This window comes from Schistocerca nitens, chromosome 5 (assembly GCF_023898315.1).
Source record: "Schistocerca nitens isolate TAMUIC-IGC-003100 chromosome 5, iqSchNite1.1, whole genome shotgun sequence".
NCBI lineage: Eukaryota > Metazoa > Arthropoda > Insecta > Orthoptera > Acrididae > Schistocerca > Schistocerca nitens.
This window is the reverse complement of record NC_064618.1, coordinates 117,909,519-117,981,607: the sequence shown is the minus strand read 5'-3', so window position 1 is coordinate 117,981,607 and position 72,089 is coordinate 117,909,519.

Below are 72,089 nucleotides of genomic sequence, written 5' to 3'. Positions count from 1 at the left end.
CACTATCACACGGTAGGTGGACACACCTACACACGAAAGCAAAAATGGCTGCCGCTCATTACCTTGAATTCTGTAGGCGGCTAGATGGAATCCAAATTGTCGGGACCATTCAGTCCACGACTCTTGGGTTGAATCAAAATGACGGAAGGACGGTGCAACTGCTTGGTGTGGCTGCGGTAGCGATGAAGCGGCGGCGGCCGCATCGGGGTGCAGCGCACGTTGACCCTGGACAAGCTGTCCAAGGGCATCCAATAACGCCTGCGTCTGCTGATTCTGCAAGCGATAAAATTCGGACAGTACATCTGGAGATTGTGGCGAAGCCATGAAACAAGCAAATTAGAGCAAAGCAAGTAAAAGAACACGATCCTTTAATCCTCATCGTCAATCTGTTGTGGCGTAACAAGCTAGCTACGCCACACTGAGAAGGGAGCCGAAAGGCATGCGTACACACACGCCGACGGGCGTCAAGTCTGGAACAGGATACGTTATGACTGCTATAAAGAAAATACGTATCTTTGGAATATACTTAACTTTTAATCACTCCTTGTGATACATCTCTCTTGACTATACAAATGAGACTCGTAAGATACATGCACTGTTACAATTGGCGCCTTGCTAAGTCGTAGCCATTAACTTAGCTGAAGGCTATTCTAACTCTCGGCAAATGAGAGCAAAGGCTTCGTCAGTATAGTCGCTAGCAACGTCGTCCTACAACTGGGGCGAGTCCTAGTCCATCTCTCGAGACCTGCCGTGTGGTGGCGCTCGGTCTGCGATCACACAGTGGCGACACGCGGGTCCGACATGTACTAATGGACCGCGGCCGATTTAAGCTACCACCTAGCAAGTGTGGTGTCTGGCGGTGGCACCACAGTTTCTTTCGCTGATCTTTCCTCTTATTTCTTCCTTCTTCGTACCCCAGTTATATCTCAGGGTTTTCAATGCAGAAATGTAGTGAGAAGGGGCCACATGTGTGTGGTGGTTCACGATATCGTAGTGCTGTGAGGAAGCATCACTCGTGCCTCTGGTTCGAGAACACTGACGACTGAAGTACGAACATTTCGGCCGGCCTTGGTGGCCGAGCGGTTCTAGGCGCTACAGTATGGAACCGCGAGACCGCTACGGTCGCAGGTTCGAATCCTGCCTCGGGCATGGATGTCCTTAGGTTAGTTAGGTCTAATTAGTTCTAAGTTCTAGGCGACTGATGACCTCAGAAGTTAAGTCCCATGGTGCTCGGAGCCATTTGAACCATTTTGAACGAACATTTCTGAAAAGAAAAACAGGTATGAGCTCCGTTTTCTTTTAAAATTATAAAAAGTAGCGTAGCTAGTACTGTCTATTGTTCTACTAAACTGAATGAGCGCGACACCACTGATGAAGTTTCAACGTCAAAAGAAGTTTAATTTCAATTAGCTGAAATAAAATAAAAAAAACTCATCCAATCCAGAAGTCACTCACAGTTAGAGTAATTATTTTCTAATGTGTGTGTAGTGGTCATTAATAATTAAAAGATCGTTTCAATAATTCTATCACTGTCCGTTTATGAGTTGCTAAGCAACGGATCAACAACCTGTCTATGCAATGATTAATATTTGTTGTATCCCGACAGTAAATCGCTTCTCGCTTGCTTTAAGCATTAAGACGATAACTATACCGCTCATACAAGTCTTCGATAGTTATTATCAAGCTAATGCCCGTAAATTGCGGTTAATGTTACTGAATCACACACGCGACGATAACGCCCGACATCCAGCCGCGTATCTTGAACTCCGCGCCGATATTTGACAGTTCGCGTGCGATTTGTTTGCACCAAAGTCGGGCCGTGGTTCCCAAGAATAATTTTTAAATCTACTGCGGGTTGTAAATTATCAATTCTATGCCCATTCATGAAAGTTACAGCAGATCCGCACTCGACGACTACTTGATCGCGCATTCGAGCAACACTGAAGTTTTTTTTTTTTTCTTACAAAGAGAAAACATATCATGCATAATGTAACAAGGTTATTTGCTATGTCAAAATATATTTATATCTATCTCATTAAAACTCATTACCTATTATATGTTGTACATAATTAAATTCCTTTACTCTGTAACTAATAAATAAAATTTAGAAATGAATGACAGGTATAAAAAAATCTCAGGTTGATATGACGTCATGGATCACTACTGGTTTCGACTCCCCTACAAACACGTGACGCAAAGTAGATCCGACTACATAGGACATACTCATGTAATGTTACAAGGTTTCGCTTCAGAACATGTCAGAATCCTCCTACATATATACATGTCACAGTCAAAAATAGGCCTTTTCACAGTAACATCAGACGAGTGCGAAGCTTTGTACGTCGTAAAATGATGTAAACTGCGTTAAATGTTATCTATTAGTAATATCATTCACGTTAACTCGTTACAAATCGATGTTCTAACACACTGTTTATAGCTGCTTCAGTTTATCTATTGCGTGAACGGAATTTTGATACACAGTTCAGAGTTATTGGTATCTAGGTTTTCGTGGCCAATGTTTTAACATGCAGCGGCCGAGCCATTTTCATCACCCACACACGGCTCTGGCATTCGACATGACGCAGTTCTTCTTCGTCATACCTCCGTAATATCTGGCATATTCTCCCTTACACTGATTCTGATATCTATCCTTGGTGAATCGTCTGGTATCATCCCCTCTGTGCTTAAGGGACTTGCAGTGGTAAAATGAAGAAGTCATGCTAACGACCATCTCGCGCTCATGGTATTACGGTCCTTTTTAATCTCCTCTGAGCCAGTGTTGCATGATACTAAGGTAAAGAAATCTCAACCGTATGATATGGTGCCACACTAATTTACGCTTCAGTTCGTCAGCACTGTAACACGATTTACAAATGACTCTCAGAAAACAGAATAAGCAGTAGGTACGTGAAGCAAAAATAGAACAAGAAGAGAAAAGCTCTGCACACATCTCAGGCGCTCTGTGGACGTCAAACCAAATACCTGCCTGTGTAGACCTTTGGAGAACTCCTAAACTTGTAGCTTACCTGACAAAATTAAATTACGCCTACAGTCATCAAACATTTACACAACCATCTCCTACTTAAACTTGCCTATATTCTGTAATATGCACTTGCCTTCATCCCCAACATATTTTTCACAGAAGGAGAAAACACGGACGGAGGCAAAACCAGGAAACATGGGAACAAGGACTCTAAAAGCAGTTACAATAAATAAATGTTGCTACTTACCTGCGTTGCTGGTGACCATAACACCTTCGTCAGTCCCACTCCTGACACCAGAGAGTAGAGGTCTGCAATATATTGACCTTTATGGTGGGTGTGAGAAGTGTTGTTCTACTTCTCAGGATGGCGTTTAGCTCTCCACCCTGCGTGTTGAGGGTCTGATGGGTTGGCGACAGCCGTGGGAGTCCGTCACAATTGAAGGTCGCTGCAGGAAGAGAGACGGCGTGCATGAATACCCTTCATTGCTCCAAAAAGCTACAGCAGTTACAGTCTGGTGTCGACCCCAGCGTCTCTATGTCGTGGTGAGATCAGGTGTCCCTCTCTGGTTCGCGTGAAGTGATACCATGCTTCAGTGCATTGTCTGAATGGTAGTGCAGTGGGCTGGCAGTGCTAATGCACAGAATGCTGAGATGACAGCTTGCAGCCAAGGATCCCACAGTGGTGGTAGGCGCGGACCAGAGTGGCGCACTGTGCTGAATAGTGTAGATGTGGGGCGGCTTGGTGCCCAAACTCAAAATGTCAGTGTACAACTGCTATCAGCAGGTGCTGGAGAAGCCTGGCATCACAGTGGCTGCTCGTTATGGTCACCGACTTGAACCTGTGCATAGTGACTCGACTGGTGCGTACAAATAACTATTTGTTTGGCTGTCTGCTGGGAAGTAGTGCATAGTGATTGACGAAATGCTGCGTCAATACGTCGTTACAACCACCTTGCCACATGTTAACGTAACGTCTGTCTCTCTCTCTATAGGTCGACTGTGTCGCCAGCCGCGTCTCTACTGGATCGTATTTTGGACACCCTGTCCCGAATTTCCTTGGCGACTTGACATACTGCGGCACAGTGAAAGAGTGCCTAGTTCCTGAAGCCATGTGACTCTGGCCTGAATAGCGTCTCTAACAGCAAACGGTAAAGAGCGAGTTCTACAAAATTGTCTTTTCATAGCAAGACATGACTGTCACTGAGTAATTTGAAGCGGAGGCAACTGAGTCGACAATACATACCACCACTCATTAATGACACAAGAGCTCCAATGTCCAGCTCGAACTCAACTCACTGGTTGGAAATGACAGCCGCCAGATTCCATGGTATTTGCTAAATAGCTTGCCCATTTCACGTGACGGCATGGAGAGGTTCTCCTTCATTGGGCCGTGTTGTTACGCAATGCCGGCGTGCAGCTTGTGGACACACTGCTGTCTGGTGTCCGCTTTTTCCACGAGCTCAACAGTCAGCAGCGCTGTGCGGGCAACTGTTTCTTGGGCCCTGTTAGCCATAATCTGAACATGACTAGAACATTTACGTCTGTAATGCACACTTCAATGTCGAGGTAGTTGGTCGTTTATGAGCCGTTCCTGAGCCTTTACTTCATTATGAGGGAAGATTATTACAAACTGCAGAGCCATGAGCTCTGCTAAGACGCCGGGTGTAAGAAGAAGATGAGTAGTCAGAATCATCGTCTGGATGATGCTGGTGAGGGCGACGACTTTTGTACCAGTTCCATTATGGAAGGTATCCTGAGGTTCAGAATTAACCTCGAAAGATTTGACAACCTCGAAAAAACTTCTTTTAGGATACGATGTTGCTTCTCACGAATAAGGTGAACAGTCTCATCACGAATAAATGTTTATGCTTAGGAGTCTTTACAATTACGACAAGTGAAACTGAAATGTAGGGCAAAACCTTGCATGTTGGCGGCTCATAATATATAAAATTGGCCATGGTGTTTATAACACAGATTCAGCTTTAGCCCATCTGCACATGGTGCGTCTGATAATCGTAGCATTTTGGTTAACAGAGTTCATTGAAAGATGTATTAGATGGGGTTTACGAGTGGTTATAATTTCTGCAACACTTCATAAAAAATACAGCTGGACGACAGGAGTAAAGCACTTTGCTGCTTATCAGAAATCCTACATGCAAGATAAAGCAGTTCAAAACGTCAGAGGTATTAGTCTAGCTCTTTGAAGACTCGTTGAAACATTGGGGCTATAGCGTAGCCACCGATTGATGTTCCTGCTCACACAACAGCTGCTAAAGAGGAGCATGCTGCTCTTATTGCTGCTGCTGTGTTTCTATCGCAGCTTTAGTTGTTACCAGAGCTGTTGCTGCTAATACAGTAACAGCTGCCCAAGTTCAAAATCTACAGTACTGGCACTGAGACCAGTCGTATCACTAAACGTATGGTAGGGACTTTCTCATCTCCACTTTTCTGTCAGTTCTCTGCACAAAAGCATGCACCATAAACAGGACGAGATGCGTCGTCAGTTGCGCACTGAATGTACGACAGCAGAGAAAAACAGACAGTCCAAAAAGGGAACTGGGTCTTAGATGGTGCAACAAGATGATTGATTGTTGGAAAACACAGAACCAATGTCGAGACTGTCTGCCAACAAGCCATATACCCCAGATAGTGACACCACCCACATGATGTGGCAGTCTCATCTCTTGCGATTGGCTGCAACGACTCTCCTGCTAGTGACTTGCAGCTGCTATCGATAACCACTGTAGACGGGGATACTAAAGTGTTATGTTTCTGGGTTTTTAATTTTGAAGCCCGAATTACACAGCACTTTTTCTATGGAACTAGTGACCTGCCTCAGCTTGCATGGGTAGTACTAACTTATAAATATACCCAAGGGAACAACTCGATCTTGACTGTGCACCACAAAATAAGATACACATTTTTTTTCATGGGCATACGGCCGTTAAGGGGGTGAAGGACACCCTTGAAAAAAATTGAGTTTGATATCTCTGATTTAATACCGTTGAGATAGTTACAGATATAAGAAAATACTTCAAACAGACGTTCTATGGTTTTTAAAGTACTTTACGATGCTGCACCTAGATGTGTTGAAAAAGCCAGTCTGTTCGAATCATTCCTCTGTCCCCCCCCCCCCCCCCACATACACGCTATTTGGTATTTCGTTGCCACATTTGACGAACAGCAGCGTTCATACCAAATTCAGCTCCATATGATGAAATTGTATTCCAAAGAAGCATTTGTCAGTCATGAGCTAGAAAAGTATGTGACTGTAAGCATGCCCAACATATGTACACTTCTACTCCAGTTGTCATTTAGGTTGTTTAATAAGTCTTTCCCAGATAAATATATTCAAAGTGTAGATTCTACATGTATAGCTCTCTCATATGCTGGGGGGGGGGGGGAAGGGGATTGGGGGATGTTTGAAGAATATGACTTTTTCAACACATCTATGTGCACCACTGTAATGTACATTAAAAATCAAAGAACTTCTATTTGTAGATTTGTTTTAGTATATATATTACAGTTTCAATGATACTGATACAGAAATATTAAATTGGATTTTTTTCCAAGGGGGAGTTTCACCTCTTTATCAGTGTCATTGGCACATATAAAGGAATATGTGTCTTTTATTTTGCTCTGCAATACAACATAGTCAAAGCCGATCGAAATCCGAGTGTATCCATTTGTTAGGTTTATTTTTGGCTAGTATAATGGCTGTAGATTATATCCATAAAATGTTACTACTGACCTGCCACAGCGTCACGCATGTAGCGCAACGACCAGACAACTTTGAGGTGCAGCAGTAGTAAATGACATACAGAAACTGTCTTTGGGAATCAGTCTATTAGTGAAAACTGTACCGAAATCCGTGTGGTAGTTCCTGAAAGCAGTATTTTATACAGACAGAAAAACGCTACTGAGGACTTTGTATCAGTAACATGTTCAGATGGAATCCAAGTAGAGTGATAACCCAGCAATAGAGTGGTAACCTAAGGCCAATAATTCAAAATTTTAAATAGTGCCATAGAAGAGCAATTTTAGGGAAAGAGCTAAGCCCTTGAAGTACGTAGGAACAGTCTGAATGTGCTCTGTCGCTCGAGTTGAGTAACAAGTACTCAGATTGTATACAGTCAGCTTATCTTCAGGTGATCATGAGGACTGGCCATATAATTCTCACATTATGGCCCATGCCACTAATTGCTATGGGAAAGGACCAAGCACCACGTGGCACAAGATACCTACCATCCGAATATTTGTGCTACTTTACAGACCTTAGGACATGTTAGTGTCTCTGTACACTGCCAATCACTACTAGCTGAGGGTGAAAATATGTGGGTGGTCCTTGCAGGGCTGCTATGGCTGATCTACCAAGTCAGTCGGTTGGCAGCGCTGTCTCCAGACGCTTTTAGCGGCTGTGCTGAAACAGCACACATTGTGGACATGTGGACCACACAGCTGGCTCACGATTCGCGATGGGTGCTATGACTGACCCACTTTTATACAACCGGTATCCATGGGGGTCATTTGCTTCATTCTCCTCGCTCTATTCCTGTGTTACTAGAGGGAGCTGTAAAGGGTAGAAGATGTAGGGGAATACACCCAACAAATAAATGAGGACATAGTATGGTACATGTTCTGTTCTGAAATGTGGATTTTCGCACAAGAGATGGATTCGTGGTGGTTCTCATCAAACTGGTAAGTAGAAAGATGACTCAAATGAAAGTATAGTTATGACAAAATGTATGTATGAGCTACATTCCCTCAAAGCAGAAAAATTTACTTCTAAGGATTGTGTATAGCCTATGAAATACTATTTAGACAATAACAATGACAAAATTTAGTTTCGTTAAAATGATAACTGCTGCTATTCTCTCCATTTGTGAAATGTGTTTTTCATCTATTCTCGACTTCTTCACAAAGTTCACTTTAATTTTCTTGTACTTGTGTGCCTTAAAATCTAAACACTAATAAGTTCTATTATCGAATGTTATACTTCAGTCAGTGTGAATTAATCACCTTACATTGAATTGTGAATCAGTTACTTCATTCTAAAACTTTGAGGAATCCGACGACTTGCTTTTGCATTTCTATGTAGAGTTACACAATAATTAACTTATTTGCTTCCAAGCAGTTGTTAGTGTTTGTATCTCAGTGTTTTGAGATCATTCAACATCATCACTTCTTGCTCTTAACTTTTCTGCTTGAGGTGTAACATTTTCCAATGTTTCCCACATGCAATACTCTTCTTTACTAGTAAATATGTGTTTTCAATAGCAAAATAACTAATATTATGTGTCAGCTTTGAAGAACCCATTTGGGATAAGTTTGTGCTTGAAGTTGCACTGTAATCTGTACTGTAGCAGTGATACATGGTGCTTCAATTTTTGATAACTAAAATCAAAGCTGTGTTCATTGATCTGTCGTTTTAATATCACATGATGTTTGATAGTTGTTAATGTAATACACTTACAGAGCACACTTCAATTTCGTGTTGGCAGTGTTTGCTTAGGTGATTCTAAATGACAACATCTTATCATTAGAGAACATAATGTACATGTTTTAAACACATTCACAAGATTTCCATCAGTTTTTTAATTTTTTCATGGGTTTTCATGTCCTGCAATTAGGGTGAACCTTATATGTACAGTTAACAGACATGTATTTTATGAGCAGTTCAACACTTTGACTGTGGTTCATAAGAAAATGCCATTACTTCTAGTGTCACATAGAAATACATTATCATTTCATAAATGTAGTTATATGTAGGTTACAATATTACTTGAATCTACTCTAAAACTCACAAACATATATTGCATGCTCTTCATCCCAGTCAACATATATGACTGGTTTGCTATTGTAATATATGTATAATACACTTTATATTTCTTGACAGGTAACGACAGTCACCCTAAGTAGCACATTTATTACTGCAAACAGAATAAAAGGACAGCTCTTATCTCCAGTCAGGTATGTATAATAGACTGTAAATTTCTCAAAAAGTTCATAAATAACTCTAAGCAGAACGCTCTATTATTGTAAAAAGAATAAAAAGACAGCACTTATCTCCAGTCAACTGGAGTGAACTAGAAAGATGGCTATCATAAAGGAAACTGAAACATATAAAAAAAACTCCATTGCCTGCTAGAATGCTGTGCTCTCCATTCTATGTCACTGGAATTGTTGTAGGAAGCTTAGCAATGAGATACAAACTGCTAAAACAAATATTAATTGTCTGTATGAGCTGTGAATACAAACATTATTTGAGTCCCTGAAGAGACATTAGTCTTGATTTATATTTATGTGTGATTAAACTCTACAATTTGTAAGTGGTTAAGTTGAGGTATATAAACATACACACATTGAAAAATGAGTACACACAGTATTGAAATGATTTGAATATTGCAGGTGCCTTAGTTCATAAAAAGCTCTCCCAGTGTCACAAACCTATGAAGCCTTTCAACAGATTTATCACTTTATAGTTTTCAAAGGTAAAATATTATCAAACTATAGTTACAGTTTCATAAATGAAGCTATAAAATAAAGCTGTAATATGTTTTTACTAAGCATTAAATGAAGTTATACTTCTGTTGTTTGTTTGTAGAAACTTGTATTAATCCTGAATCATAAATTCTTTGCTGAAAGTTTTAAATATAAATTTGCGTTTAGTCTTTTAAAATAAATCTGTGAATGAATTATAGTATTGCAGCTTAGTAATCCAAAAAAGTAAAAGCATCTGTCGATTTATAATACTTTTATTTTTAATTCTATTTTGTAAGCATTCCAATATGAATTTTGAATGAGTATTTTTACTTCCAATTACTTTTATACTATTGTATGGTTACCAACAGAGTTCTTTTATTTTATAACAAGAAAGCTATTTTCAATGCATACAAGAACATCATTCATTTTAGGACAACTCTTACATAGTGAAGTAAGATATAAGTTGAAGGAAATGATGATTTTAGAAAGAGTGAAATATTTTAAAGTATTTATAATAATTGCAGATGCCTTGATGAGCTCCAAATTGTTTGTGTCTCTCTCACACATTTGTCAGCTTTTCTCCCAACACTACATTTTTAATTATCACAGCTAAAAAGTACTGATTATATGCATTAAAGAAAAATGAATTTACATTGTTACTCATCATCAGCTATAGGCTTAAGTATTCCATTACCTCTTATTTTTCAATATTAGAATAAACTATTATAGGAAAAGTTTTATGGTGCAGTATATAATTTGAAATTTAAAACTATGTTGAGACAATAAAGTATGTTAACTAACATTAACTGATCGTAAATTATGAACTGACAAGTACAGAATGTGAAAGTAAAATAAGTTAAATTTTAAAATTACATAACACATGTTTGTTGATAGAAGTTTTGCATATTGTACAGATACAAAAAGAATTACATATTTGTATCATGCTGTCGGTTGAAATAGCGACCAATACAATCAGAAGAAATCATGCTTATTTGTCTATAATCGTAATGTTTTTATTTTGCCTACTTGGTACCAGTTTTCGTTCACAGTACCATGCTCAGGCCATCCCCAACACGCAGTTACCACTCTCACTTCCCAGCTAGGTGCATCAAATACACACCTAAAAAGGCGTCTATAGATCAAAGCACATTTTTTCTTAAATGTATTTTTACTTGTATGCAGCTTTTATTGTGAATTTGCACTGGTTGCTAGCTTAGGAACTCTTGTTTGAAAACTGGAATGATTTGTTAATTGTGTAGACATTTCTACTTTTAGTAATTACACTGAAATTGGCTTATAAAATTTATTCCACTCTATGGTAGGTTGACTAGTAGAGCAACAGCTTTTCACTACTGTACAAAGAAACAGTGCCAGCTGTAAAGGAGTTTTTATTACAAATAACACTCTTCGTCTGATTAAGACTTCAACAGATTTTATCTAACAATAAAGGAAAGGACATAATAATGCAAAAGTGTAATCCTGGGGCATGATTCTAAGGTGCACTGAAAATTATTTTAAAAGAAATTCTTCAAAAATGAAGGGACAAGTAAAGACTCATCGAAAGCTATAATAAGCATTTGGTTGGTAAAGGCGGCTGGTCAGAACTGATGGGGAAAAAACATCTAAAAGACATTTCTGTTGGGCTTCATCCACTGAGTAAGGACCATACAAAAGACGGTAATAGGAATAAGCCAGAGATAAATGTACAAAAGTAAAAGAAATGTCATTACAAAACGATTGAGGCAACGGAGATTTACCTTGGGAATCGTGAACACCACTGAGCGAAGCTTAATATTTTAGTTGCTGAAACTCACAAAATTTATTTTGGGCTAGTTGGAACTGAAAATACAATACATTTCCAATAAAAATTATGTAGTAAGTGATAACACACACACACACACACACACACGAACAAGCACTCACACCCTGTGGTTGTTGGATAAAATTCTTTTTTCTCAAAAATCGAACAGCGAAACATCAATGTAGAAGTGTGACACACCAAAAGCACCAGATACTTCCTCTTCTTGGAATAACCTATTCGTAAAGTGGGAGAGCTCTATTCGAAGTCTGAAAGACTAAGTTATCGAATTTCCTTTGGCCTGGCAGAGGTTCGCCACAATCATGTTGATTTTGTGGTTCCAGCTTGCAGTGAGCCACATTGTAATACATATGAAAATACGTGTGATTTCCACTAAGATGCAACACTTTTTTTTGTAATTGACATTTTGAAGCACTCGAAATTTCGTTACCTAAGGCATGACTTAAGCTCAGCTGAGCATCAATTTGATGAAAAGCAGAATACCTTGTACAAGTCCAACTGTAATACCCTTATGAAATTTCTTAATGATACATCCAGCCACGTCATCACGTTTTCGGCAATAATAACAATTGGAGAAATTGTATGTTCGTCACTTTCGTTCATTCTTTGTTCATTATTTGTTCATTCTTACGTCACATTCTGTGATAAGCATGTTACGCATTCTCTTTAGCAAGCCTCACAAGTCTCCCTTGCGTCTGACCCGAAGATGTTATAGGGGTCGGACAAAAATACTGAAATACCAAAACAACATTTGCTATGCCTAATACAGAGTAGAAAAACGTTAGCATTCGAAACAGCTTCCAGTCGTCTCTGAATGGATAAATATCGGTCCTGAATACAAAAGAATATTATAACATACAAAGCAGCAACAAGATGAGCCAACGATACTGTATAGCGATCACACACTATTCTCTCCTAACTAGAGCACAAAGGCTCAATAATATTGAGATATGGTGACTCTGGGGGGCCAGAGGAGAGGCAACAATTCATACTCGTGCTGAGAAAACCGGTCCTGGATGGAAACGGGCTATGTCGTCATGGAACACAAGATCACAAGATCACCATTGGTGAACAAACATTGTACAATGGGACTGATCTGATCAGCCAAAATACTCACGTAATCCTTGATAGTAATACGATCTCGAAGAGTAACCACGGGGTTCATGGAGTGAATCTCACCATGTTTCACTTTTGCGATGAAGTTTGGACACGAGACGGACACTGTAAAACAAGATTCATCAAACCAAATGACATTCTTCCATTGTTCCACAGCCCATCTTCAGTGGCTTCGCTATCACGCTTTCCTGTTACACGCATTTGCATCACAAATGAGTGGTTTGGAACTTTCAGCTCACTATCTGCTATCCTGGTTGTGGAAGGATCCACAAAACTAGCACCTAGGATTTGCCAACTTTCGAATTCAATTAGCTCCGACACAATGCACTCACAGTTACACAGTACACTGTTCTGACCGTGATTAACACTCGCAAGATATTGAGGACATTTCACCAGCACCGTTCATTGGCAAATACAACAATGTAAACTGCTGGCTTGGCTAGCATCTGCATTAATGTTCATGCATGCAATTGTCGCCGTTTTTCCATCTTTTCGCTCAACCCCTGTATGTGTGAAACCTGGTACTGGTACCCATCATTGTCGTCCTTTTAGTTTTCTCAGCTTCATTTAACCTCATCTTACACGTCCTACATAGTATGTTCCACATTCCATTCACTAGTCCTTCATCTTTGTTTCAGCCATAGGGTTACGTCACATGTGAACAGTAGCAGTGGTTTTCATTCTTCTCGTACTGATCAGAAAATTTCTTTTACTACTTTGTAATAGTCATAAGTAAACACGAGATGTTTTACTTTATTTAATATATGTACTTGAGTGTAGCAGCTACAATAAAATATTGAAAATATGTCATGTTAATAATTGTTTGACATAAGTTACTTCTTGTTATTAGTTTATGTTACTGGATTAGATCCAGGCATTGCCCATTATCAGCACTATCTTATAATATTTTTTTGTATATGCCACTGACGATATTCTGTAATATTGAGTTGGCATTGGCATTTACTGCACATGCTAAGATTATTTTTTTGTTATACAAGATAGAATATACATTATGCTACCTCTAATTTTCATTGCTGTTATTAGTAGAACGAAGATATCTCTTGTTATTGAAGGCTACTAGTGAGATTTTCGAGGATTTCTTTGTTTTTTTAGATCAGTCTATTCATTTAAAATAATGTCAAAATGTTTCAACATATGTATGAAAAACTCTATTTCGTCCAATATATTTAGTAAGCTACCTCTTTAGGCAATTGTAGGACTTATAACTGGTGTGTAATGTCACTGACTATGTAGTTTCATTGTGTAATGAATGAAAATAGCTTCATGCAAATCAGATTCAGATGTTATTTAAAATTTTTTCGAAATTACACACCATTGATTTTCTCACAGTTATTGCATGTTAACTTATGAACATATTTACAGAACTGTTATATTATGACACATTTGTGATCACTATATGTTGTGTGTTCTGCCACCTATTTTTTTGGTTGTTTTTCTGAAGTGTATTTCTGATTTTATGTGAAATCATACCCCAATTTGGAATGATAGTGAACTGTGTATTTATGCTACAATTTGTCTTTGGTAAGGTAATGTTGCCTTTTATTTTCTTTCCATTTGTGTGTAGTTCCCTGGCATAAATTTTTGGCGACTATGGTAAAGTTGTAATTATAGTTTTTTTGGTATTCTTCTTAGTGTCTTTTGTTCAGATGTTATGTTTTCTTTACCTAATGAATGTTTTATTAGACTCTCCAAATAGTTCCAAAATATGCTTCTTTGTGTGCTTTAGGATGTCAAGAGTTATAACGTTTTATGCAGCCTGTGTTTCTCTGTCTTCAGTAGATGTAGGAATTGTTCACTGGTCCATTTTTATGGACTTTTATTGATTTAGAGGTCTAAAAAATATTTTATTTCACAATGCAGTTCATGTTAGTTGTAAAGAAGATATTTTTATGTAGGTTATTCCATTATGAGTTTAAGATACCTGTTTCATTTTCTCCTAGTTCAAATAAAATCAGGGAATTATGTACATATTTGCAATAGTACTGAATTTAAACAGTTAATTTTCATCGCTTAAAAAAAGAATTATTCTCAGCATGGTTAAGGAAAATATTAGTTACCATACCAGCAAGGCAAATATCCATTGCTAAACATAAACATCCATTGTCAAACATAAAATAACTATGGGAGAATGACAATTTTAATAAAGTAATAAATTCTTGTTCTTGAACTATGCACATTTTACACTATGGTGAATAATTTTAATAGTTCCTGGTGTATAGGTATACATGTCAGTTGTATATGAGAACATAATTTTTGCATTCTCTGAAGTATGAACATCTCTAATTTGTTGCATCGGCTCATATGAGTTCTTTACTGTGTACTGATCATCGTATATGTATTTCTGAGTCTGAGTACAACTAAAGTAATAATGAACTATTGATCTAACATGGGTGTTTGTTTATGAATTTTTGGGCAGGACTTTAACATGGGTGCATTATGATATAGTAAGCTTTTTTTCTTTCATTAAGTAGAAAAATCAATTTTAGACAGGAATTTGTCATTGAGGACTTTGAATCGATTGATTACATTTTAGTCTGTGCAAGTAATGTTATTTTTACTAAAAAAATTCAAGAATTCAAGGAATTTATTAATGTAATCTGTTTGTAACATAATTACTACAACATTCCCCACGTTGGCTTTGAGAACTATATCAGTTTTTCTATTTTCTCACAAATTTTACGAAAATCACAGATTTCATGTTAGTAGAATTTATTGTTATTTCTTTTATAATTGTGTTTACCTATCTTTTGTATATATTTCCTATAATGTAGTTGTTTTGCAGTATGAAACCTTAGTTGAAGCTGTTACTATTTTATATATGCAGCAGATTTGCTAAATTAAAATTAATTATGTTACTTGATACATTATATACTAGACCTTTCTATGAAAGATATATTTCATTATTATTAAATTCTGTTTCTGTCAAACTGGATGTCTAGAAAAAATGAAATAGAATAGCTATGGCAATAAAGTGCAAATACAATGTAATTTAATTATTTTTAGTTCTCCTGAATAACTAGACTTAGGCCACAACCAAATTTTGTTTACCTATTTTAAACTACTGTTATTCTCATAACGAAACAATGTTCCTCTATTATTTATGTCATGATCACTTTCCCTACAAACAACCTGAAGTGGACCTGTCCTTGGATGTACAAATCAAATTCATTGCTGAGAAGTTGATGGCAGCAAGGGACATGTGGCTTCTTTGTCAGCAGTCCTGGGGAACGAAAGTCTCTGCTTTGGTGATAATGTTACCTCAGCATGTGGGTCACAATTGATTGTAACATTTCGAAAGAAATTTTTTAAAATCACACTTGGACTGGTTGAACGTCCTTGATGTCTCTCTCCCTTTCGTAATGCCCTTGTATTATTAGGGATGCCTGGAGGATTTAGAACAAGAAACTAGGAATAACATGATATAGACAACCTCAGTTCACTGGGCCGCTAATGGCACTAGGGTGTATATAAATTTAATCGAACACTGAAATAAGAAGCATTGGAATGAAGTACACCAAACGGACGCACCAAGGAGAAACAGTATGAAAACATTAGTCTCATGTGTGGAATAGGAATATCTATGGAGTGATCAGAGCATGCTGTGCATGTTGCCTATATGAAACAGAAATAGTAACATACCTTTGGAATTTCACTGTTCTTACTCTTTGCTCTGAGAACCACAGTTTAATATTACAAGCATTTGTTCTGTTTTCACACATTTATTTCTTAGGAGCAGAAATGTTGGTGAACTTTTTTAAATCAAAGGATGAAAAATAAGAACTGTAGTTATAGAAACTACTACATGGAGAATAAGCATAGCAATTAATATCTTAGTTACCCTAAAATAACGTAAATATGAAAGAAATTCAAATGTTCAAATACGTGTGAATTCCTAAGGGACCAAACTGCTTAGGTCTTCAGTCCCTAGACTTACACACTACTTAAACTAACTTATGCTAAGACCAAGACACAAACACACACCCTTGCCCGAGGGAGGACTCGAACCTCCGGCGCGAGGGGCCACAGTCCGTGACACAGCGTCCTAGACCGCACAGCCACTCAGCGCCGTCCGCTGACAGTTGAAAAGGGTCATAATGTGTAATAGGCAGACATTTACCCAGACCATCACATAGGAATTCCAAACTGCATCAGGATCCACTGCAGGTACTATCACAGTTGGGCGGGAGGTGAGAAAAGTATTTCATGGTCGAGTGGCTACTCATTAGCCACACATCACGTCGCTAAATGCCAAACGACGCCTCGCTTGGTGTAAGGAGCGTAAACGTTGGACGATTGAACAGTGGAAAAACGTTGTGTGGAGTGACGAATCACGGTACACAATGTGGCGATGCGATGGCAGGGTGTGGGTATGGCGAATGCCCAGTGAACATCATCTGCCAGCGTGTGTAGTACCAACAGTAAACTTCGGAGGTGGTGGTGTTATGCTGTGGTTGTGTTTTTCATGGAGGGGGCTTGCACCCCTTGTTTTGCTTAGCACTGTCACAGTATAGGTGTAAATGCACGGCCTGAGGCGGAGTGGTTACACGACAATAACATCCCTGTAATGGACTGGTCTGCACGGAATCCTGGCCTGAATCCTATAGTACACCGACCTACATCGATACCTCTCCTCAGTGCTGCACTCCGTGAAGAATGGGCTGCCATTCCCCAAGAAACCTTCCAGCAGCTGCGAGAGTGTAAGCTGTCATCAAGGTAAGGGTGGGCCAAAACCATATTGAATTCCAGCATTACCGATGGAGAGCGCCACGAAGTTGTAAGTCATTTTCAGCCAGGTGTGCGGACACTTTTGATCACGTAGTGTAGTTGGAGTACTGCAACGTAAGGACTGACATAAAGTCCTGGAAACCTGAGTATTTATTACTAATGACCTGAGACAATGACCATATGTCAACCTGGCTATGAACTAGTGTGGCATACTTTTCTGGGCTCATTCGTGGTCTTCACCACCTCTCTATTTCGCAAGAATGGCTTTCAGGGCTTCAGGTTGTTGCTTTTCAGCTATATCAGCAGGCCGACAGGTTTTCTTGTAAAACTTGTACTCTCTCTTATGCAATTGGTACGTGCTGGGTCATGATGTCATCTCCTCGCTCTGATCATGTTGTTGAGTGTATGATTTAAGCTTCTCGCTCGCGCAAGGTGAGGCAATCTCTTATGGATTTGTTCTGCTTCACCCAGTATTGGCTTTCTGCCTGTCTGTGGTTTTGATTGGGACACGTTGCACTGGCTGGCTTCCCCTGTCATGGTGCTGGTTGGAGAGGACTTCGAGAAATTTTTATATTTGTCCACGATATATTTCTGATGTGAAAGATTACTGTCTTCTTTAACAGAAATCGTCCTGAATTTTTCTTAATTTGTTCTGAAACACTCATGAAATGCATGTGGCGTAGGTTACTACACATTGCACAAGTATATGTTATTTAAGCGCTTGATATTTGTATTCATAAGTGTTTTTGATCTGTCCTTAAGGGGGAAGTTCATGAAAAACATACACCACGTAAAAGATGCATACAATCCACAATTTTCAAGATACAGAAATGAAATTTTTACCATGAAATTAAAACATTTACTGTCAAGCTCGTTAGATTATATATATTTAACTTTTTTATGGAATTTAAAATTTGTTTTCAAACAGTAATACACATACTTTGTCTCAAAAGCTATTCAAAAGAAGCCTACATAATTTTCTCTGCTTAACATGCTTGCACATAGTAACCTTCTGTCATGAGCCATCTTGAATATATCGGATTGGAGAATTTTAATGAATTTTAATTGTGGTTGTGTAAGTATAATGTAAAATTCCTGCAAAATTCCAAGCACTTTGCTCCATATCTCATCTTACATTCAGAATTTCAAAGTTTGCTCTTGACCGACATTTATTGGGTTTATAGAAATTAGTGTACAAAATACTAGCCTTCATAGATTCTGAGAAAAGTACATAAACTGTACAAAAACACATTGTTATAGAAATGGAAGTTACGGTTCAACCTAACGTTTTATCTTATGTTATCTCTTCGGAAGGCCCCATATTTGTGCTCAGAATCCTCTTTTCCTTGAAGATTTCTTATCTGGTTTCTTCTTTTTGCTTTCTTTCCTTTATTGGGTTTTCAACTGACTTTTCAGCTGGAGAGAGGCGCTGTGAATCTATTTTTCTCATGATGTTTTGTATTATATTTCCTATCTCAAAGCCTATTCTCTCTAGTACTTTCATCCTCCGTACGTTCCCATCATTAAATGCAAGAAATGCATCATAAGTTGCACGTCTGAGACGTGTAGCAATGAAAACTTGGTTTTGAGACATTGTTTGCTTGTGAATTAATTTAGACACTCATCTGAATTCAGCATTTAATCATGAACACTCTGTTGTAGAAGTTCATTATCAATCCACAACCGGTAAGTGGGCTTTACAGCATCAAAGATACAATTTGGAAACCTCTCCTTGTGAATGTAGGGGTTGTTATCTCTCTCAGCTTGTAGATACACTACTGGCCATTAAAATTTCTACACCAAGAAGAAATGCAGATAATAAACGGGTTTTTCATTGGACAAATAAATTATACTAGAAATGACATGTGATTACATTTTCACGCAATTTGGGTGCATAGATCCTGAGAAGTCAGTACCCAGAACAACCACCTCGGGCCGTAATGACGACCTTGATACGCCTGGGCATTGAGTCAAACAGAGCTTGGATGGCGTGTACAGGGACAGCAGCCCAAGCAGCTTCAACACGATACCACAGTTCATCAAGAGTAGTAACTGGCGTATTGTGACGAGCCAGTTGCTCGGACACCATTGACCAGACGTTTTCAATTGGTGAGAAATCTGGAGAATGTGCTGCCCAGGGCAGCAGTCGAACATTTTCTGTATCCAGAAAGGCCCATACAGGACCTGCAAAATGCCGTCGTGCATTATCCTGCTAAAATGTAGGGTTTCGCAGGGATCGAATGAATGGTGGAACCACGGATTGTAACACATCTGAAATGTAACGTCCACTGCTCAAAGTGCCGTTAATGCGAACAAGAGGTGACCGAGACGTGTAACCAATGGCACCCCATACCATCACACCACGTGATACGCCAGTATGGCGATGACGAATACACGCTTCTAATGTGCGTTCACCGCGATGTCGCCAAACACGGATGCGACCATCATGATGCTGTAAACAGAACCTACATTCATCCGAAAATCTGACGTTTTGCCATTCGTGCACCCAGGTTCGTCGTTGAGTACACCATCGCGGGTGCTCCTGTGTGTGATGCAGCGTCAAGGGTAACTGCAGCCATGGTCTCCGAGCTGATAGTCCATGCTGCTGCAAACGTCGTCGAAGTGTTCGTGCAGATGGTTGTTCTCTTGCAAACGTCCCCATCTGTTGACTCAGGGATCGAGACGTAGCTGCACGATCCGTTACATCCATGCGGATAAGATGCCTGTCCTCTCGACTGCTAGTGATACGAGGCCGTTGGGATCCAGCACGGCGTTCCGTATTACCCTCCTGAACCCACCGATTCCATATTCTGCTAACAGTCATTGGATCTCGACCAACGCGAGCAGCAATGTCGCGATACGGTAAACCGCAATCGCGATAGGTTACAATCCGACCTTTATCAGAGTCGAAAATGTGATGGTATACATTTCTAGTCCTTACACGAGGCATCACAACAACGTTTCACCAGGCAACGTCGGTCAAGTGCTGTTTGTGTATGAGAAATCGATTGGAAACTTTCCTCATGTCAGCACGTTGTAGGTGTCGCCACCGGCGCCAACTTTGTGTGAATGCTCTGAAAAGCTAATCATTTGCATATCACAGCACCTACTTCCTGTCGGTTAAATTTCAAGTCTGTTGCACGTCATCTTGGTGGTGTAGCAATTTTAATGGCCAGTAGTGTATTTACTCCAGCTTATATGGCACAGATGTAGAATGGCATGTTCATCTGTTGATACCATGTGGAATTACATAGCTCATGCTGCACTTTTCATGTTTCTTACACCGCATAGGTTCTGTCTCATGGCCTTGCCAAAGCAAAGTCGAAGGGTGCCTATCATCGCGAATCGACCTATCGCGCCAGGCTTTCGTGCTCGATTGCCTTTGGCTAGAGGGCGCCCACGGGCTGCTACTAACAAGGGAACTTCCCCATCGCACCCCCCTCAGATTTAGTTATAAGTTGGCACAGTGGATAGGCCTTGAAAAACTGAACACAGATCAATCGAGAAAACAGGAAAAAGTTGTTTGGGACTATGAAAAAAAAAAGCAAAATATACAAACTTAGTAGCCCATGCTCAAAATAGGCAACATTAAGGAGAGTACCACCCCAGTTGCGCCGTGGCCATGTGGTTAGCGTGAGAGACGGTGGAACGAGAGGTTCTTGGTTCTAGTCTTCTCTCCAGTGAAAATTTTAATTTTTTATTTTCAGACAATTATCAAAGTTCAGGCACACACACATAATCAACTTCTCTCTCAAAAATTCCAGGACATTTTCAGATTTGCTTGGACATATGCAGGATTTGACGATCTACACACGGAAAAATTTGAAAACGTTAAAAACATATGTTTTGACAGAGCGCAGGGAAAACTGTGCGACTGTGAAACTGTTGCATTCATTTGTTGCAGTTTATGTGACAAACTCTTATGTTTTCATCACTTTTTTGAGTGCGATTATCACATCCACAAGAAAACATAATTCGGGCAAGGTAGAAGAATCTTTTTACCCATTCGCCAAGTGTACAAGTTAGGTTGGTCGACAACATATTCCTGTCATGTGACGCACATGCCGTCACCAGTGTCGTATAGAATACACTCCTGGAAATGGAAAAAAGAACACATTGACACCGGTGTGTCAGACCCACCATACTTGCTCCGGACACTGCGAGAGGGCTGTACAAGCAATGATCACACGCACGGCACAGCGGACACACCAGGAACCGCGGTGTTGGCCGTCGAATGGCGCTAGCTGCGCAGCATTTGTGCACCGCCGCCGTCAGTGTCAGCCAGTTTGCCGTGGCATACGGAGCTCCATCGCAGACTTTAACACTGGTAGCATGCCGCGACAGCGTGGACGTGAACCATATGTGCAGTTGACGGACTTTGAGCGAGGGCGTATAGTGGGCATGCGGGAGGCCGGGTGGACGTACAGCCGAATTGCTCAACACGTGGGGCGTGAGGTCTCCACAGTAGATCGATGTTGTCGCCAGTGGTCGGCGGAAGGTGCACGTGCCCGTCGACCTGGGACCGGACCGCAGCGACGCACGGATGCACGCCAAGACCGTAGGATCCTACGCAGTGCCGTAGGGGACCGCACCGCCACTTCCCAGCAAATTAGGGACACTGTTGCTCCTGGGGTATCGGCGAGGACCATTCGCAACCGTCTCCATGAAGCTGGGCTACGGTCCCGCACACCGTTAGGCCGTCTTCCGCTCACGCCCCAACATCGTGCAGCCCGCCTCCAGTGGTGTCGCGACTGGCGTGAATGGCGGGACGAATGGAGACGTGTCGTCTTCAGCGATGAGAGTCGCTTCTGCCTTGGTGCCAATGATGGTCGTATGCGTGTTTGGCGCCGTGCAGGTGAGCGCCACAATCAGGACTGCATACGACCGAGGCACACAGGGCCAACACCCGGCATCATGGTGTGGGGAGCGATCTCCTACACTGGCCGTACACCACTGGTGATCGTCGAGGGGACACTGAATAGTGCACGGTACATCCAAACCGTCATCGAACCCGTCGTTCTACCATTCCTAGACCGGCAAGGGAACTTGCTGTTCCAACAGGACAGTGCACGTCCGCATGTATCCCGTGCCACCCAACGTGCTCTAGAAGGTGTAAGTCAACTACTCTGGCCAGCAAGATCTCCGGATCTGTCCCCCATTGAGCATGTTTGGGACTGGATGAAGCGTCGTCTCACGCGGTCTGCACGTCCAGCACGAACGCTGGTCCAACTGAGGCGCCAGGTGGAAATGGCATGGCAAGCCGTTCCACAGGACTACATCCAGCATCTCTACGATCGTCTCCATGGGAGAATAGCAGCCTGCATTGCTGCGAAAGGTGAATATACACTGTACTAGTGCCGACATTGTGCATGCTCTGTTGCCTGTGTGTATGTGCCTGTGGTTCTGTCAGTGTGATCATGTGATGTATCTGACCCCAGGAATGTGTCAATAAAGTTTCCCCTTCCTGGGACAATGAATTCACGGTGTTCTTATTTCAATTTCCAGGAGTGTATATCAGACGTGTTTTCCTGTGGAGGAATCGGTTGACCTATGACCTTGCGATCAAATGTTTTCGGTTCCCATTGGAGAGGCACGTCCTTTCGTCTACTAATCGCACGTTTTTGCGGTGCGGTCACAAAACACAGACACTAAACTTTTTACAGTGAACAGAGACGTCAATGAACGAACGAACAGATCATAACTGCGAAAATAAAGAAATTGAACTTTTCAGGCGAGGGAGCATTTGAACCAAGGATCTCTCGTCCCACAGCTGCTCACGCTAACCACGGGACCACGGCGCTCCTGATCTCACACTGTCCTTGATGTTGCCTATCTTGGACATAGACTACTCAGTTTGTATATTTTGATTATTTTTTTCATGGTTCTACACAACTTCTTCGTGTTTTCTTGATTGACCTGTGTTTAGTTTTTTCAAGGCCTATCCACTGTGCCAACTTATGACTAAATCTGAGGGGGGTGCGATGGGGAGGTTCCCTTGTAAGAGGTGTCTGGCGAGATCGCTGTGTCGCTGACAGAATGCAGAGGAGGCAGTTGCTATCACGTGGGGGCTGTGCTCTCGACGACGGCTATGTGGGCCGCGTGGTGTCGCCCAAGGAGGGGTCTTTTCCATCGCGGCCTTGAGGACTGGTGCTGCAGACCGCCGTCTGCGCCAGAGTTCTACTCTACGTTCTGCCACGACACCGCAAGCTGCAGGTTTACGTCTCTCCATTAATACCAGGAAGTGCTTTATTATGCAGTGCAGCCGCTGTGTTGTGCCTCCAGTTACGACAGGTTGTACCAGCCAGTGCCTTGCAAGGTGCGCTGATTTGGGCAGTGCTTCTAAACTGGGCGGACCTCTGAGAAAAGCCGATATCCACTAATTATCATCTTGCTGTTTAAATAATTTGATTTGTGTGACAAGGTTCAGGCTCCCATGGTAAAATATGTTTTTAAGCACGTGCCTGCTGTTTATTGTGTTGGTCCTTTGGTGAGACAAGTGGATAAGGACATACGATGTTGCATTCAGTAAATTTAGTCGTTGTGAACAGTGTAAAGCTTTGCTGTGGTTTTTAGAAGCTCCACCTTTGATCTTGCGGCCATCCTATGGAGTTGGCCCAGCCTGCACTCCGTAAGTGTTTAAAGATTCAAAATGGTTCAAATGGCTCTGAGCACTATGGGACTTAACAGCTGTGGTCATCAGTCCCCTAGAACTTAGAACTACTTAAACCTAACTAACCTAAGGACATCACACACATCCATGCCCGAGGCAGGATTCGAATCTGCGACCGTAGCAGTCGCGCGGTTCCGGACTGCGCGCCTAGAACCGCGAGACCACCGCGGCCGGCAGTGTTTAAAGGGATTGTTTATTTAAGACCGGTAGTGCGGGTCTTGCACCCAAAAATTTTCTACTGCTTATGAATGAAGCAAAGTTGTATTAACAGATTCTAGCTCTGTGTTATATCACGTGGATCCAGAAATTTTTTACTTGTCCTTTCTTATATTGTAAAATAGAGTGGTATTGAAGGAGGGGGTGCAGCTAATCCCTATATCTAAGCCCCAGATTGTGAGATTCAACTATTTGTTGCCATGCTATGTTGTGAATGTTAATTTTATTGTGTTCGTGATAATAGTCTTGTGTAGGTTTTAGAACTAGTTAATTTGGGCTACTTGGGCGCGTTCTTATGGAGTGTCACGGGTTTTACCTACTGGTGCGAACCTCTTGCAATACCAGAAGGTCACTCAGAACACTTCGTAACAACACTCTCACCCTCCAAATTTCCTATTACATTTGTGTACACATCTTTCCTACTGGCCGGAGTGGCCGAGCGGTACTAGGCGCTTCAGTTTGGAATCGCGAGACCGCTACGGTCGCAGGTCCGAATCCTGCCTCGGGCATGGATGTGTGTGATGTCCTTAGGTTAGTTAGGTTTAAGTAGTAATTCGAAGTTCTAGGGGGCTGATGACCTCAAATATTGAGTCCCATAGTGCTCAGAACCATTTGAACCATTTGAACCACATCTTTCCTCGTAACATTCTTCACGTTGATTTAAATGTCACTGAATTTGCCCAGCTAAGGCTCGGTTGGATGTTATTATGAGTTTGTGTACATTATTTTATGTCCTGCTAATCGTTTATAAGAGTGTTTTGATTTTATTTAAGCCGTGTAATTTTACTCTGAAATGCTTATTGATGTAAATTGGTGAATTTCATCATACCTGAATCTTCGCTTCGGAGTGCTCTCAGTTTAGAAATTGGTAACTGTACCCTTTGGTTTTGGGGCCCTCTTTTAAGTTTGCTAATTTATGTGGAACCTTGTAGTCTTAGTAAATTGTAAAAGAAATGCGCATTGACAAATGTTGTTCAAACCCCATTTGCCCAGGCCTTCCTAATCCTTCCTAGTAGGAGCTTATTGAGCCGTCTCGAGTGTCAGTCCAGTTAAAGTATGATTCAAATCTCATTTCTTTGTCAGACATTCTCACTCTTACAGTGGAGTGTAATGTGTGCCATTTCATGTTTGGAATTTTACTTGGTCAGTTTTGGGTACGTAAATTTGCGGAACATTTTAACAGAAGCATTCTGGACGTGTATTCTTTTAAACTAGGATTTTTAATTTGATGCAGTATTCTCTGTTAGTTTTGTGCGTTGCAATTATAAGACCTGTGCTGCGACGTCACACATTGCGGCATTGTTCACTGCACTGCACGCCACGGACCTTTAGGTGATAGCTTCTTTAGTATACAGTTTTAGGTTATCTAATTTCTTCTACATCTGCATCTACATCTACATCCATACTCCGCAAGTCACCTGATGGGTGTGTGGCGGAGGGTACTTTGAGTACCTCTATCGGTTCTCCTATTCCAGTCTCGTATTGTTCGTGGAAAGAAGGATTGTCGGTATGCCTCTGTGTGGGCTCTAAGCTCTCTGATTTTATCCTCATGGTCTCTTCGCGAGATATACGTAGGAGGGAGCAACATACTGCTTGACTCCTCGGTGATGGTATGTTCTCGAAACTTCAACAAAAGCCCGTACCGAGCTACTGAGCGTCTCTCTTGCAGAGTCTTCCACTGGAGTTTATCTGTCATCTCCGTAACGCTTTCGCGATTACTAAATGATCCTGTAACGAAGCTCGCTGCTCTCCGTTGGATCTTCTCCATCTCTTCTATCAACCCTATCTGATAGGGATGCCACACCGGTGAGCAGTATTCAAGCAGTGGGCGAACAAGTGTACTGTAACCTACATCCTTTGTTTTCGGATTGCATTTCCTTAGGATTCTTCCAATGAATCTCAGTCTGGCATCTGCTTCACCGACGATCAACTTTATATGGTCCTTCCATTTTAAATCGCTCCTAATGCCTACTCCCAGATAATGTACGGAATTAACTGCTTCCAGTTGCTGACGTGCTATATTGTAGCCAAATGATAAAGGGTCTTTCTTTCTATGTATTCGCAGCACATTACACTTGTCTACATTGAGATTAAATTGCCACTCCCTGCACCATGCGTCAATTCGTTGCAGGTCCTCCTGCATTTTAGTAAAATTTCCATTGTTACAACCTCTCGATATACTACAGCATCATGCGCAAAAAGCCTCAGTGAAATTCCGATGTTATCCACAAGGTCATTTATGTATATTGTGAATAGCAACGGTCCTACGACACTCCCCTGCGGCACACCTGAAATCACTCTTACTTCGGAAGACTTCTCTCCATTGAGAATGACATGCTGCGTTCTGTTATCTAGGAACTCTTCAATCCAATCACACAATTGGTCTGATAGTCCATATGCTCTTACTTTGTTGATCAAACGACTGTAAAGTAAAAGTTAACAGGAACACAGTTACAAAATTTCATGTGGCTTTAGCGACTTATTTCATCAGACAGCATTTACGTAACTATGATGCTTTCATTGTTCAGGTGAAAGAATGTTAAAATTGCAGTAAGTACACAAACGAAAGTTAAGATAGGACACTTGTAAACAAAAGAAAAAAACAAAAAAAAGCAAAAAAAACAACGGTTACAAGTGTACTGTAGCTTCTGCTTATTATTATCATTTCATGGCAAAAGCTCACAGCAGTGGAAGTAACGTCATCTACAATCTCGATATAAGAGATGATTACCCAGTGGGATTATCATTGAGAATTCCCATCTGAATTATGCCTCGTATAAAGAGAGGCATCGATCAGGGCGTGTCGGAAATCGATACTGGCAGGATGGTGGTTTATCATTCTGCGATACTGATCGGGGTCCCACGACTGTCATCCGAAGATGGAACAGATAGATTCAGAAGGGCTTTAATGCCGTACAGGGTCCCAACAGTCCCAGGCGACTAGTGAGACGGCAGACATACTGTTCAGTCGGCAGTTGGGTGCCGTGTATCAAGATCACGCGCCGTGAACCAGGAAGTGAAGTAATTCGCAGAAAAACACTGATACCCTTGGGAACCTCGACGTCGTCTGCAGCACAAGTGAGAGTCAGAATTGCGACCATTGATGCGGCGTGCCATTACGTCGTGGAATAAGTAGGACCGTCTACACTGGGGCACCTAACTACACTGGACGCTGGAGTGGCACCACGTCGTCTTTTCAGAAGAGTCATGGTCCTCCTCCCACAGGGTACGGACAACCGCAGGCGTGCTGGTCGCTCCACGCAACACGTATCGTACGGAACATCGAGAGTGAAATTTCAGGTCATCCGATTTGCCTAAATAAAACATTTTATGTAGATGAAGGAGAGCTACATTCGTCTCTGTAGTTAGTTTCTCGTTGAAGCTTCTAATTTTTGCGTGAAAATACACTACTGGCCATTAAAATTGCTTCACCAAGAAAAAATGCAGATGATAAACAGGTTTTCATTGAATAAATATATTATACTAGAACTGACATGTGATTACATTTTCACGCAGTTTGGGTGCATAGATCCTGAGAAATCAGTACCCAGAACAACCACCTCTGACCGTAATAACGGCCTTGATACGCCTGGGCATTGAGTCAAACACTTGGATGGCGTGGACAGGTACAGCTGCCCATGCAGCTTCAACACGAAACCACAGTTCATCAAGAGTAGTGACTGGCGTGTGGTGACGAGCCAGTTGCTCGGCCACCATTGACCAGACGTGTTCAATTGGTGAGAGATCTGGAGAATGTGCTGGCCAGGGCAGCAGTCGAACATTTTTTGTATCCAGAAAGGCCCGTACAGGACCTACAACGTGCGGTCATGCATTATCCTGGTGACATGTAGGGTTTCGCAGGGATCGAATGAAGGGTAGAGCCATTGGTCGTAACACATCTGAAATGTAACGTCCACTGTTCGAAGTGCCGTCAATTCGAACAAGAGGTGACCGCGACGTGTAACCAATGACACCCCATACCGTCACGCCGGGTGACACGCCAGTGTGGCGATGACGAATACACCCTTTCAATGTCCGATGTCGCCAAATACGGATACGACCCTCATGATGCTGTAAACAGAACCTGGATTCATCCGAAAAAATGACGTTTTGCCATTCGTGCACCCAGGTTCGTCGTTGAGTACATCATCGCAGGTGCTCCTGTCTGTGATGCAGCGTCAGGGTAACCACAGCCATCGTCTCCAAGCTGATAGTCCATGCAGCTGCAAACGTCGTCGAACTGTTCGTTCAGATGGTTGTTGTCTTGCAAAATTTGTTGTCTTAGGGATCGAGACGTGGCTGCTCGATCCGTTACAGCCATGCGGATAAGATGCCTGTCATCTCGACTGCTAGTGATACGAGGCCGTTGGGATCCAGCACGGCGTTCTGTATTACCCTCCTGAACCCACCGATTCCATATTCTGCTAAAAGTCATTGGATCTCGACCAACGCGAGCAGCAATGTCGCGATACGATAAACCGCAATCGCGATAGGTTACAATCCGAACTTTATCAAAGTCAGAAACGTGATATTATGCATTCCTGCTCCTTACACGAGGCATCCCAACAACGTTTCACCAGGCAACGCAGGTTAACTGCTGTTTCTGTATGAGAAATCGGTTGGAAACCTTCCTCATGTCAGCACGTTGTAGGTGTCGCCACCGGCGCCAACCTTGTGTGAATGCTCTGAAAAGCTAATCATTTGCATATCACAGCATCTTCTTCCTGTCAGTTAAATTTCGCATCTGTAGCATGCCATCTTCGTAGTGTAGCAATTTTAATGGCCAGTAGTGTACATCAAGGGAAGCTGTATCATTGTCGCCCAGCTGACAGCCCGTCATGTTCTGAAGTCACACTCTCAATACGTTTATATTTTATTTTATTTATTTATTTATTTTTGCTGCAGGCAAGCCGAGTTCTTGATTGAAGATGCGTAACATGGCCGTACGATCCAGCACAGCGTAACGAACATTGCGTCTATTCGCATTACAGTCGTTCCCGAGTACTGCGAGCGGCAAAACCCTAATACGAGGCATAACATGATACTGTAAAAACCAACCCTCATGTATGTGCGGTTTCTGGATGAAAAACTTGCGAGTAATATTTCCTTAATGCAGGCTGTACATGGCGTTATTTCTTCCTACCGTGTCCGGTTATGTTGAAAAGCTTATCATTTGCACCTTCAATCATGCACTACGCCTCATAACGCTCTGGCGTTTGTTGCATGCTGCCTTCGTGATGCTGCAGTTATAATGGATAATAGTGTAAACGTACAGCACCGACTTCACTGAAACTTGGAGTCAGATTAAAACTGTGTGCCGGACGGAGTCTCGAACTCGGGACCTTTGCCCTTCGTAGGCAAATGCTCTACCAACCGATCCACCGAAGCACGACTCACGCCCCGTCCTCACAGCCTTACTTCCGTCAGTTCCTCGTCTCCTGCCTTCCAAACTTCACAGAAGCTCTGCTGCAAAACGGCAGAACTAGCAGTTCTGGAAGAAAGGACGATGCGGAGACATGGCTTTGCCACAGCCTGGGGGATGTTTCCAGAATGAGATTTTCAGTCTGCAGCGAAGTGTGCGCTGATATGAAAGTCCCTGGCAGATTTAAACTGTGTGCCGGATCCGGCCTCGAACTTGCCTTTCACGGCAAGGCAAAGGTCGCGAGTTCGAGTCTCGGCCGGGCACACAGTTTAAATCTGCCAGGAAGTTTTATATCAGCGCACACTCCCTCAGAGTGAAAATCTCATTCAGGAAACATCCCCCAGACTGTGTCAAAGCCATGTCTCCGCAATATCCTTTCTTCCAGTCGTGTTAGTTCTACAAGTTTCGCGGGAGAGCTTCTGTGAAGTTTGGAAGGTAGGAGACGAGGTAATGGCGGAAGTAAGACTGTGAGGACGGGGCGTAAGTCGTGCTTGGGTAGCTCAGCTGCTAGAGCACTTGCCCGTAGAAGGCAAAGGTCCCGAGTTCTAGTCTCGGGGCCGGCCGGAGTGGCCAAGCGGTTCTAGGCGCTTCAGTCTGCAACCACGCGACCGCTACGGTCGCAGGTTCGAATAGTGCCTCGGGCATGGATGTGTGTGATGTTCTTAGGTTAGATAGGTTTAAGTAGTTCTAGGGTACTGATGACCTCAGAAGTGAAGTCCCATAGTGCTCTAGTCTCGTCCGGCACACAGTTTTAATCGGCCAAGAAGTTTCGTATCAGCGCACACTCCGCCGCAGGGTGAAAATTTAATACCGGCAGCATAGTTGGTTTAAAAACAACTCTGGCGGTCTGACTCTTTCACAGTAAAACGAACGTCTCGATTACGACAGGTTATCAGATGTATAGAAAATTATATTCATTACCTTCTTAATGTTTCTTGTATTTCTGAAATATCAGTTTAACTGATTGTGAGGGCAATAGTTCATTGATCACACTACCACGAAAAGTGTTTAACACTGTTTAGTATTGTCTACATGATACGTTGAATATTGACATGTTGTAGTATAGTCTGAGAACTATCACATGAGATAATTGAAGACCTGTGATCATTAGCTCCCAGAGAGTAGCAAGAACAGAGAAAGCAGTACGACGCCCCTTAACAAACAACGAAGGACGTTTTTAGGGCATAAATCTCAATATTTAAAACAATCCTATTCAAAGTATCTGTTAAGGTTATAGCAAGAGTTTATCAAATTTAGTAGCAAATGATGTACCTGAAGTCTGCACTAGGTGTGTTGTGCACGTAGGCATATGTTATAACTGGTATTTACTTACCAAATCCCTTACTTCCTTTCTCATTTACAGCTCCTGAAGTTTTCTCATTATTATTTTTCAGATAATTTGTCACGATACTGAATATCAGTACATAAGGCAAATGATCTGTAAGGCTGTGAGTAATTAAATATATACTACGATTTTACAATGTGGCTGTGCCTTCAAAATGATATCAAAAGGATTTCTGCTCGTTACCGAAAGCAAGGTTGTATCCCATTACAAGAGTAAAAATATATGTAATCTCCATGTTTAAACTACACTAATTTGGTTGTAAATAATATTCATTAAAATTAAACATTCCTGTTGCAGTGGTCCAAAGATATAATAATTTATTCACATTTACAGTTCATTGAGTTTATTTATTAATCTTCTAGTACTTTGTTATAATTAAGTTAATTTAACCTCCTCTTTATTTTGGATAGTTTCACACTAATAATTCTCTGTTATTCTAAGTTCATTTAAAACGTCAATCGTCTTAACACAGAGCTTAACTGAAAGAATGGAATTCTTCTCATGTCAGCTTCTACACAAAACTCTCTATGTGCCATTGTTCTATTTAACAATTTTCGGATATAGCTAGAAAATTGTTTCATTTTGTTTTGTGTTGACATGTACGAGATATCTTGCAAGACATATGCTACTAAATCAGCGAGAACGAAAGATATTTTTGCTCGCTGTATAACAGAAACAGCTAATCTAATTTCACCTACCTCTGCTTGAGTGAGCTGTTCAACGAGGTACTCCATATCTCCCCGGAACAGAAAGGATCTTGACGTGGCTGCGGTTCATGTAAAAGTTGTAAAGGTGTCGACTGTGTGTAAACTTCACATGTACATAGGGCTCTGATCTTTGAAGGACTATCTTTAAAAAAAAAAATCTCAGAACGATCCATAACAAAGTAATATGACTTGTATCTGCTCCCTGCCATGTAAATACATCCACCATCTTACGCAGGGAGCCGAGTGTTGGTAGAGATGTCAAATTTCAGTTACTTACGCGGTGTGCAGTAGGCACGCATTTACTGCCGACCAATACAAAATCATTGAAGGGATACGTAAAAGATCTGAAATTACTTACTGTAATTCACACATTCACATTCGTTCTTTGATGGTGACATCAGCTGATTCCACAATCGTTTATGATGAGTGTGTTCTTCTTTTTCGAACCATTTAAGGTCACTTCTTACTGCTGTAATACTGAGTTGACCGTAAGATACAATCTTTAATACACAGAAAAAACACACATCATGCAAATCCGAGTTCGTGAGATGAATCAATGCTAAAATGAACTTTTTATTTCACTTGCTGAGGTACAGTAGCAAGAGTAGTCGGCCGGAGTGGCCGTGCGGTTCTGGGCGCCACAGTCTGGAGCCGAGCGACCGCTACGGTCGCAGGTTCGAATCCTGCCTCGGGCATGGATGTGTGTGATGTCCTTAGGTTGGTTAGGTTTAATTAGTTCTAAGTTCTGGGCGACTGATGACCTCAGAAGTTAAGTCGCATAGTGCTCAGAGCCAGCCATAGCAAGAGTAAATATCGTTCATGATCTCTGTTCGTGTTGCCAACTTCCACTTGCCCTGAAGAAGATAATGCATCTATCACGTTAACAATTATCCTTAAATTTCCACCACTGCTGATTTAAGTGCGAAGCCTTTGTTTCTTTAGTGATGTATTCGATTGACATACGTTCTTTTTCGCTTTTTGATTCCTCTTATTCATACAAGAGTACTACCTCATTGTGGATGTCATTATTAACAGTCCTAAAGTTATGTATTCTCTCTTATTAGCTTATTTTGTGAGGTTTGGCAAGATGAATACTGTATATACCTACACATGTTTCGTATTATACTGGAATCTATGCATGAGCCTGTGTATTGATGGATGTGAACTTCACATGCAACGCAAAGCAATTGCCACTGAAGTTGCAATTTCGTTAATGTTCGTGAACAGAGTAAGTTGCCTTCACCTCGTAAGCAGTTGGCATAAGCCTTCCCTTCCTTAACTTTGCGTTCAGAATCTGTCTCCGGACTTAAATTGTGATTCCCGCCTATATCCTAGAATAGGTTTGTGACTTTTCCTTTGTCGAAATCCTCACGAAGGTCGTTAATGCAACGATAGCAAGGACACATACTAAGCGTTCATTGATATTTATTATTCGGTGCACGTCTGTATATACTAATTCGTGTTAATCCTGGTACTGGTTCTGCAAGTGTATTCCCAAAACAAGCACCAGAGAAACCTTGTCTCAAGCAGTAAAGCGCAATAGGCAGAATTTATTCAAAATCATAATCATTGGGTCCATAGTCCACTGACGCAAATACACTCACTGCCACGTTTTTCTATCATTTCATATTGCACATCGTTAATACAAATGACCACAAAATCTTCGTCTATTAGGAGTGGATACTCTTGGAAGCTTACATCCTGTGGCTTCAAGGAAAATGAATGGGGGGTGACCTATCTCTTGCACCTCATTTGTTCGTTGTAACCTAGAAGCAGTTAACGTAAGTCTTATTCTGTGAAGTATCACACGGAATACAATTCTGTTTGCGGTGTTAATAGCCCGTACGTTTTTTCCTGTCTCAATGACTTACGACATTCTGATGACATATATTAGCAGGCATGTAACTGATTTTGCAGCTGCGATCTTCAGCCTAAACTACTTTGACACTTGCTGGAAACACACTTCCCAATTCGGTGCTTTTTGCGGTTTTGTGAAGTGTATTCCGTAACATTAAGAGACTTAACATTCAAAACGATAAAATGCGAAATATGTGGTTTAATATCATCTCCGTGTTTTACAGGTATCGATAACGTTTGCCTTTTCTTTCTGCTGCGTCTAGTGATCTAATTCGTGGAAAAATGAAAGTTTAATCTGATCTAATTATATCGACTCATCTGTTTCAGTGCAGAGTCAGACTGTAAGATCGGTCGGTGAATATTTTCTTTAGTTTGTCCATAATGGTTTTGAGAATACGCCTGTTATCATGGTAAAATCACCGATGTAAGTTTGATTTCTATTTGCAACTGAGGCTGACGTGTTACATGCTCAATTATCACAGTTGGTGACAGGGCTGTACAACGTTAAAAATTCTTAAAAATTCTTAAACCTATGGAAGCTACACTTTTTTGAGAATCATTTTTCCTGCCGTAACTAAGCAGCGGGGATTTATTGTACAACTTTCACGTTGTTTTCTTGTAACATAACAGAATAGTCTCAATTTTTCTCGTTTACAAAAGTTCTATAAAAGGTCTTTACATTTTAGTTGTTTGAGGAAACGTTTCTCTCTCTACATTACTGCTTAGGGGCCTGCATCATTAATAAGGCTCATGCTGAACATGATCCTGGCTAAAGACAGGGGGTGGATACGCATGTTTACATCCAACGTCACATCAACTATTGATTTTATTGGTTATGCCAAACAACAAGATGATGCAATAACGGGAACATTGTTTATTTCGTCATTGATACTATTTTGTAGATAAATATGAAGGGAAGGATCAGTAAAAGTTGAGTGTCGTAGATGAAGCTGAAAATGAATTCAAAACATCTATAAATGAATATAACAAAAGCAGTGAAAATTTTGTTGCGATTTGTACGTACTAGGAACTGGCAGAAAACGATTTGTCGATTCTGTGACAAAACAGCTCAACAGTTTAACCGTAACTACAGAAGGGGACAGACAAATACCCTTACAGTGGAGAAAATGCTGTGAAAATCTATATAACATCCAATAAGGATATCACCACACGTTCTTACGATGAACTTACACAGTAAAAGAGCACAAAATGAGAAAATAATTTCGCTAATTCTTTGTCGAGAGGAACATGGCAGAAACTAACTCATTACATAAAACACGTGAAAGAAAAAATCGTTTACGTGAAAGTTAGAGACCGTTGAAAATAGAGTTAGTAAACTCTTTATCCCGTCGTCTCACGTTACAGATATTTTTATCAGATGTACTGAGTTCCATTAGGGAATGGCTATCGACCATATGAATTAGAGGAAGTGGGAAGCGTTTATGGACGTCGTACCCCGTGAAAGCTGTCACATGTTTTCTGCACCGTTTGCCATTATTACAGCAGATCTGCCCATATCAGTACCACAGTCATGATCGTCGTGCCATATACAGGAAAGGAATCATAGTTAAAGCCTGCAATACAACAAGGAAATTACCACAGATATCGGATGGTGAGTTTGTTAATACATTAACGTAGGTTTACTTAATGATTATTTAATTTCTGCAGCAATTACCAGTGTTAAGTGCACCTGCAAATCGATAATTGTAAGCTGCTTTTCCTAGTACTGTTGTTTCGATAGAAATATCTACAACCACTGTGTTTAAAACATTGTTCTGAAGACAGAAATATTTTGCGGATCAAGTTTTTATCTTAAATCTTACTAGTCTTAGAAGCATCATTTAGAAGAATGATAGAATACCTTCCACACTACACCGTACATAACCAATTGTTATACTTCAGTCTTTTCACACTTTCTTTAGACTAATGGGATATATTTCCAGCGCAGCACCAATTGTGTAATCACTGCCTTTAACATATCTTGATATCAATATAATTAATTCGTCAACTTACTTTTATATTCCTAAATCCGTCAGGTAGGTATATTCATTTTAGTACACCAATGTGATGTCCTCATCCGTAGGAAACTCACGATCTGTGACGTCTTCTGATACAAAGGAGGTAGAGAAAAATTATGATGGATGTTTAGGAATGTTTCGTGACCTAATAAACGATTTCGGTTGTCAATATTTAGGGGATGTTTGTTAGAAACCATCCCTCTTAAGACAGGTACTGTCCTCTAAGTTTCAGCCCACTATTTGTCGGTAGCAGAGCAGCGCGGCTTGCGACATTACCATCACAGCGAGGAAGAATTAAACTTTCTTCTTGAGAGGCGACATACGTGCACCTTCAGTTTGAATCCGGAGTCTCTCCTGTTAAAATTTCGCTCTTAAATCTGAATAATGTAAATACATACAGCTGGCTGTTGCAGTGCTATTCGGATAGTGGAATGCAGCACTTTCCGATATTGTGATTATAAGCATCCCCAAACACGAATGCCATCAACATCTGTAACGAGGAGTGATTACATACAAATAACAAAAGCTTGTCCTCTTTGTAAACTCCTAGTACTCTCTTGTTTGTCGTTCCTCGAGATTGCTGATTAAACAAAAAACGTATTCTATGTCGGACACAGAGGTGTAACGTTTTAGATACGGGCCCAGCTACAATACCCGCTCCCTCTAAAATAAAATATAGAACCTATCATTAACTAACATAACTTTAATTATGGCAGATACAACTAGAAATTTAGTTCAAAGTGTTGTATAATCCCATCTGATATAAAGAATTGGCTATTCGTTCATTGTTTTCGAAGGATTAAAGAAATTTATTAACAGCGTTAAATGTTATTAAAAATTAAATACATTATATTGATTGACACTCATGAATGAGCATATGCCTATGTTTCTGTCTGTTGTACCCACCTTGATCTCTATTGAAACTGGACCATGTGGCGCGTTTTCTGCGATGTGACGGTATTGATGGTCTTACTGAGGTAGCTGACTTCACTAAGTTTGTGTTTCGTCATAGAATTCCGCAGATTGTTCTTTATAAATCTGAGCTTAGAAAATCAACTTTCAGCTGAAGAAACATGAACACGAATAGTTAAAAACAGGTAAAATCCTATCATAAATCTGGAACGCTGGCACATACCATTGATTATCTATTACCAGTAATTCTTTTTAGTCAGCGATAGAGGTTAATGATACTATTTTTTTATTTTTCAGAAAGTTTTTGAAACCTATTACCTGGTCTGGGAGTTCACTGGCTAAATCCTCCTCATATACATTTAGAAGAATTGCTTCAGTGCGGATCTCTTTATTGGAAGATGAATTAAGGAAATTGGGAAAATAACTATTAGAAAATGGTTAACATTATGCATACTCTCAAATATGCTCTTTTTCTGGGCTGCAGTTATGTCCAAATAGCTTTTACAAACAGTGACTGTGAAATATGTATTTTGATCCACTAGCCACTCGACCTGACAATTCACCAAAAAGGTTTTTTTTTGGTCACGCTGGGGATCATTTGACTGTCAATTTTTTCTGAGAAGCCCTATTTCTTTGCCAAAGACGTAAATGACTACACTACTCCTTCAAAAATGTTTCGATAAATAATCAGCTGCATTCTGAAAAAGAAAAAACGCTTTATCGAGGCCTACATTTTCCGAATGCAAAATCTGAGATGCCAAAATAGTACGTTTTGGAATCTTCGATTGCGGCACTGCCTGGAAAATTAATTCAAATATCTGTAATTGTGTTTTCAAGACAAACAGTTGTTCCCTCTCTTCCGTGTACTATTATCAATATTATTTTTGAGAGAGGGAAGGGCTTTAGCAGACTGGTATATCCAAGATCAACGTACTGAGAAAAGCTTTTTTAAGGTAGAAGAAGACACTAAAAGTTTCCATCCTTTAATACTGTGACTGGAGAAAAGATAAGTTTCTACTGTACCTTTGAAGCGCCTGAAATCTTGGACTTCACATGCAGCTTCGTTATGCGCTAGATTTACAGTTTGCGCTGCACAATGCACGTATTTTACAGTTCATTGTCTCTGTCCAGTTCGAACACTTCTATACATATCTCACATATTGGCACAACCATCTTAGACTTCACCGCGGTATTTAGGTAACAAGTCCTCTTTTCTTCTATTGCCCTTAGTATTTCCTATTCTACTCCTAATGCGAATTGAGTAATTTATTTCACGAAAACCTAAAAGCTTTCATTTATTTTTACGTCACAAGGCTTTCCAGTGACATCAGTGAAACTATAACGTATCTGAAACATTAGTTAACTAATTTCCTTTTGTACTGTGTCGCATCTGTAATAATAGAAAAGAATTGGACAACTTTAATGTCATTAATAATTTCTTTTTCAATTGCACGGGATAGTCGATCTTTTAACTCATCCTGAATTTCAGGGATGAGGTACTTTTTGTAGATTTTGGTTCGTTTATTAGATCACGTAGCACCGGATCGTACTTTGCCTCATAATTACTAAGACGTTTCCATTGTTCGATTTTCCAGTTTCCTCTGTAAATCCCCGAAAAGCTGTGTTACTGGATGCCAGTGTAAGGTCACATTAACAGTACGCTCATCGATCTGTTTCCATATATTCTCACTTTTATTTACTTCCGAATCCATATTAGAGTCTTAGTATGAAAATAACGCATGCTTTGAAATGTGCGTTGCTAGTTTCATGCAGAAATTTTTGGTTCGCCGTCTCCAGTCTCGATGATCTTCCCTCCAAGCTGAATACTGGTTCTGTCCTTCGAAGAACCAACCCGATTTACAGTAAACAGTCATTTTTCGATAAATAACGCATCCATTCTCTCCAAATTCATTGTAATACCTACGTGAAATTTACGTAACGTTTAGTGGAGAAACGGTAATTTCCAAGAATGATTACCGAGCGAGGTGGCGCAGTGGTTAGCACACTGGACTCGCATTCGGGAGGACGACGGTTCAATCCCGTCTCCAGCCATCCTGATTTAGGTTTTCCGTGATTTCCCTAAATCGTTTCAGGCAAATGCCGGGATGATTCCTTTGAAAGGGCACGGCCGATTTCCTTCCCACTCCTTCCCTACCCCGAGCTTGCGCTCCGTCTCTAATGACCTCGTTGTCGACGGGACGTTAAACACTAACCACCACCACCACCACTCCAAGAATGATTACCTATCGAAGTTGGAGAAGTCCAAGCGATACATATCGAAGTTGCGATAGTAAATCGATTATGGAGGTCTCGTGGAGCGCGTTATGATAAATTACTTGTGATCGTCATTTGTATCAGTTTTGTGTTGTTTCTTCAGTTTCAGTAAATTACGTTCCGGCCATAATTGTTTGTGACATTTTCCCTTCAAAAGAAGTGTAATGAGTGGTGCTTCTCAAGTTTCGTCTGCGGATTGCCTCACATGGAGAACTCTCATCCGATGTATAAGCAGTGTAGAGAAATGTTTTGACTTTTTCCCGGAAATATGGACTTCTTCCCGACGAACTCACGAGAGACTGTACTGACTGTGGTGCTGCCAAGTCTGTGAAACTGCGTAAGAGGAGTGCGGACACAGAGATTCCATTGCAATTTCATTGCGGGCTTTGTGGAAAGCGAACCAGCATCAGGAAAAATTCATGGTTCGAGTCCTCTAAATTATCGATTGAGACGAGCATAATTGTTGTGTCGTGCTGGATTCGTGATTACACTCTGCAAGCCACAGCATCAGAAACTGGGCTATCGGCGAATACCGTCTGTGATTACTTCGGATTTTGCCGAGAAGTGTGCTACGTCATAGTGACAAACGACAGTGTGCCGATTGGTGGACCGCATAAAATAGTGGAAGTAGACGAGTCTCACATTGCTAGGCGAAAGAATCAGAGAGGGCGGCCTACTAAAAGTGAAGTAGATCATAATTGGGGATTTTGGTGTCATAGAAAGGGGGTCACGCAAGTATTTCGTTGTCAGGGTATTTTCGCGAGACAAGGTGACTCTAGTGGGTCTTATAAAGCATTTCACACTGCCAGGAACAAAAGTCATCACCGACGGGTTTCAGTCAAACCACAGTCTCAAAGCTGAAGGGTTCGAGCACGAATTTGTGAACCACTCTGTCGAGTTTGTCTATTCAGATGACGCCAGTGTCCATACCCAGAGCATAGAACGCCTGTGGAAGTCTGTCAAGTCAACCATAAAAAGAGAAGGCCGTCCAGGACAAAGGGACGAACTCTATTTATTCCAGTACCTATGCTTTCACAACTTGCGTCTCCACGGAAAAGTCGACCCATGGGACACTCTGCCGATCTTCCTACGCGATATTGGCAGAGTATACCCCGGGTATGGCAAAAAAGGACTTGTCCCTGCAGCTTATACATCGAGCGGACTCTCACAAGATGATCACACTGAAGGCGACTAAGGTAAGTCGTCTCCTTTCAATTTACCAGTGTTTTTCTAACGCTTTTCTTTTGTCGTTCTCTAGTGACAACTTGAAACATACTCGAAACGCGGGCCACGAGACTTCCATAATCGATTTACCATCGCAACTTCGATATGTATCGTTTGGAGCGTTCCTACTTCGATAAGCAATCATTCTTGGAAATTACCAGAAACACCTATTTTTCTGGTTGGCATATTTGGGGAATGGGCCCTCTGGTTGATAAAGATTTTGTCTAACAAATAACTTCTTAGTTCAATCATATATACCTAACTAATAATCTGTACGATCATTACGTACTCTGCGTTATTAACAGGTTATACTTATGGTGATTTTGTTAGAATCTTCTTTGTCGCTTTCACAATTGCCGTTATGACTTTTTTATTTGACAAGAGTATTCAGTTGTGACACTGCGAATTTTGTAAACGCTGAGCTAGCTCTACCACTAGGAGGAGAAATAGAGTTGGCCAGGTGCGAGTGGGACTCGGGCACGGGGGGTTCCGTACAATCTTAATTATGTACACCGAGGTGACAAAAGTCTTGGGATAACGATATGCACATACACAGATTGCGCCAGTATACCGTAGCAAGGTATAAAAGGGTAGCAGAATGGCGGAGCTGTCATTTATACTCAGGTGTGATTCGTGCGAAAAGGTTTCCGACGTGATTATGGCTGCACGGCGGGAATTAATACTTGGAATGCTGAACGGTAGTCGGAGCTAGACGCATGGGACATTATGTTCCTGGCAAGCGTTAAGTAATTCAACATTGCAACATCCACAGTGTCAAGAGCATGCCGTGAATACCAGATTTCAAGCATTACCTATCACCACAGACAGCGAAGTGGCCTAGGGCCTTCACTTAACGACCGAGAGCAGCAGCGTTTGCGTGGATAAATGTGAAACGTGCCTTACAGGAGGCAGGCGACCATTACTATAATAATGAGTAGTTCTTCATTCAGGCTGAGTGGGTCGCAATGGTAAAAGTAAAACATTGGGCAAAGACAAATCTGCGAATGTTTCTTTCACATATAGCTTGAAATACTTTATCTACAAGCGGTAATGGCCCCTGGATATCGGATGATGGTTAAATTTCGAAACGTGTTATATGGTTAATTAAATCACGCCTTTCCTGATGTCTGAATTTTATCATTGCGACCCAGTCAGCCTGAATGCAGAACTACTGCTTGTGTTACTTTCAAGTTTGACGTCGGATAATAAATGACAAAAGGAATATTCTTTCATGTGATATCATTGGAAATTTTCTGATTTTTTTCTTTTAGTTGTACTGTGAAACATTACCTGCAGCCGAATTTAATGATTGTAGGTCAACGGGAAGTTATTCAAATGTGTGTGAATTCCTAAGGGACCAAACTGCTTAGGTCTTCGGTCCCTAGACTTACACACTACTTACACTAACTTATGCTAAGAACGACACACACTCCCATGCCGAGGGAGGACTCGAACCTCCGCCGTGAGGGGTCGCGCTGTCCGTGGCATGACACCTCAAACCGCGTGACCACTCCGCGCGGCCGACGGGAAGTACCCACAGATTTTAAAAAATGTTCAAATGTGTGTGAAATCTTATGGGACTTAACTGCTTAGGTCATCAGTCCCTAATCTAACACACTACTTATCCTAAATTATTCTAAGGACAAACACACACACACCCATGCCCGAGGGAGGACTCGAATCTCCGCCGGGACCACAGATCTTGATGAGTGAGTTTGCAAGTACCAAAGTATGTGACATAAATGACAATACGTTGACTGCATTGACTTAGAAGCTACAGTGTTTTACGCCGCAAAAGAACCGTAGGCCAACGGCCTTACCGCAGTGGTAACATCTGTTCCCGTCAGATCACCGACGTGAAGCGCTGTCGGGTTGGGCTAGCACTTGGATGGGTGACCGTTCATTCTGCCGAGCGCTGTTGCTGAGCTGGCTGCACTCAGCCCTTGCGAGGCAAACTGAGGAGCTACTTGATTGAGAAGTAGCGGCTCGGGTCTCGTAAACTGACATACGGGCGGGAGAGCGGTGTGCTGACCGCATGCCCCTTCACATCCGCATACAGTGTCGCCTGTGTATGAGGATGACACGGCGGCCAGTCGGTACCGTTGGGCCTTCCTGGCTCGTTGGGCGGTGTTAACGAACCGTAGGTTTTACTATGTGACATAGATTTCATCTTAATACGTGTAGCCCTTCCTATTACAGAGGGTTCTTAACAGAAGGACGAACAGGCGGAAAATTGAAATGACGAAAAATTTTTCTCGTGTTCTACACTTAAAAAATATGGTTTTTGGATCTTTCCTTTTCTTCCACAGTCAAGATTCTAGAACAACGGCAAATAACCTGTAGATTTTGATAAGTGAGTTAGCAAGTATCAAAATACGTGACATAAGTGTTCGTATGGTATGACTGCATTGACTTACGTATTAGAAGCATTCGTTTTTTACAGTGCCAGGGTAACATAGACCTCAATAATTGAAGTAAATTTCAACTTGATACGTGTACCCTTTCCTGAGAAATAGGGTACAGTCAGAGAGACGGAAAACAAGGCGATCATATAAGGGTTACTTTTTAACCATCTGAGCCACGGAACCCTAAAAACTACTTATGTTTACTACTTTTTTCTGTGTGTTTTACTAATTTTCTTTCTTCCTTGTGTTCTACTTAGATTTTTGTACGTAGCTGTAAAAGTTTTCATTTTTCTATAAATGTACACTGACAAATATTAAGAAACATTAAACTTTAAACAGTTCAAGTCAACGTTGAAAAATATCACACCGCTTATCGGCACACCACTTATTCATTTCCGGCGAAGAGACTTGGCTGTTGACTGGTCGATTCTACACCACAACGTCTTATTGGATTACTGACACTGCTGTCAAATACAGGTGTGCCAGAGTTAAACGTTAAAATGAGTGCACGGTATCTCGGGCACACTGAACACCAAGGAAGAATAATTTTCTACCTAAATTTGTTATTTTGGACACATTTTCATTGTTGTCACTGTTTTGTAGTAAGTAATATGCGCCGCTCTTTTGTGACAAGCGAGGAATATTCTGGAAACCAAGTGTTACTTACACACTCTTACTGCTGTGTCAGTGTCGACCGATTTTATGAAACTATACATTTTTCTGTATTTATATCTGTATTTATTTTAATTTTTTATATTCATTTCCAATCTTAATAATTTTAAGAATAATATTTTACTTACTCTCGTGCTGGGCTCTCCTGCACTGCAGGCTCTCAAGCTGCGCCCTGTCGGAAAGGAACTTCGACGGATTAGGCAACGGGCATTAGCCGCAGTTGGGTTTGTTTTCCCCGGTAACATGTTGACTAGTCAATTACTTTTCACCTAGAAACACAACATTTCACAGATCTATATAACAACGCCATACAGCCGTCCACCTCAAAGATACGTCTGACGGATACACCGACACCCATATGTCTCAGAAGCGAGCGAGACTGTCACTGTTCCTTGCTGTTTGAACAGTGCTTTCTGCACCCGGTACAGAGCTGCGCATTCTTTCACAACAGACCTCATACCTAAATATACAAAAAGAATGCAGTAGACCACTGCAGCTGCTGTTGATGTGGTCTACATCTAGTGGCATGACGCCCATTGGTCTCCATACACTAGCGTCCGTTCCATGGCACCGTTATCTTCAGTGGCTTATGATGGAGATCAATAAGGACGCATAGCATAATCAACAGACATCTTATTGATCGGAGAGTTTCTGAACAACAGAAACGAGATAACGAGACTTCTACAGTATTCGTTAGCCACGTAAGACATTTCCTCGAAGTACTGATCCAAAATCATCTATTGAGAGATGTTTTTTCAGCTGTGACCTCGGAAGATCATAGAAACAGAATCTGATTACACTACTTGCCATTCAAACTGCTACACCTCGAAGATGTCGTGCTACAGACGCGAAATTTAACCGACAGGAACAAGATGCTGTGATATGCAAATGATTAGCTTTTCACAGCATTCACACAAGGTTGGCGCCGGTGGCGACACCTACAACGTGCTGACATGAGGAAAGTTTCCAACAGATTTCTCATACAAAAACAGCAGTTGACCGGCGTTGCCTGGTGAAACGTTGTTGTGATGCCTCGTGTAACGAGGAGAAATGCGTACCATCACGTTTCCGACTTTGATAAAGGTCGGATTGTAGCCTATCGCGATTGCGGTATATCGTATCGCGACATTGCTGCTCGCGTTGGTCGAAATCCAATGACTGTTAGCAGAATATGGACTCGGTGGGTTCAGGAGGGTAATACGGAACGCCGTGCTGGATCCCAACGGCCCCGTATCACTAGCAGTCGAGATGACAGGCATCTTATACGCATGGCTGTAACGGATCGTGCAGCCACGTCTCGATCCCTGAGTCAACAGATGCGGACGTTTTCAAGACAACAACCATCTGCACGAACATTTCGACGACGTTTGCAGCAGCATGGACTGTAACTCGGAGACCATGGCTGCGGTTACCCTTGACGCTGCATCACAGACAGGAGCGCTTGCGATGGTATACTCAACGACGAACCTGGGTGCACGAATGGCAAAACGTCAGTTTTTCGGATGAATCCATGTCCTGTTTACAGCATCATGATGGCGGATCAGTGTTTGGCGACATCGCGGTGAACGCACATTTGAAGAGTGTATTTGTCATTGCCATAATGGCGTATCATCCGGCATGATGGTATGGGGTGCCATTGGTTACACGTTTCGGTCACCTTTTGTTCGCACTGACGGCACTTTGAACAGTGGACGTTACATTTGAGATGTGTTACGACCCGTGGCTCTACCCTTCATTCGATCCCTGCGAAACCTTACATTTCAGCAGGATAATGCACGACCGCATGTTGCAGGTCCTGTACAGGCCTTTCTGCATACAGAAAATGTTCGACTGCTGCCCTGGCCAGCACATTCTCCATATCTCTCACCGTGAGAACGAACGCTCAACTACTGCTCCCTCTGCAGTCTTCTAGGACGACGAGTTTTCCCCAGTACATGTGCTGTATTACGACCCGTTCATTATGAATACTGTTTTTCTTTCACAACGATTTCGAAGTGTAATTAGAACTGTGACGAATTTTTTTCCATCAGTTGTGATATCCTGTGTTGGCTTCGCTTACTTGGCTGTATGGTGGTTTTTGGGTAGGCGTCTGTAGTGTACTCTGACGCCAAACAACGACAGATATTGTAAGCTCACAGGTAATGCACTTTTTAAACTCCTCTCGGTCCAACACCAGAATCTCGTCAGTTGAACATATTTCCCACCAAAAAGAATAAAGATAGTACCTTACACCATTGCCTTTTTCCTGCCAACCTGTAGGTGTAGGGTAGAGTTTGAGTGTGTGTGTCACTAGTTTAAAATGGTATTGCGAAATTTTTTCCCAGTAGGATAAAACCAGTTTTATGGCATCGTCAGTTTTTGAGTTTTATTGCGATTTTAGCCTCCTTGTATCGTGCTGTGCATATAATTGTGTAAACAGACACTATCTTGATGATTAATTATTTAATTCATGACAGAAATAAATAAATTATACTAACCTAGCCATCCTTTCCTTTAAAGAGATTACACATTAGTTGTTGTATTTTCACTATTTGATTTAATGTACACCTTAGAATTTAATGTTATCAATAATATTGTTATTAAGTTTGATATATATGGTTTTATTCAACGTAGCTATATTTTAACGAAGACTTACAGCTTTAAGTAAAATCAATAAAGCTAATTTTAGGGAGCGTTGTGGAGATAAAGATGGTTCAAATGGCTCTGAGCACTACGGGACTCAACTGCTGAGGTCATTAGTCCCCTAGAACGTAGAACTAGTTAAACCTAACTATCCTAAGGACATCACAAACATCCATGCCCGAGGCAGGATTCGAACCTGCGACCGTAGCGGTCTTGCGGTTCCAGACCGCAGCACTTTTTTTTTTTTTTTAACGGAGAGTACATATATATATATATATATATATATATATATATATATATATATATATATATACACAAAGCAAGAGTTCTTCAAGGTACCAGTTAAACATATACAAATGAGTGTTAGGTAAACAAATTATTAGAATAACATTAAATACAACAAAATATAACATATCCTGTTTTCCTTTTTTCTGTTTTTTTTGTTTTTTTTAATAATTTTTAGTGAACAAACTAAAAGTACATATATATTCACTATGCAAGAGTTCTTCAAGGTACCATTGAAACATATACAAATGACTGTTAGTTAAACAAAAAAAATATTAAAATGAAAAACATTAAATACAACAAAATATAACATATCCTGTCTTCTTCCATTTTTTTTTTTTAATTTTGTTTTTGGTCGATGCATGAGAACGTGGATAAGGGTGTTGCATCATGTGACAGGTAGACATGGTACACCCCAACTTTGAGGGGGGTCAAGGAAGACGCTGCGGAGAAAACCGGCAAAAGTTTGTCGGTAAGATGGTTTTCGGGTGAGTGCGCTATGCGCGGTCACAACTTTGTACCAGAAGTCAAGGACTGTATGCGGACCACTCTGAAAGAGGTATTCTAAAGCCTGTCCTCGAAACCAGATTAGGGCATGGTGCTTAGCAAGAGGGTAGTGAAATGTCTGGGGCAACAACAGGAAATCCGGGGTTACCGTCGTTGGCGGGGCACGGAGGTAAAAGCCCACGATTCGTTGGATGAGGAGCCATACGTTTTGTTTCAGGGGGCACGTAAGACGGTGCTCGTCGGTGTCTTCGAGCTGACAGTCAGGGCAGAGTGGGGAGGTGGCCAGCCCTATGCGATAAAGTCGACTATTAGTCGGGAATTTTCCATAGACTAAACCATACCAGAGTGCAGACACAGACGACGGTAAAAAGGGTGCATGCACACACCCCCAAACCGTGCGCCAGTTAATGTCAGGATGCTGTAGCACCATGGGGTCGCAAGGGTTGGACAGCATAAACAAACGATAATAATCTTTTGTACAGGGAGGACGGGTGACTGGAAGATCGGCCCGAACGTAGCTGAGTTCTATGAAACAATTGGCGACGTGGTACAATAATGGAGAAATAGGTGCCACATTGATCGGTGGATCGAGAGAAGCTGGTCGGAGGATATCTAAGAGACTGCGTGTTAAGGACGGGACCGGCCCCTGCCAGTGCCGCAACAGAGTGTGGACAAAGAGTGCAGAAGATCGTGCCCGCACGTTGACGAGTCCGAGGCCACCTTTTGCAGGAGGCAGTGTTAGAGTGTTGTAGCGGACTTTGGAAAGTGCCCCTGCTGACACGAAATATCCAAAGGCTGATTGGATGCGGCGGCCAAGGAGTAACGGCATTGGGAGGATCTGGGCGATGTGTACCAGTTTAGGGGCGACATACATGTTGACATAGGACACACGTTGGAGTTGGTTTAAGTTACGGTGCACTTGACCGCGGACATGGTGCCGAATCGACTGCAAAAGCCGCCGGTAAGCCAGGGCCACTGTGCGGTGTGTGGAGCTCGTAAATTCGATACCCAAGTAACGAAGGGTGGCACTGACTGGGAGTGGGGTCGGCTCCATTGCCGGGAGGCCGCGCCCAATGTGCATCATAGTCGATTTACGGACGTTAAGAATGCTACCAGAAAGACGTCCATACTGGTGGATCCTTTGGATGGCGTCATTGAGTTCCGTGGAGGAGCGGGTGAGAAAGAGGAGATCGTCCGCATAAGCCCTACAGCGAAAGGTGTAGTCACGCAAAGTGAGGCCCTGCAGTCTAGAGGTAAGTCCAGTGATGAGGGGCTCAAGTGCAATGGCATATAATAAAGTAGACATAGGGCATCCTTGACGCACAGAGCGGCGTATAGGAATCGGTCCTACAAGTCTCCCATTGACTTGTACCATCGAGACCGCGGGCAGTAGTAACCGGCGAATGGCATCGACAAAAAGCAACGGGAACCCCATACGTGTCGCCACCATGAGGAGGAATGGGTGTCGAACGCGATCAAAGGCACTCGTGAAATCGACGGATACCAGTGCTGCACGAAGGCGACAAACCGACGCCAGTGCAATGAGGTCACGGCATTCTCCTAGGGCTGTTTGTAAGGTGGCCCCACAACCACGCGCAGTCTGCTCAGGTGAAAGGACCGTAGGTAAGACGGTGCGTAAGCGCGCTGCTAAGAGCCGTGCATAGATTTTATAGTCTGCATTCAATAGTGTAAGGGGGCGATATGCAGAGACACGAGACCCTCCCTTCGGTTTAGGCACAGGTAGAAGAATGCCAGTGACGAATTCAGGTGGAATTGGGAAGGACGGAGTAAAGAGTTCCTGTATCATTTCCGTCCAGCGAGGAAGCATTAACGTGGTGAACGCCCGGTAAAACTCCACTGGGAGACCATCTGGTCCGGGTGATTTGTTCTTGGCCCCTTTGTTGATCGCATCTACCACCTCTTCTGCGGTGATTGCAGACATCATGGACGTTGACTCCGCTACGGTGAGGGTCCGATCAGGGGAAGGACGGAGATCATCAGGAATGGGCGTCGCCATCGGTTCATCATCATAAAATTGGCGATAATGTTCAGCAAAGGCAGACACCACTGCCGCCTGTGTTGTGTGGTGAACACCATCGGAGGTCGTGATGTTGGGGACAAAAAGTCGACGTCGACGACTATGGTCGGATGCGGCATGGATTGAGGATGGGGTTTCGTCGTGGAGGAGGTCTTGTCGTCGGGAACGCACCACGACACCATGCAGTCGTGCACGTTGAAGAGAGAGGAGACGAGCTTTAGTACGCTGTCGTTCCCTATGGGTGTCAGGTGATGGAGGGAGCGCATCGAGCTCACGGAGGACGGCATAGTGAAAATTTGTGGTGTCTCGATGCCATGCTGCTGCTTCCTTGCCACATTGTATGAAGGCCTTTCTGATCGCAGGTTTGGCACATTTGAGCCACCAATGGAACGTGGATGTGTACTGCGAAAGGCGTCTTTCGCAAGACGCCCATGTAGTGGCAATACATTCTCGGCAGTGTGGATCATTAAGGAGGGAGGTATTAAGCTTCCAGTAACCTCTGCCGCGCCACACTGATTGAGGTGGCAGAGCCAGAGAGCAAATGATGGCGCAGTGGTCCGAAAATGCAAGGGGCCATCGTTCAGCTTGGGCGACTTCATTGCCAAAGTGGGCAGAGACATAAAACCGGTCCAGTCTGCTCGCAGAATGTGCTGTATAATGCGTAACACCGGGGGTATTGCCATGAATTTTCTCCCAAACGTCCACTAGATGAAAATCTTCGATTAAGGTGAGCAGCGCCGGGCATGGCGAATAACCAGGCACTTGGTCCTGCGGATGGAGGACACAGTTAAAATCGCCTCCCATGATAAGGCGATCGTAGCGTCCAGAAAACAGGGGCGCCACGTCATGTCCGAAGAAAGTGGACCGCTGCCGACGGTTCGTGGAGCCAGACGGAGCGTAGATATTGATGACGCGCGTGTCGAAGATGGTAACAGCCATGCCTCTTCCACAGGGAAGGATTGTCGTGTCCTTGAGTGGGATTCCTTCGCGTATGTAGAAAGCCACTCCACGCCCTGATTGATCACATGTGGAAGTGTATGAGTCGTAGCCGTAGACTGGTGGTAGGGTGGCAACGCGTACTTCCTGAAGAAGGGCGACGTCGACGTCAGAGGCCCGAAGCATGTCACATAGGAGTTGCAGCTTGGGTGCAGTGCCGATCATGTTGATGTTCAGTGTGGCAAACCGGTACGTTTGTTTCAGTGGTGGTGGACGCGCATCTACCATCACCAAGGGGAGGGCACCAACAGGAAGTCCCGTCCCATCAGCTGCAATGCCTCGCTTTTGATGTTAACAGACAGCCTTGTCCGGCGGAGGCAACTCATCCGGAGGAGGGGGCGTATCTTCAACGTCGTCGGCCCATGTGCCTGTGCCGTGGGTCTGTCCAATGTCCATGGGAATGGCGTCGTGGTGAGAGAGATCTGAAGTTGTCGGCGGGGAGACAGGCGTCTCAACCTGCGCACCGATCGTTACATTGTGCGTGGCGACCTCCATGGTGGTCCCGTCCTGCGAAACGTCTTGTTCATCTTGAAAGTTGTCCGCCGACCTCTGTGTGGAAATGTCGGCTGGCCGGGTGTCGTCGTCGTCGTCGTGGGTGGCGACGCTTGGAGAGGCCGTGGGTGAACGGCGACGGCGTTTGCGCCTACGTGGCGAGCGTTGTTTGCGCGCGTGTTCCTCGGTGTCGGACGACGGCAAGGAGGAGCGTCGACCTGGTTCGAAGGCGTCGGTGGGTACAATGACATTGTCAAACAGGTGTTGTGAAGAAGTACTGTTCTCCTCAGCTTCCGGTGCGGGAGCCTGTTCGGCGGCAAGGTTGTCAAGTGGGACGTCCGCACCGTCCATAGGTGGCTGGGACGGTGGGACGTGCCGATCGGAAGGACCGGGCGACGGAATGGACGAAACTGTAGACGTGGCAAGAGCCGCTGCGTAAGTGACCGGTAGGGCGGTCATCGTGGGTGTGACGGACGCTTCCGACAACGGGAGCTGCGCGACACGTCGTTGAATGCATTCAGACCGTAGGTGACCTTCTTTCCCGCAACCGGAACAGGTCCGAGGTTGGCCGTCGTACATTATAATGGCACGGCAGCCTCCGATACGTAGATAGGAAGGCACGTGTTTCTGCAACTCGATGCGGACCTGTCTAACACCGTTTAAAACGGGATAGGTTTGAAATTGTACCCATCGTTCGGCAACATGTTCCAGAACGTTGCCATAGGGACGGAGCGCCTCGATGACGACGTCTGCAGGTAGTTCGAACGGCAGTTCGAAGATCCTTATCGTCCGTGTGCCGAGACCTGCGTGATCGACGGTAACGGGTCCGACGTTGCCGTCGGAATGACAGAAGCGCAGTCCACGTTTTGCCTCTTGAAGCACCTTGTCGCACGCCGCATCGTTGATCATTTTGACGCAGACGGTACTGCTAACTATGGACAAGTGGATACCAATTAGATCCATTGGTGGTATCTTAACTTCATCGCGTATAAATCGTTATACCTCCAGGGCCTTGGGTCGGGCGAAGTCGGAACAAAAGTTGAAACGTAATGTCTTCTTCCGATAGTTGTGCGCCATGGTGTTCTAGAAGGGAAAACGGCACTTACAGCGGCCGAAGTAAACACAAACACACCGTGCGCGCCTCGCCCGCAGCGCTCTGGCGCGTGACCGCCTCGCAGCACTGCCGGCGGCAGACTGCCTTTAACCGCACGGCCACTTCGGCCGGCAGATAAAGATGATGTTGGCTCGAGTATTGAGAAAGATATGTTGAGAAGCTGATACATACGAGAGGAAACAGACGAAACAGTTATGCAAGACGATTGTGGGTAGGAGAATTGAACGTGTCGACGTCAGTAAACGTTCCTCAGTCACACTGAGGATGTTTTCCTAGCAAAGGTCAGATTACGAGCCCCATAATAAGTTAATAACGATGTACACACCTATACACTTTAGGTTAAAAAAATAAGCTCGCAAAAGAAATTTCAATCGTCTTACCGTTAATATTTGGCTGTGTTGACTAATGAGTTTGACGACCACTGTTCTAGGACAGAGCTTCGTCAAAATTTCCTTGAAGCGTGAATCCATTCGAGATATTTCTTGCTGTGTGCACAGAATGTGCAGTGATCGGTATTTAGGAACGAGTTAACAGTGTAGCATTCGATTTTTACATTGTATACTAATAAGTTATTTATAACTTCTCTACAATATGGCGTCCTGCACTTGGTCCAAACTGAATGGCACGCAGCTCGTGGTCTAGGGGCTAGCGTTGGTGCCTGTGGATCACGGGGTCCCAGGTTCGATTCCCGGCCGGGTTGGGGAATTTCTCTTCACGGAGACTGAGTGTTGGTGTTTTCCTCGTCATTTCATCATCATCATTCGCGACAGTGGCTAGACTGGACTGCGTAAAAGAACTGGAATGCGAAAAAAATTGGGACTTTGTACGGGCGCTGATGACCGTGCAGTTGAGCACCCCACAAACGAAACATTATCATCATCATCAAACTGAATGAAGCTGCACCGATTCAGAGACATTGTTCTTGTATTCCAGAGAATGAACGCTCCAATCGCCATCTCATCTTTAAATTACTCCTAAAGCCAGAATAATTCCTACTGCAAGGTTCTTCTCAAGTAGACCTGTAAATGTGCAAAAGCCTGTATATCTGTATTATGTTTTTTATTGTTCTGCACTGTAAGATCTTGATATTTGACATATCCTTGTGAGAATGATACACAGGCGAATAAAACCACTTCTACTGTTGCTAATACCAGTGTTATGACTGCTGCAAGAACACAGACAAATAAAAGGGGTACATATTAAGACAAACGAGATAAGTAATGTCACAATAATATATAAATTTTTGAAACTGGCTGAGCGAATGCACATATAGTATTGTTGTTCTGTGTTTTTCTTGGGTTTGTGTTATCATCTTTGAATTAGCCAACGACTCGTGGACCGGTGTTGATCATGAGTTTGTGCTATCATCTTTGATTTAGCCAACGCTCATTGCAATGCAAAGAAAAATAATACAATCTGATTGAATCAGACGGTCTCCTGTCGTCAGTATGAGAGGCATTAGCACACGTCTACTAACATGGCTGTTTTGGTATTGGTCTATGTGGTCTGTTGACTGACTACTCTAACTGCAGAGGCACGTGCTGTCCTTTCGATGAGCAGCTGTAACGTGCGTGTATTTATTCCTCCTGGATAACATTTAAAAGCTCCTGTCCATAGAAAACAATCGAGTAACAATAATGGCACCTCTTTCCATGACCGTGACCAGCTGCGTCCTTTTGCAGCGAAATTTGAAACAACCCATGTGAGACGTTGAGTTTACAGGTTCATGACAAGCCTCACAAATGAAGATCGTAAAACCGGACGTAATGCCTCTTTATTGCAACACGACAACGCCTGTTGAGGAGAGCTGACGAACGTACATCTCAGACCTTTTTGTGTGTGTGGGTGGGCTATTATCTGCAAAGATTCTGTTTTAATGGAAATCACTGTCTTCACGATGATGTGCTGTTTATTAAGTCTATTAATTATTCGGCTTTAAAATTGGGGAAAAGTACCTCTACACCTGAGAGACATGCTTAAATTGGTGGCCTCCGAAACATCCTCCAAGTCGTAATTCAGTTTTTGTTGCTCAAAAACTAAAGTTTTTTAATCATTTCTTTGCTTGAATTATTTCTATTTCATTCCACTTAGCCCTTTATTCTATTCCCGGTATCGTCATCACTTGAGAGTGTGGCATCACTCATCGCCTTCCTGAATTTGAGTCCAGCGTCTTAACGCTACGTCAGCTTGCTTGGTCACAGGTCGGAATAATCCGCCAGTTTGTTTTCACGGTTACAACAGAGCGTACTGTTTTGACCACAGCCTCGGCCCGACGTTGAACCACTGCACCAGTTTCTTAGTTTCTGTTCTGATGCAGGTCGGCTTCTACAGTACAAAAATCACGAAGTCTACAGAATTCGGTGATGTGCTGATTGCAAAAATGAAGTATTTTAATAAGAGTTCCACTTGAACGCACCCTAAAATTGCCATACATCTTTCAGACACTGCTGTTGTGATTCCAGTCTGACAGTCAACGTTGATGGATTGGATCTGGGAGCATTGTGGTAAGAACTTACGCTATGGACAACAGACAAACCCATGCCGGGCGGAGGACTCGGGGGACTGGGGGGAGTCGTGGAGACCGTGACAAGACGTCTCAGGCCGCGTGGCTACCCCGCGCTGCAGGATTGGTTCTGTTGGGGACTACATGAAGTATCGAATATTATTTATTCATGATAATCTCAACACGACAAATGAAGATCGTAAATCCCAGCATACTGCCTGTAACATGACAATGCCCGCTGTTGAGCGCTGACGAATGTACATCTCCCTTCGAAAGAACTCCACGTTCGCCTTGAATGATATCCGTAGAACGTTTTTCGCATACGGTTGGTCGGGATCTTGGTTGGTACAATCCTTCAGCAACAGAAAGTTATACTTTGTGTATTCGGATATAAATTACAAATGCAAATGGCTCTAAGCACTATGGGTCTTAACATCTGAGGTCATCAGTCCCCTAGACTTAGAACTACTTAAACCTAAGTAACCTAAGGACATCACACACATCCATGCCCGAGGCAGGATTCGAACCTGCGACCGTAGCAGCGGCGCAGTTCCGGACTGAAGCTCCTAGAACCACTCGGACACCGCGGCCGGTTAGAAATTACGTGTAAGATGATTTCCAATAACGTACTCATGTATGATAAACTCAAATAAAAATAAAACATTAAATTTAGAGGGCCTGAGTGTGGTATGGGATGATTTCATGCTACACAGATGTAGAATTCTGTAATCGTCATGTCACGTAACTAATTAGGACATAGAGTATCAGCAATAGCGCTGCAGTTATCACAAAAATTAGAAGTGTGTAGGCTGTAAGCTTGCTATATTTCATTACATCTGGCGAAAGAAACTTAATTCTGATAGATACAATAATCGCGGTCTACAGTACGATTTGTAGATAAGTTCACGATCTAATCAGTGCCACTGTTCATTAGCTACTACATCTTGGACAGAGAGCAGAACAGATTGTGGGCAGGATGAAGTGTGAAGACCACTGACAGAAAAATAAGTCTGAGTTATTGGAGAGATGTGGTTTACGTAGATACCAGACAAGGAAGCTGTCAGTTTCCTTATGCCGCTCTCATATGAGACATAAGTGTGCGGCATTAGTTAAAGATATACGAAGGAAACAGTGACATTTTTAGAGTGATTCACATGTCTCTCTGCGGTACCACAAGCGGAAGGCAGTCGTATGACCTCTCTCCCACGATCCCTTATTGGTTGTTAAAAGAATTCAAGGCTATTCTGCTTCTTTGCCTGGGCGTTGTACGGTGCTTGAACTTGGCACTTGGGACTGTGCTGAAGCAACTGGATAAAGAACGCAAAAACCTTAAGGAGAAAAAAATAATTAAAAATAAAGTTATTAAACTGTAGGGTCCCACGTTAAGACTGTCAACAGAGATGGCACAGTCTGCTTAGCATCCATACATCACTAATCAGGATGTTAACATCCTGATTGTGTCCACTCGTAGAATTAATTGTGACTCCTAGTTATTTCACACTACATGTCGCCCACACATGTAAAATAATGCAGACGTTATCTTATATAATGTATGGCTCTGCGCTTGGCTGTACTGATGTTACTATCTACTCGAGATATAAGAATTATTTTCTACTCACGGTTACCTTCTCTTCTCGAAATAACTGTCACTTACTCATTATTGAACAGTTTCTCTTGAACATTCCAATACCAGAGATTAATTACTAAGCCAACTAAAATTCAAGGTCGTTGGCCAAATTGTTATTAACACTACAGGCGGACTGTTGGACGTGGTACTCCCGATTCTGTATGGTAGCGGGAGGTGGACATCAGGATAGTGAGGATAATCTGATAGAAATTCAGAAATAGACGGTCTGCAGATTCAAAACGGAGTTTACTGTTACGGTAGTATGTCCTAAGCGGAACAGATGTGTTGCAGTCTGCGGCTACAGAGGCCTGTCGGTGTCAGACTGAGTGCATGCCGCCCGAAAAAATGGAGGTGCTGAGCAACACGTCCGGTCAGGAGGACAACTGGCAGGCAAGATGGCGATCCGTTCTTCATTTTGACTATGGCATGATGGAACTTTCTTATTTCACTCTGTTCCTTTAATTCTTCTAAGTCTTGAAATTTCTTCTTATTCCACTCTTCTTTTTCTTGCACAGTCTGTTAGCTCTTCTCCTTAATTCTCAACATTGTTCCACAAAACATTAATGCATATATGAGATCTTCATCAAACCCTGAAGGTCTTCCTGAACGTGGAGAGTCACTAATGTCAAAACAATCTTCCTTAAAACGAGAAAACTCTTTCTTGCCATGCTCTGTCCAATAGCATTATGCCCCATACACGGTGCAATTGTTTATGGCTGCCTCCACTGGTGTCACCCCTCCGTTTAACTCGAAAAGAAGAATATGACAGAAATATTCCGATTTCTCCTATGGCCCTCTATTACCCACAGTTACACTCAAATCTGCAAACTGCAATACGTAACAGAAACAGTGAATTGCAAATAAAAAATGACAGTACATAAATAAACTCACAGTAACCTGAACACCTCCATGCAAAACATAAACGCTTCGAACTTATGCAACAAAATAATAATTGGGTTGCATGACTATTGTACAATAAGATTTGGAATGCTTTGGTTACTCTTAAGCTGACGATCAATTTCGACGAATTCTTGTACATAGTGACTATTTCAAGCTGGATCGAATTCTTAAGTTCTTCATATTGCCCAGTAGCGACACTTAGTGTTTGTTTGGTAGCGGCCAGGGTGGTTATCTTCAATGTGTAAGAGTCGTACCTGCTGGTGTACAAGTGTCTTATGATGTTGAGTAGCATGCGGCGTAGTTTGATGCACAACCCTGTCTATCGATCAGCGTCGTCCTGATCGGAGGTACCGATTGCAGTTTTTCGTACAGCTCAGCCTGCGTTGAACCAGGCTCGGTTGACGCGATGGAGCGGCACTGTTTCCAAAACATTTCACTTTTGTTGCTGCTTGACGCCCCCCTGGACAAGCTCTGACTCCTTAATAAGATTTTTAAAAGGATTCGTATGCTATTAGCTGTTGGGTTATTTGCTCCAAGGCTACTTCTTTTTCCTTTAGTGCAGGTTACTCGATGTAGCGATTATTACTGCGCGACTAGGGGGAAAGGGAGGGGTACAACAAATTGTCTTACCCTTCGCACATTGCACCCGACGATGAGGGGTAGTCCTGGAAGGGTGGAGCATCAGTAACACCAATAAACAAAGCGAACACAATACAGCACCTCATCATAGTCATTAGTGACGGTAGGTGAAGGTACAACACGTGAGGATGCCTTGGCAAGCTATCGACGATTCATTACGTTCGGTGGGGGCGCTGGGTAACGCAAGCCCTGTTGTGTTGGCAGAAGAGACAACACCGTGTTACTAGAGGAGGCCGAAATGCACGCGTTTTAGCTCACGCAGGCTGGCGTGACTTGAGGTCTGGAACATGACAAGTGCCGGTCGGTGTGGCCGTGCGGTTCTAGACGCTTCAGTCTGGAACCACGTGACCGCTACGGTCGCAGGTTCGAATCCTGCCTCGGGCATGGATGTGTGTGATGTCCTTAGGTTAGTTAGGCTTAAGTAGTTCTAAGTTCTAGGGGACTGATGACCATAGATGTTAAGTCCCATAGTGCTCAGAGCCATTTGAACCATGACAAGGAATTAGAATTCAGAAAGCGGACGTAATTAGTTTGATACTTAACTTTAATCCATTGATGATGAACGTCGCTCTTGACGGTACATGAGTCACAATATTATCTGTTCAGAAGACATAGTAACTGAATATGGCGCCTTGCTAAGTCGTAGCAAATGACGTAGCTGAAGGCTATGCTAAACTGTCGTCTCTACAAATGAGAGCGTACGTAGGCAGTGAACCATCGCTAGCAAAGTCGGCTGTACAACTGGGGCGAGTGCTAGGAAGTCTCCTAGACTAGACCTGCCGTGTGACGGCGCTCGGTCTGCTATCACTGATAGTGGCGACACGCGGGTCCGACGTATACTAACGGACCGCGAGCGAATTAAAGGCTACCACCCAGCATGTGTGGTGTCGCGGTGACACCACAAGCCCTATCACATAAAATATAATATGATAATCAATTGCAATGACGCATGAAAATCCTGTCCTTCTCTCATCCGCAATGATTAACAGAATACGGTAGAGGTTTTAACTCTAACAGGAGAGTTAAAATGAGGATGAATAAAAATATTAATTTTCACGAAATATTTCGTGTTTCAGGAATGACTATTCTAGTTTCTTACTTTGACGACGGTGTCAGGTTCGAATCTTTTATGTGCGCCGATATTGTTCGCACTAGCAAATCGATCTTCATAAATTACATAACAGGCAGGTCTGAGTAATTACTGTAATTCGTAGCGATCTCAGTGAGATAGCCGTAATAGTAGCTAAACAGACATCGTGCAGCCTAGTTACCCGCCTTCATGCAGTCAGTTCCACCCTCAATTCCACTGTAATACCTGTCAATAACGTACCACAGGTATTAATGGTACAAAATGAAAGAATACTATACAACATTAGAACAAAAATGAGTAATTATTCAGACTTAAACTTGTATTGATACAAGCGTCTTAACAGATCGCAGCTAAGAGGACACAAGGTGAAGAACGAAGTAACAAGTGAAGTGCGTCAAACAAAAGACGATTATTGTTTTACAACCACAACATTTTCCAAACTGGTTACTCCAGACTTTACGCGTTGTGGCTTCAAAATTAGCAGTTACCTATGTGTTGCTGAGTGAATTAATTGAAGTGGTGATGGTTGCCACGCACTGGTGTGGCGTGTAAATGACTTGAATAGTTACCGAATCTTCTCAAGTTGCACCATGTTCACAGTTACAGTAATAGTAAGCGGAGTGAGTCCGAAAATGGTAGGACGTAGAGCACTGCAGCAGCGTGGCCCATTCACATGGTCGGCAAGCGGCTGTCATGTGCGAGTGATAGCGGATATACGCCATGCGAATGTATGACGAAAATAACGATGCTAATGACAGCTGCGTGAGCGCATGTACACGCAGGTGGCATGCGCCTGCACTCAACTGCAGTGTGCGAACATGCAGTGTGCGCATGCGCGGATGCTCTTCACTCAGCACCAGACTTGAACGTGATATATGTGAATGACGAATAGCAAATAGAGATATACATTATTATTCCCTATTCGGGAATAAGAAATATTATTCGAAATATTATTCACTTACAAGAATAAAAACACTTATTCATCGTTTGTGTAAAGAAAGTGTTAAGAATAATAGATAAACTTGAAATCTAACTGCATTATAGCTCCAGTTCTTTTTCATTTATTAAACAAGTGTATTTTTTGTTTTTTAATTAGTTTTTAGAACAATTTTTTAATAGTCTCACAGAGACTGTATTCGATTTACGAAGGTTTACCGCTGTGCTACTAGAAAAAATACGTTCTATGTGGTGTCACCGGCAAACACCACACTTGCTAGGTGGTAGCCTTTAAATCGGCCGCGGTCCGTTAGTATACGTCGGACCCGCGTGTCGCCACTATCAGTGATTGCAGACCGAGTGCCGCCACACGGCAGGTCTAGTCTAGAGAGACTCCCTAGCACTCGCCCTAGTTGTACAGCCGACTTTGCTAGCGATGGTTCACTGTCTACATACGCTCTCATTTGCAGAGACGACAGTTTAGCTTAGCATTCAGCTACGTCATTTGCTACGACCTAGCAAGGCGCCATATTCAGTAACTATGGATGTATTATGAACAGATAATATTGTGAATCACGTACCGTCAAGAGCGACATTCATCATTAATGGATTAAAGTTAAGTATCAAACTAATTACGTCCGCTTTCTGAATTCTAATTCCGTGTCATGTTCCAGACCCCACGTCAGTAGAGTCCTTCCCTTCTCACGCCAGCCTGCGTGAGCTAAAACGCGTGCATTTCGGCCTCCACTAGTAAGATGGTGTTGGCTCTTCTGCCAAAACAACATTCTATACATATAACGCACTCCTGAATTCGCCTTTAATCATGACATCGAAGTTAGCTCATAGTCTTCTTCGGCAAAAATTCGGGTAGCATCAGTTCCGCTGTAGTTTTTCGGAAATAATTTGTTGTCGATTCACTTTAATTTCACTTCTCAAATCACATACCATACAAGAATCTCCTTTTTGTCTCATAACGTCATTCGAAACTCGTCATCCGATTTCTTTCACATTTCTTTTGGTGTTATGTGTCTGAAGTTTGTTGTAAGCCTCCCTTGGTCATGGACAGCAATAGAGATGAACTAGTTGTTTCTGATCGTCGGTAAGCCTTTGTTGCAGTCATTGCAGTTAGTACAGATTGGCAAAAAACGTCTTCCAGTCGTCTGCTGACACTTTCATGATACACAAGCTTCAAGCGTGCAGCAGTATTTTGACTGTTTTATACACTCGAACCCAGTGTCTCTTCCGACATTATTAAATCACAAAGCTCTACGTAACTGCATAGACGGTTGTCGGATCGAAAAATTATTCCACATTCTAAAACAAACTCACTCAAAGTTAATCTTAAAACACTTTGGATGACTCTGCACGTCCAGCAGCATTCAATAAAAGCTTTAAGAGACCTTAGGTTGAAAGTCTGGTGATGTCAATCATTGGAAACCACTGGTTCACTCATTTTGTGGCACTACAACCAGGAATTGCCCAATTATACAGAGGAGGGCACGTATCTGATAGTGTTAACACTAATAAAGGTTTTGAAGACTGAGAGTGTATGCTGGCTGCATCCTCATCGTCGCTGATTACTTAGAGTTCAAAAAAATGTTCAAATGTTTGTGAAATATTATGGGACTTAACTGCTAAGGTCATCAGTCCCTAAGCTTACACACTACTTAACCTAAATTATCCCAAGGACAAACACACACACCCATCCCGAGGGAGGGCTCGAACCTCCGCCGGGACCAGCCGCACAGTCTATGACTGCAGCGCCTGAGACCGCTCGGCTAATACAGCGCGGCTTACTTAGAGTTCTTGAACCATGTTAGCAGTGGGAGGGGGAGACGTATTAGTAAGCGCAGAGACAGATGAAGGGCGCCGACCCGGTAGTGGCTGTGACGCACTTTGGCGGGCCGCCTGCAGCAGCCAATAAAAAACCAAAGTCGTGCATTGTAGCCCGCATAATGGGCCGCTGCTGCAGCCAGCTGGCTCCGCGCTGCCAGTTGTCAGCAGGTTGTCTCCTGGAGAACTTGTGTTGATGCCCACAGCGTCCGTACACTTTTCGAAGCAGCCAGACCTTCCTTGCACCCTGAAACTAATTTCATGATGACTTCCGACAGGTTGTAGGGCTTCCGACGGGTTCTAGGGCTTGTTTGAATTTCTAGTTCTGGAGGGACTTATAATATGTCAACAAACTTACAGCAATCTCATTCTGGCTCATTATTTTGTAAAACACAGCGTGCATTTATTACGGCAACTGCAAATTCATCTCGAACTTCCAATCAGGCGTTGAAAAATTCTCCGTTCTCCATTTATTTGCCAGAGTGTATTTTATAAACCGCCTATTCGGAGAAAGTCGGTTTTTAAGGGATGTTTATTGTTTGTTAAACTTCCTCCTCCATACGGACGTTTAAATTTTCAGATATACCAGATGCCTCGTTTCCGACAGTGACGCACGGCATCGGTGCTCACTTGTTTGATATAGGGCTTCTCTCCGGAACTGGTAAATTATTCCTAACGAGATTTTCTTGTAGAACTCATAGCATAGATATATATTAGTCTCTATATTTTCTGTATGCTCCAACATCTATGGAAGTGAACTTATAATCCGCAGCGCATAAAGCAAGTAAAATGACAGAAAAAATATTTTTTTTTTATAATTACAGTAAAGTACGTTTGTTACGAGAAAAAAGGCGTAAGATATTCCGCGTCCATCTCACTCGGTGTATCAGTCACAACTGACCGTCAGCTGGCTGACCAAATTTGCTGTTTAACATTGTGGCTGCCCAGTGCGTTATAGTCCGAACTGCTGCGGTCATCCGCCTATAAGCGTGTTAATGTTTCATTTGTTAGGCTGTAAATCAAGTAAAGCTGTGCTCTATTTGAAGGATGAGTTCAGCGCTACAGCACTACACAGCACTGCGTATGGTGGTGTGCACCTGACTTCCTCCCGTCTCTGAACAGACTTATGCACCCAGTTAGAAGGGGATCTGCATTTCAACACATACTCTGAAACACGGTACAATTTGACTTGGCATTGTTGTCATTATTATAGCTAAAAGCAGCTATAAGAACAGAGAAAGTCATAGGACTAATCGGGGATCGAATCGTCTGCTCGTTTGAAACTTAAGTCAGCCGCAAAGGCAATTTTATGCCCTATTAATAAGTTACTAATGGAACAAAAACTGCTCTGAGCCAAAGGAAAAAATACTAATTCTGTACAAGAAACAAAAAAGGAAAATAAAATATCGACATATATCTCCGATATTTTTCGCACGATATATCGATATAAAAACGGCAATATCGAGTGCCGATATTTTTATTTTATATTTTTTTCACTATTTTAGGAAAATATTTGAAGCTGTTCTTTTGAAATTGTAGTAGGTCATAATTTTACATTCACTATGTGAAGGAGTCCTACTACTTTTTGAGGTTTCATCATGTCCAATCTTTCTCTTTGCCTGTGTGGAGCAAATACATGTGGCACAAAAGAGGACCGCCGATTGCATTGGGAGGGGGGAGGGGGGAGATGGCGATGTGAATGGCATAATAACAAGATGTCCGATGCGAAGAAACACACACCAGTTGCATTAAAAACAATTTTTAACGTCACTATTGTGCTGTTTCTTCACATCGACACTCTTTAAAAACAGTTGCTCCAAATGATGAAGAAAAATATGAATGACGAGGTTGGTCGTTGCGGTGGTCGAAGACGCCTGAGGGGAAGTGTTGACGTAATCGGTGCTCAGCACTACCAACAGAATCTGCAACATTTAGTTTCAACACGCAATTTTGACACTACAACTACAAGGTCGCTGGCGTTTGCAGGAATACAAAAACAGGGAAGTCGACACGAAGTGTTCCGGGAACATTCGATATGTGACAGAACAGAACGATACACCCATCACACACCTTTTATTTTGCCACATACATGCAGTAACCACCGTCGGCAAATTGGTTATCGCCAAGTGTGAACGTGCGTCGTTTTCCTTTCAAGTCTTGCTCTAAGGGGGATAGGCAGGTTGCTAACTGATTCACAGAATCTTCAATAAAATTCTTCAGGGTATCAGACCGCATGACGATGCGGTCTGATACCCTGAAGAATTTTATTGAAGAAGACAACGGCCGCGGAAGCCTACGCTTACATTTGATTCACAGAATGTCTAATAATAAATCAATACTTAAATATGCAGCTACAAAACCGACAATATATTTACAGTGTCCAGCCGATATTTTTACAGGCAGGTATATCGAAACTTTTTCCGTCGATGCATTGTTAAATTGATAATATTTTCGACATATTGAGTGCCGATACTGATATTTTTAATATACCGATATAACGAATTCCCAATTTTAAAAGAAAGATCAACAGACCTAGAAAATTAGTGAAACTCTATATTATTCATTATTTAATTTACGGACAATTTTTTGGCGAATACATTTGTTTGAATGGTCTACTAATTCGAAAACTTATACGGATTGAAATCTATTCGAATAATAACCATCTCCTTTTAGCATACACCTTACATTTCCTCTCTCTTGTTGTTCATATTATCAAATGTAACAAGTTCTACTAGTTCACTTGCTCGATTAAGTTATGTAAACCTACAGTGTAGGTGAATTGAAATTTCTTTGTTAATTAGACTCTGTAGCCTCTCTCTCGAAGTAAATCTTTATAATTTGTTGTGTCAAAAGTTGTCTGAATGTCTGTGTCATTTTAGCGGGTGACTGAAAGTGAAGTCAGCTATTATTTCATGGAAATAAACAGTTCCACAATTTGACGTCAGTTATTGAGTTTGCTTCTTGGGTAGTATAGGAAAGCAGCACACTGACAGGTAATGCTCTTATAGACCAAGATAAATTTAATCAAATAGAAGCAGCTACTGTTGAGAAATGTCTCTCTGATCATGATGCACAGCTAGTTGCAGCTCCATATAGTAATGCAAAACAGTACTTCAAAATAATGCATTCGATTCACAATTTAACAATTGAAAATTTATGGTCAAGCTTGCAACACTTAGTGGGATGAGTTGTACAGGGAACCTCATGTTAATTTGAAATTTAGCCTATTTCACGATACCTTTGAGAACATATTTTAAAACAGCTTCCTTAAGAAAATCGTGAAACATAATAGTAGGAGCCATCTAAAAAGCTGTGGATTAATAATGGGATGAAAATATCCTGTAAACAGAAAAGGGAAATGTATCTTACAACCAGAAGGAGTAATGATCTACACATAGTCAAACAATACAAAAACTACAGCACTGTATTCAGAACATTTATTAAAAAGTCCAGAAGTATGTGCGTTATGCCTGAGATTAGCACCTCTGATAATAAAATTACAACAAGTTGGAATATTGTTAAAAAAAAGAATCAGGCTAATTGAGAGCACTGAAGACTCCATTGTATCGAACTCAATGAAAAGTTTAACAATAAGTCAGAAGTAGAAAATATTTTTAATAATGATCAAGTGTTGTAGAAGAAATAGTATCCAGCTGTTCATTAGAAAATGCAAGGCTGTATATGGAACACCAAAATTTGATAAAACTGAAACTCAGCCCACCTCCTCATTGAAATTAGCAAAATAATAAATTCGCTCACATGGAATTGATGGTATTTCCAAAAAATTACTAAAAGCTTGTTCACAACATATAAGTAGGATTCTCACCCATATATGAAGAACTCACTGTATCAGGGCACTTTCCCAGATAGACTGACGTATACTATTGTAAAACCATTGCATAAACATGGGGATAGGTCTTATGCTAACAGATACCGCCCAATCTCACTTCTGGCAGGTTTAGCCAATCTTCTTGAAAAGGTGATGTATTCTAGACTAGCTTTACATGTTCATAATATGAAGTACTAAGAAATTTCAATTTGGTTTTCAGGAAACAATATATGCTTTCACTGATCAAATATTAAATACACTGAATAAGTGAACATCACTCATTGTGATTTTTTGTGATCTTTCCAACTGTGTGAATCATGAAATTCTTCAGATAAGCTTACGTATTGTGGTATGAGTGGGACAGAGCACAAGTGGTTTAATTCAGATTTAACTTGTAGAATGCGGAAGGCTGGAATTAACAGCACAGATAGTCTGCAAAAATCAGTATGGTCCCCTAACTGGGTAGGTATCAAGAATGGTGTCCCACAGAATTCAGCCTTGCGTTCCTTGTTGTTCTTAATTATATTAACGACTTGGCCCTCTATATTCATGAAGCAGTAAATCTCGTTCTTTCTGCTGTAGTACTAGTAATCACAAGCAACAAACAAAAATTAGCCGAGGAAATTGTAAATAATGTCTTTCAGAAAATTATGACGTAGTCCTCTGTAAATGGATTCTCACTAAATTTTGAGAAAACACAGTATATACAGTTATATATAGTAAATGTCATAACACCACTGGGAAATATAAACTTTGAAGAAAAGTATGTTGCCAAGGCAGGGCACTCAAAATTTCTTGGGTATATGCACTAACGGGAAATTGAACTGGAAGAAACACATTGATGATCTGCTGAAATGTTTGAGTTCAGCTTCCTATGCTACCAGGGTTATTGCAAATTTTGGTGATAAACGTATCAGTAAATTAGCCTGCTACGTCTGTTTTCAGTCACTGCTTTCAAATGGTATCATATTTTGGGATAAGAGAAAAAATATTCATTGCACAAAAGTATAAAATCAGAACAAGGGCTGGAGCCCACCCAAGATCATCTTGCAGAAATTTATTTAAGGATCTAGGGATATTCACCTTCACAATTCGTTTTTTCACTTATGAAATTTGTTATTAACAACCCAACCCAAATCGAAAGTAATATCAAAGTGCATAACTACAACACTAGAATTCACTAATATGGGTTACATCTAACTTTGGCATAGAAAGGGGTGATTTATGTTGTCACAAAAGTGTTTGATCATTTGCCAAATAACATTAAAACGCTGACACATAGCCGATCAGCATTTAAAAAGACATGAAACGGATTTCTGAATAAGAACTTCTACTCAGTAGATGAATTTTTAGATATGACATAGTAATCGTAAAAAAATCATGTAAAGGAACTTTATGTTAAACTGACACATTCCACATCATTAGGAGATGTATTCATAATCTATGGAACATGTATTAATGTATCGTAACAAATTAAACAATGACCTTTAATAACATTCAATTTTCCTATATCACATTAATTCTCGTTGTACTGTGGTAACACTTGATGAATCTCATGTATAAATCACATGCGTTTTCCATAGAATATATGGAAAATCGGTAGCAAAAAGGAAATTCCAATTCTAAATGCATCTGAACGCTTGCCAGGCTCATTGGTGCCACTACATTGTGTCGACACTATACAGGGTGATCCATTGATCGTGGTGTGGCCGAGCCTTTCTAGGCGCTTCAGTCTGGAACCGGGCGACCGCTACGGTTGCAGGTTCGAATCCTGCCTCGGGCATGGATGTGTGTGACGTTCTTAGGTTAGTTAGGTTTAAGTAGTTCTAAGTTCTAGGGGACTGATGACCTAAGATGTTAAGTCGCATAGTGCTCAGAGCCATTTATCGTGACCGGGCCAAATATCTCACGAAATAAGCGTCAAACGAAAAAACTACATAGAACGAAACTTGTCTAGCTTGAAGGGGGAAACCAGATGGCGCTATGGTTGGCCCGCTAGATGGCGCTGCCATAGGTCAAACGGATATCAACTGCGTTTTTTTAAACAGCAACCCCCATTTTTTATTAAATATTCGTGTATTACATAAAGAAATATTGTAAGTAGGCTGTTTAGGTTTTCATATTGGTAATGCCACATAGCGCTCTGTATGAAAATCACTGGCTGTGCTGTGTGCAGTCTGTGGCTGGTTGGCATTGTTGTAATTTTCGCTATTGTAGTATTGGGCAGTTGGATATGAACAGCGTGTAGCGTTGCGCAGATGGAGGTGAGCCGTTAGCAGTGGTGTATGTGGGGAGTGAGATATATATAAAATGACTTTTGAACACCATTAAGGTAAATATATTGTTTGTTCTCTATCAAAATCTTTCCTTTGGTAACTATGCCTATCAGTAGTTAGTGACTTCAGTAGTTAGAATCTTTTATTTAGCTGGCAGTATTGGCGCTCGCTGTATTGCAGTGTTTGGAGTAACGAAGATTTTTGTGAGGGAAGTTATTCATGAAAGGTATAGGTTATTTTTAGTCAGGGCCATTCTTTTGTAGGGATTATTGAAAGTCAGACTGTGTCGTGCTAAAAATATTGTGTGTCAATTTATTGATGATGTGAATAAGTAAAGAGAGAAATGTCTGTGCACGTTCAGTTTTGCTCAGCTGTTTGAAAATCAAATAACGTAAGGGGTTTATCAACACAATCATTCATAAATTTTTCTAAGGGGATGTTTCAACATAATGTTTTAGTTGGACCACTTTTTTCTCTTTGTGAAAGATGGCGCTGTAATAGTCACAAACATATTTTAGACGAACAGTTGGTAACAGGTAGGTTTTTTAAATTAAAATACAAAACGTAGGTACGTTTGAACATTTTATTTCGGTTGTTCCAATGTGATACATGTACCTTCGTGAACTTATCGTTTCTGAGAACGCATGCTGTTACAGTGTGATTACTTGTAAACACCACATTAATGCAATAAATGCTCAAAACGATGTCCGTCAACTTCAATGCATTTGACAATACGTGTAACGACATTCCTCTCAACAGCGAGTAGTTCACCTTCCGTAATGTTCGCACATGCACTGACAATGCGCTGATGCATGTTGTCAGGCGCTGTCGATGGATCACGATAGCAAATAACCTTCAACTCTCACCACAGAAAGAAATCCGGGGACGTCAAATCCGGTGAACGTGTGGGCCATGGTATGGTGCTTCGACGACCAATCTGTGGTGTCACTGCCAGACACCACACTTGCTAGGTGGTAGCTTAAATCGGCCGCGGCCCATTAGTACATGTCGGACCCGCGTGTCGCCACTGTGTGATCGCAGACCGAGCGCCACCACACGGCAGGTCTTGAGAGACGTACGAGAACTCGCCCAGTTGTACGACGACGTTGCTAGCGACTATACGGACGAAGCCATTTCTCTCATTTGCCGAGAGACAGAATAGCCTTCAGCTAAGTTAATGGCTACTACTTAGCAAGGCGCCATTAGCCTTAAATAGCTTGTATATAAAGAGTCACTTGTATCGCCACAATCTCCAGATGTCTCATCAAGAACGATGTATACAAGGATGTATTAAAAGTTAAGTATATTCCAAAGATACGTATTTTCTTTATCACATTCATTAAGTCTCCTGTTTCAGACCTCACTCCATCCTTCGTGAGTTAGCGCGTGCATCTTGGCCGCCTCTTTCAATTAGTGTGCGTAGTGTTGGCAAGTCTGCCGACACTACAATTTTGGCGACGAGCGTAAAAACGGTCTTCGTTCTTCTTGCTTTGCTTACATTACTTGTGTCATGGCTTCGCCAGATGTACTGTCCGAATTTTATCGTTTGCAGAATCAGCAGACGCAGGCGTTATTGGATGCCCTTGGACAGCTCGTCCAGGGTCAACGTGCGCTGCAAAACGATGCGGCCGCCGCCGCTTCATCGCTACCGCAGCCACGACCCGCTGTTGCACCTCCGTTTCGTAGCTTCGACGCAGCCCACGAGTCTTGGACTGAGTGGTCCCGACAATTCGGCTTCCATCTAGCCGCCTACAGAATTCAAGGTAATGAGCGGCAGCCGTTTTTTCTTTCTTGTCGGTGTCTCCACCTACCGTGTGATAGTGAAATTGTTTCCCCGACGCGACGTAGCGACTCTGTCCTACGAAGAAATTTTGTCTGCTTTAGATGCCTATTTCAAAGAAACAGTTAATGTAGTTGCCAAAAGGTATACGTTCTTTCGTACCAAACGTACGGCCGGTCAGACAAATAGGGAGTGGGTTGCAACATTGCAAGGACTTACTAGGGATTGTGATTTTGCTTGTGAATGTGGACCTCCGTATTCAGATACTATGGTGTGTGATGCAATAGCGCAGAACGTTTCTGATGTTCGTATACGGGAACAGATTTTGAAACTAGTAAATCCCTCCCTTCAACAAGTGATAGACATATTAGATAGGCAAGACACACTTGACTTTGCTCAGGAATCATTTGAAACTTCGCCAGCAGTGTGTCACATTCTCCGGCCCGCCGGGCGCGCAGCACGGGACGTTAAACGGCCCTCGCGCACGTCCGAGCAGCTGCAGCCTAGCTCGCAAACACGTGTGCCGCGTAAGCAGGCCAATGCCGTGCTCAAATCATGCCCGCGGTGTGCAACTAGACATTCGCGTGACAACTGCCCGTCACGCCAAGCTATTTGCTTTTACTGTCATAAGAAAGGACATGTTCAAAGTGTTTGCCAGAAAAAGCTAAGATCAGACAATCAAAACCATTCCAGGCCCTTTGCTTCGCGCCGGAATCGAACCAGGGACAATCAGGCTCGTGGACCTTCGCCCATGGACATTCATGTCGTTAATTCCACCCCGTCCAGTGCTACTTTGTCTAACAGTGACTGTGTTCGTCCCACAAAAAAAGTGTGCGTCGACGTCGCAGGAAATCCCGTACAGTCGCAAGTGCTTCTGTACCTGTATCAGTTCAAATTGCACGTGAAAGTCGCTCTTGTCGTCAGCAGGACAATAAACTTTTTGTAGACTTAGACTTTGGAGGCAAAGTGATACCATTCCAGCTCGATACCGGAGCTGCAGTTTCATTGCTCAATCAAGAAACGTACAAACAGCTGGGCAAGCCTCCGTTGCGTGCCGCAAATGTTCAGCTCAATAGTTATTTAGGACAGCAGATACCTGTGTTAGGACAGTGCAGCCTTCTTGCCACATACAAGGGACAAACAAAACTTTTGTCATTTTATGTTCTTCGTTCTTCTTCCGCAGTGAACTTGTTTGGTTTAGATTTATTTCAGTTGTTTAACTTGTCTATCGTAAATCAGGTCCTATTAGTGAACCAGACTGTGCCTTCCGCCATTGTTTCTCGTCTTTGTGAAGAATTTGCAGACATTTTTGCATCGGGCCTTGGTTGCGCTAAGAACTATGAAGCACATTTGGAACTCAAAGTGGACGCGCAACCGAAATTTTTCAGAGCGCGCAATGTTCCCCACGCATTGCGTGATGAGGTCGCAAGAACATTACACGGTTTAGAATCTCAAGGTGTGATTGAACGTATGCAGGCTTCTCTCTGGGCCTCACCCTTAGTAATTTTGCCAAAACCTTCCGGTAAATTGAGACTTTGCGTGGAATTCAAGGCAACTGTGAATCCACAACTTGTGACTGCAACTTTTCCTTTGCCCCGCCCGGAAGATCTTTTTGATAAACTGTGCCCGGGTAAATACTTTTCGAAATTGGACCTAGCAGATGCGTACTTGCAAATACCGGTGGACGCAGAATCCCAGCGCGTCTTGGTGGTTAACACGCATCTTGGATTGTACCGATTCAACAGACTGCCATTCGGGTGTGCATCCGCCCCTGCATTGTTTCAGCAATATTTACAAACTGTTTGTGCGTCGGTCCCTACTGCTGCGAACTATCTGGACGATATTGTGATCTCCGGAAAGACAGAAGCCGAACATTTAGCCAACCTACGAACGTTATTTCAGGTCTTGCGACAAAATGGTCTTCGCTTGAGGAAGGACAAATGTGTGTTTTTTGCTCGTGACTTACCATACCTGGGCCATGTCATAAATGCACAAGGCATACATCCGAGTCCAGAGCACCTCCGTGCCATACAGGAGTTACCTTCGCCACAGAACTTGAAACAGGTCCGGAGTGTGTTGGGAAAAATTAACTACTATGCCAGGTTTGTGCCGCGCGCTTCTTCCATTTCAGCTCCGCTTCATCGCTTACGCCGTAAAGGTGTTGCGTTCGTCTGGACGACGGAATGCGAATGCGCCTTTCGCCGGTTGAAATCGGCGTTGCTTTCACATACTTGCCTTACGCCATTCGATCCCCAGAAACCACTTTTGTTGATGGTCGATGCATCGGATTTCGGGATCGGTGCTGTGCTTGCGCACAAAGATGGATCGCATGATCGCCTTTGCTTCAAAATTGCTCTCGTCTGCGCAACGCAATTATTCCCAGATAGAGAAAGAAGCTTTAGCTCTCGTGTTTGGTGTTACTAAGTTCCATGATTTCTTGTATGGTCGTCACTTTACCATCATCACAGACCACAAACCTTTGACATCGCTTTTTCATCCGAACAAGCCTGTACCTCCAAGTACAGCGCAGAAATTCATTCGCTGGTCTCTTTTCCTCTCGCAGTACCGCTACGATATCTTGTATCGGTCCACTGCTACGCACGGAAACGCTGATGCGTTGTCCCGTTTTGCCTGTTGCTGAGGATAGCCGGCCGCGGTGGTCTCGCGGTTCTGGGCGCGCAGTCCGGAACCGTGCGACTGCTACGGTCGCAGGTTCGAATCCTGCCTCGGGCATGGATGTGTGTGATGTCCTTAGGTTAGTTAGGTTTAAGTAGTTCTAAGTTCTAGGGGACTGATGACCACAGCAGTTGAGTCCCATAGTGCTCAGAGCCATTTTTTTGTTGCTGAGGATAAAGCATTCGATTCTTCCGAACTTGCTTGCATGTTCATTGATTCGGAAACCGATGACGTGGTCGAATCGTTTCCGATTGATTTTCGTCGTGTAGCTACAGCCACAGCTGCTGACCCTGTCCTTGCTACTGTTTTGCGTTTTGTTGCTACGCAATGGCCCTTGTCAAAGTCGCGGATCGAGGATCCGTTGGTTCGCCGATTTTTTGCTCACAAGGAGAGACTTTTTGTACGACGTGGTGTTTTGTTGTTGCGTTCGGATAATGATCAGTCCAGAGTCGTGGTCCCACGTTCGTTACAGGCCTCTGTCTTACGGCTTCTTCATCATGACATTGGGGTATAGTGCGTACGAAACAACTTGCTCGTCAGCACTGTACTTGGTTCGGAATCGATGCTGCGATTGCGAATATGTGCTCTTCTTGCGTGGCGTGTGCCGCACAACAATCCGCCCCGCCGCGGAAATTCTTTGCATGGCCGACAGCCACTTCCCCTTGGCAACGCTTACACATCGATTTTGCTGGTCCGTTCTGGAATGCTCGATGGTTGGTTGTTGTCGATTCTACATCTACATCTACATCTATACTCCGCGAGCCACCTTACGGTGTGTGGCGGAGGGTACTTATTGTACCACTATCTGATCCCCCCTTCCCTGTTCCATTCACGAATTGTGCGTGGGAAGAACGACTGCTTGTAAGTCTCCGTATTTGCTCTAATTTCTCGGATCTTTTCGTTGTGATCATTACGTGAGATATATGTGGGCGGTAGTAATATGTTGCCCATCTCTTCCCGGAATGTGCTCTCTCGTAATTTCGATAATAAACCTCTCCGTATTGCGTAACGCCTTTCTTGAAGTGTCCGCCACTGGATCTTGTTCAGCATCTCCGTAACGCTCTCGCGCTGACTAAA